The 60,948-nt window shown below is 38.1% G+C and overlaps 2 non-coding genes and 7 pseudogenes across 2 annotated transcripts; 7 read left to right on the top strand and 2 right to left on the bottom strand.

Moving 5' to 3' along the window:
- Positions 1 to 10,495: 10,495 nt before the first annotated feature.
- On the top strand, positions 10,496 to 10,568 carry TRNAY-GUA (transfer RNA tyrosine (anticodon GUA)). Its single transcript has one exon. It is a non-coding gene; the product is annotated as a tRNA-Tyr (tRNA).
- Positions 10,569 to 21,949: 11,381 nt separating this feature from the next.
- LOC149640160 (5S ribosomal RNA) lies at positions 21,950 to 22,068 on the top strand (annotated as a pseudogene).
- A 580-nt stretch (positions 22,069 to 22,648) lies between these two features.
- On the top strand, positions 22,649 to 22,767 carry LOC149640159 (5S ribosomal RNA; annotated as a pseudogene).
- Positions 22,768 to 23,366: 599 nt separating this feature from the next.
- Positions 23,367 to 23,485, top strand: LOC149640158 (5S ribosomal RNA; annotated as a pseudogene).
- Positions 23,486 to 23,622: 137 nt separating this feature from the next.
- Positions 23,623 to 23,741, top strand: LOC149640157 (5S ribosomal RNA; annotated as a pseudogene).
- A 361-nt stretch (positions 23,742 to 24,102) lies between these two features.
- LOC149640156 (5S ribosomal RNA) lies at positions 24,103 to 24,221 on the top strand (annotated as a pseudogene).
- A 2,963-nt stretch (positions 24,222 to 27,184) lies between these two features.
- On the top strand, positions 27,185 to 27,257 carry TRNAI-GAU (transfer RNA isoleucine (anticodon GAU)). The gene has a single exon. It is a non-coding gene; the product is annotated as a tRNA-Ile (tRNA).
- A 194-nt stretch (positions 27,258 to 27,451) lies between these two features.
- Positions 27,452 to 27,570, bottom strand: LOC149640154 (5S ribosomal RNA; annotated as a pseudogene).
- A 359-nt stretch (positions 27,571 to 27,929) lies between these two features.
- On the bottom strand, positions 27,930 to 28,048 carry LOC149640153 (5S ribosomal RNA; annotated as a pseudogene).
- Between the last annotated feature and the right edge of the window lie 32,900 nt (positions 28,049 to 60,948).

The following is a 60,948-nucleotide window of genomic DNA, read 5'->3' as shown; positions in this document are numbered from 1 at the left end:
GCTCTCGAAGCTTTGTATTATAACCCTGTGGAAGCCCTAGCTCTCGAAGCTTTGTATTATAACCCTGTGAAAGCCCTAGCTCTCGAAGCTTTGTATTATAACCCTGTGGAAGCCGTAGCTCTCGAAGCTTTGTATTATAACCCTGTGAAAGCCCTAGCTCTCGAAGCTTTGTACTATAACCCTGTGAAAGCCCTAGCTCTCGAAGCTTTGTACTATAACCCTGTGAAAGCCCTAGCTCTCGAAGCTTTGTACTATAACCCTGTGAAAGTCCTAGCTCTCGAAGCTTTGTACTATAACCCTGTGAAAGTCCTAGCTCTCGAAGCTTTGTACTATAACCCTGTGAAAGCCCTAGCTCTCGAAGCTTTGTATTATAACCCTGTGAAAGCCCTAGCTCTCGAAGCTTTGTATTATAACCCTGTGAAAGCCCTAGCTCTCGAAGCTTTGTATTATAACCCTGTGGAAGCCCTAGCTCTCGAAGCTTTGTATTATAACCCTGTGAAAGCCCTAGCTCTCGAAGCTTTGTATTATAACCCTGTGGAAGCCCTAGCTCTCGAAGCTTTGTATTATAACCCTGTGAAAGCCCTAGCTCTCGAAGCTTTGTATTATAACCCGAAAGGGTTAGTGATAGTCCTAGCTCTCGAAGCTTTGTAAAGTCAGCCATAATCAATGGTTGATGGAAATCCTAGCTCTCGAAGCTTTGTAAAGTCAACCGTAATCAATGGTTGATGGAAATCCTAGCTCTCGAAGCTTTGTATTATAACCCGAAAGGGTCTGTGAAAGTCCTAGCTCTCGAAGCTTTGTATTATAACCCGAAAGGGTCTGTGAAAGTCCTAGCTCTCGAAGCTTTGTATTATAACCCGAAAGGGTCTGTGAAAGTCCTAGCTCTCGAAGCTTTGTATTATAACCCGAAAGGGTCTGTGAAAGTCCTAGCTCTCGAAGCTTTGTATTATAACCCGAAAGGGTCTGTGAAAGTCCTAGCTCTCGAAGCTTTGTATTATAACCCGAAAGGGTTAGTGATAGTCCTAGCTCTCGAAGCTTTGTATTATAACCCGAAAGGGTCTGTGAAAGTCCTAGCTCTCGAAGCTTTGTATTATAACCCGAAAGGGTTAGTGAAAATCCTAGCTCTCGAAGCTTTGTAAAGTCAACCGTAATCAATGGTTGATGGCAATCCTAGCTCTATAGGAGCTTTGTATGATGAAAGAGGTATCTTTGAAAGTAATGCATAATTTAGTGGCGTAGCGTGAGGGGGTGAAAGGATCTCTATTCTAGAGGATTAGATTGTACTGTTTAGTCGAAACTTGAAAGCGGTTACCTAACATTGTAATGCTGATAATATTCATCAAAGCTGCATTAAGTATGAGAGTTGAGAGAAGATTCTCGGAATTGAAATTGATCAAATGTATTAGTCTACAATGTCCAAGTCGAGATTAACAAATCTCCTTAACTTGACAATCAAACAATAGGTATAAATCAACTTTTATCACCATACTAAAGACTTTGCATTAAAAAAAAGCAAAATAAAAGTTTATTTAATGAAATACATTTCATTTTAATCCTTTAGAAAACAGTGAAACATTATCACAGCTTTATTACAGAGTTTAATAAGCATAACTGCGAAAAAAGGGAGGGCAGAAAATCTATTGTTGGCCTCGGGTGGGATAAAGTCACGCTACGCCACTGCTATGGAAAGGGTTGCCCAAATTGAGTTGAAGTGCTAGCTGTAGAAGCTTTGCATAGTAACTCGGAAGGGTTAGTGATAGTCCTAGCTCTCGAAGCTTTGTATTATAACCCGAAAGGGTTAGAGATAGTCCTAGCTCTCGAAGCTTTGTATTATAACCCGAAAGGGTTAGAGATAGTCCTAGCTCTCGAAGCTTTGTATTATAACCCGAAAGGGTTAGTGATAGTCCTAGCTCTCGGAGCTTTGTAAAATCAGCCGTAATCAATGGTTGATGGAAATCCTAGCTCTAGGAGCTTTGTAAAATGAACTTATAACCCAGATGGGTTTGAAGCTTTACTTTTTTAAGTTGTTGAAAACCCTAGCTGTAGAAGCTTTGTATTATAACCCTGAAGTAAAGGGTTGGTGAAAGTCCTAGCTCTCGGAGCTTTGTATGATCAGCCGTAATTAATGGTTGATGGAAATCCTAGCTCTAGGAGCTTTGTAAATTGAACTCACCCGAAAGGGTCGCTTGAACTGGAAACCTATTGCCCGAAAGGGTCGCTCAAATTGGAAACCTATTGCCCGAAAGGGTCGCTCAAATTGGAAACCTATTGCCCGAAAGGGTCGCTCAAATTTTAAACCTATTGCCCGAAAGGGTCGCTCAAATTGGAAACCAATTGCCCGAAAGGGTCGCTCAAATTGGAAACCTATTGCCCGAAAGGGTCGCTCAAATTTGAAACTTATTGCCCGAAAGGGTCGTTCAAATTGGAAACCTATTGCCCGAAAGGGTCGCTCAAATTTGAAACTTATTGCCCGAAAGGGTCGCTCAAATTAGAAACCTAAATTGCCTGAAAGGGTCGCTCAAATTGGAAACCTATTGCCCGCAAGAGTCGCTCAAATTGGAAACCTATTGCCCGAAAGGGTCGCTCAAATTGGAAACCTATTGCCCGCAAGAGTCGCTCAAATTGGAAACCTATTGCCCTCAAGGGTCGCTAAAATTGGAAACCTACTGCCCGAAATGGTCTATCAAATTGGAAACATACTGCCCGAAATGGTCGCTCAAATTGGAAACTGTGGAAGTGGTAACTGTGATATCTAGATATGAAGGGTTGCTGAAAATGGTATGTTCAGTTGGCAGAGTTACTATTCTCTCATCAGATATAATTGGTAAGCCTATCGTTAAATATAAAAAAAATCACTTCTGTGTTACGTATAGTGAACAAGTTTATTTACGTGAAGATGCGTTTGTACAAAGAGCGATACTAGTCGTATCCATATTAGTTATTACTAATGTTTAAATAAAAACAGATGAATAAAGTTTAGTTCACAATTTAACAAGAAGTGTTTTTTATCTTTAACATTATCACCTATGATGGGGTTTAAAACGTTTTTTTTACCATCGTAGAAAAAGGACGCTAACCATTATTGTATTGTGTGGGTGCAATCAAGAGTACAACGGGAATTGCAACGCATGCAACAGTTAGGCATCATAGTGCCCGTCACGGAGCTCACCGATTGGGTCCACCCAATCTTAATAGTGGAAAAACCAAAAGGAAGGTCACACCCGGAACCCTACTATCCAATGCCTACCGCTCAACAAATCTACGCTGATCTACACCGTCCTGGACGCGCAAAGTGCGTTCTGGCACATAGAGCTGGATGAACCAAGCTCTTACTTGTGTACATTCGCAACACCTTACGGACGATACAGATTCCTCCGGCTACCTTATGGTCTCTCCTCAGCGTCAGAATTATTTCCAGCAACTAGTGGTAGACAAGATAGAATACTTGGGCAACATCCTGTCCTCCAAAGGCCTCGAAATTTCACCAAAAAAAGTTCAAGCGAGTCAATGAATACCGTCCCCAACAGACAAAAAATCAATACCAAGATTCCTTGGCATGGTGAATTATTTGGCGAAATTCTTGCCCCAACACTCAACAATTACAGCTCCACTACGCGAGCTCCTGAAGAAAGAGGTCTCATTCATGTGGGACGCAAAGAGGGAAGCTGTCTTCCTAAAACCTAAACGTCTAATCTCCTCGTCCCCAGTACTGGCCTAATACAATTCGCAAGCCACCAGGACAATATCAGTAGAAAGCAGCCTAATAGGCGTCGGTGCAGTACTACTACAAAATGGTAAACCTGTTGAGTATGCTTCAACATCTTTCACCCGCACTCAACTAAACTACGCGCCAATAGAACGAGAACTTCTAGGCATAGTCTACGCGTGCGAAAGATCCAACTATTATGTCATTGGAGTCCCCTTTATCCTACAGGCCAATCATAAACCTTTAATTGTCATCATTAAGACTCTCACCACGCATCCAGCGCTTTGTTCTTCGCCTGCTCAGATGCCAAATAATAACGATGGTTCACATACCTGGCACTCATTTACAAGTGCCCGTCAAGTTGTCACGCGCTCCTCAATCCACGACAGAAATTGACTCATCCTACTTAGAAACCGATGAGCCGGGAGTGTGGCTCTGTTTCAAGGAAAACAAACTCAATTCAACAACGCTACCGCATCTGAGCCAGCTGCACAAACGATTTTTTCTACATAAAAGAAGGATGGCCATCTGCATACGAAAAATTACACACCGAGTTAAAGCCGTTCTGGGCGATAAAAGAAGAACTTCATGTATCAGAAGGCCTAATTTACCGAGGGGATGCGCTTTACGTCCCGAAGTGCTCCGCCGTGATGCCATGACCCAAATTCACTTAGTTCATCAAGGAATAACCGCGTGCCTATCAAGCCAAGCTGTATCTCTACTGGCCACAAATGAAAAGAGACATCACAAAGTATGTCCAGAACTGTACAACTTGCCGAAAAAAGGGATCGTTCCAACACGCTATGCGCTTACGCCTCACGATGTACCTCAGCTACCCTCGCACACTGTTGGTGCGGATCTCTTCCACATCAATAATACAAATCTGATCATTCTAGTTGACTATTACTCCAAATGCGTAGAAGCTCGAGTGTTACGAAGCACTAATGATAAAGCGATAATAAAGTTCCTAAATCCACAATTCTGTCGATATGGTGCTCCGCAGAAATAGGTGTCTGTTAATGGTCCTCCCTTTAACTCGAGCTTTTTCAAGGGTTTACTCCAACAATGGGCAGTAGAACACGTAACATCCAGCGCATACCATTCATAAAAAGCAACGGTATGACAGAACGAACCATACAAACAATAAACAACCTGGCAATCAAAGCGCAACAGGAAGGTCGTGACCTACAGTATGTTCTTATGGAATATCGTTCGACGCCCATTGGAAAGCTACCGTCACCCAGCGAGATGTTAAAAGGACGCCGTACCTGAACACCGTTAACTATAAACAAAACAAACACTTCGAACGCACTTTTCAACTTGTCATATTCGCAAACCTTACTGGATTAAAAAACCCAATGATTAAACGTCAAAATCACGCGCACCGCACAATACCTGAAACCCTAAAGGCCGGGAGACCAGTATATTACCATGTCGGACCACGGTAATGGAAACCTGCAGAAGTACTACACGGAAGCAAAGAGCCCTTGTCGTATATCCTGAAGATAAATGACGGAAAAACATTGCGGAGAACTCACCACCAAATACGTCCGACACACCTACACAGTACGGTACCTCAAAGCGACTACGCTGAACCCAACACGGCACAAGAAGTACAACAGGTGGAGGCCAATTGTGTTAAGCATTTGAGGCAAACTTAAACCAATCTACCCGATCCTGCGGCCAATACTTACCGAACAACTTCAAGAGTCAGACTAGGAAGATTACCATCACCCATACAAAAACAGACTTCAATTTCAACAATTTATTCACCGACCTCGGCAACACAGAACACATCTCCAACACCACGACCCTTGCAAAATCAAATTTCAGTCTTAACAACTCAAACTCATTCACCGATTTCAGCAACAGAGATCCGATCTCCTACTATACTTCAAACGTCAAGACCAGACCAAAAGCAAATAGTGGTTGTAATTACACCGCGTAAAGTCGAACCGCCACGTACAACATCAATATCAAACATTAGGACTTTAAGTACTTCTGGCACGACGACTGCTCAGACGCTGAACGACGACTGCTCAGACGCTGGACAACACCCGAACAGCGCTACTCGAATTTCTCCGGAAACTTCCCCATTTCCCAAGACAATTTCTGTATCCGCCATACCTAGCACACGAGCACCATTTACACATTTACAGCAAGTACACAACAACCAAGGTCAACCCGAACAAGAACTAATATTTTCAATCCAAAACTTTTTCGTAATACTTAAATTTTTTAAAGAATGAAATATGTTATATGCTCCTGTTATATACTTTATTAATACACTTGATATATACTCTTGCTATATACTCTTAATAACATTATCATATATTGTTAGTCTCGCCACTAGTATTCCCTGATCTATTCCACTAGTGCGCGCCACCTATAGCGATTAACGAGGTTTCCTCATAAAGGAGCTAGCTACTTTGTAGTCAGTTTATAATGGACTCTTGATGAGCACAGGCAATAAATATTTTATTATTATTAATTCTGTCGACTTACTAAACATAAGTGGGTTTTCCCAGAAGCTTGTTTTTGACGTACGAGCGGTTGTTTTTTTTGGTTCGAATTAGCCATTAGTAGTTTTGCATAAATTGGTAGTAATGAAAATTAGAGATATGTTTAGGACATTTCATGTTGTTTTAATTAGGGAGACTAAAGATTAAATAAAGATTCATGATTTGAAAGTGAACTTTAAAATTACCGAGATAAACGCTAAGGTAAAAGAAACCCTTTCAGTTCTATAACCTTGAAAAACTGATAAGGAAAGTTCAATTTTTCGTTAGAACGGACACAAGATCTTCTCGTAAAGGTATGTTCTAATGGAAATTGTGTCTTACATATTTTATTCTGAATTAAACGTTATATAAGGCAAAGCTAGTGGTATGCATCAGAGAATAAAATTTAACATAGAACTTATATATTCTATGAGAGCGGTAGCTCTCTTAGATAAGACTTCATACTGCTCTTAATGTATAAGGAGGGTTTTTTGTTTGGATGTAGTTTTTTTTGTCTTGTACTAATTGGTTCGAAAAAAATCCACTGAACTACAGTTCGGACCCTTAATATGTGGTTAAAATTTCAAAGAGATCCATTAATTAGTTTATTTTATAAAAAATAAAGTTGCTAAGGGTGGTTTTCATTTCCATAAAATTAATCACAGATTTTGACGAAAAACTGGAAATTTCCCATAGAAATAACATGGGAAATTTTCCAAAGTTACAAATTTTGTCCATACCCTTACAAAAATAACCATACGTCAGATAGATTTGAAAACGGTCTTAAATGAAAGCCCCATATCCATAGTTGGCGCCTATTTTTTTTCATCAAGAAAATTTAAGTTTAAGTACTGTTTTTCATAGTTTTAATTACATGCTCCGACTTACGTGGTTTACCCTGAAACTATGGAACCTGCGACTTTTTAGCATGAGTTATGTAGTGTATGAAGCGAGTTTGGTCGTTTTACCGCGGTTATAGTCAAATTCTTAGAACAAATAGCTAGCTTAATGGACATTTTATCTTTTCTCTGCTTAGGTTAAAACTACTTAAACTTGATTACCTTGTGGGTGCTTGTAGGTACTTGTGGGTACTTGTGGGTGCATGTAGGTACTTGTGGGTGCTTGTGGGTGCTTGTCGGTACTTGTTGGTGCTTATGGGTACTTGTAGGTGCTTGTGGGTGCTTGTGGGTACTTGTGGGTGCTTGTAGGTACTTGTGGGTTCTTGTGGGTACTTGTAGATACTTGTGGGTGCTTGTGGGTACTTGTAGGTACTTGTGGGTGCTTGTGGGTACTTGTGGGTGCTTGTAGGTGCTTGTAGGTACTTGTGGGTTCTTGTGGGTGTTTGTAGGTACTTGTGGGTGCTTGTGGGTGTTTGTAGGTACTTGTGGGTGCTTGTGGGTGTTTGTAGGTACTTGTGGGTGCTTGTAGGTACTTGTGGGTACTTGTGGGTGCTTGTGGGTACTTGTAGGTACTTGTGGGTACTTGTAGGTACTTGTGGGTGCTTGTGGGTGTTTGTAGGTACTTGTGGGTGTTTGTAGGTACTTGTGGGTACTTGTGGGTGCTTGTAGGTAATTGTGGGTGCTTGTAGGTAATTGTGGGTGCTTGTAGGTACTTGTGGATGCTTGTAGGTACTTGTGGGTGCTTGTAGGTACTTGTGGGTGCTTGTAGGTACTTGTGGGTGCTTGTAGGTACTTGTGGGTGCTTGTAGGTACTTGTGGGTGCTTGTAGGTACTTGTGGGTGCTTGTAGGTACTTGTGGGTGCTTGTAGGTACTTGTGGGTGCTTGTAGGTGCTTGTGGGTGCATGTAGGTACTTGTGGGTTCATGTTGGTACTTGTGGGTACTTGTGAGTGCTTGTAGGTACTTGTGAATGCTTGTGGGTGCTTGTAGGTACTTATGGGTACTTGTGGATGCTTGTAGGTATTGGGGTGCTTGTAGGTATTGTGGGTATTTGTAGGTATTTGTAGGTACTTGTGGGTGCTTGTAGGTACTTGTGGGTGCTTGTAGGTACTTGTGGGTGCTTGTAGGTACTTGTGGGTCTTGTAGGTACTTGTGGGTGCTTGTAGGTACTTGTGGGTACTAGTAGGTACTTGTGGGTACTAGAAGGTGCTTGTGGGTACTTGTGGGTACTTGTGGGTGCTTGTAGGTACTTGTGGGTACTTTTGGGTAGATGCTTTGCCCGGGTGCTTGTAGGTTCTTTCAATAAATGATTGTAAAAAATGTATTACTCTAATTCCAATAAGAATACACACTTTTAATGATTTACGTTTTATTTTTGAAGTATCATTATAAATAAATGTCTGATTGAGCTAAAGGTATGGTCCCCTTTATATATGTTTCTGCTTAGTGCAGATTTTGAAAATGTAAAACAGTTTCTTAACATTCTTAATTAAAATGAAGACTGAAGGAACAGATATTAATCAAAAATGTCTTGATTAGAATCAAGACCTAAAAAGTATCGATAAGACTGAGGTTATCACTTGTCTGAATGATCAGATATTAATTTTTCTTTTTAATTGAAACTTAAATGCATGCTTAAGAAAAAACAACGTTCCATTACCGTTTTCCGTTGAAATAAATTATTTTACTGGTAATCAATTTCAAAAATTTACTTATCTCGGCTTTTCGACCACAATTCCATTCCCCGAAAACATTTTATCATTACATTAATTACTTTTGGGAGATAACGTGTCAAAATAGCCTATAAAAGAAGAAAAAACTGTAATAGCGGTCTGTTTAGCCATGATAACAACCTTTTAAAAGTTGCAAGCACTATATAACCCTTTCGAGACTAACTGGACCTGAGCAAACTATAGCTTAACCTGCTACTAGTACGACCAGAGAGAAATTATGTAATCTGGAGTTGAAATTTCATCATGTGGTACCTGCGGCCCTGAAACTCTCCCATAGTCCCAGTGTCTGTAGAACATAATTTTTTCGCTGTTATCTGGCAAAATCAATCTTTCTAGATAGTGCCGCCTGCTCACTTGAATTTTTCATGATATAATAAGGTTTGAATGAACAAAATTCTAGATTACTATTTTCACTACTATGTCCTTCTGCTAACTTGAAGCAAACTTTCCTCTCTTTCTGCTGCTCATTACCGGTGCAATTCCTTTGACTTTCTGTTCGTTATAACTACTATCATGAATTTATTTATTTCAAACCAAAATATAAAAAATGGATTCTTTTTCCTTTTGTGCTACTTAGAATTTTCAAATGTATATAATGTTGTGCCGTGCCATATCAAATAGTCTCTAACCATTGTTAGAAACTAGAGAGAGAAATTGGGCAGTAACACTGATCATGCCCTGAACTATGAGAAAGAACAATACGACGGTTGACTAAAGTACACTTGATATTACATCATTTTGCAAAACCGCGAGTAAAAATCTTACTGTCCCTATTGAATTTGGCGCCATTGGTTTTAGAATAATTAAAATGTTCCACGGCGAAGCGTGCCGGTCACAAATGGGGATGTAACGTCTTTAGGAGCCTTTTAAAACGCAAAACCATACACGTACTCTCCCAAAAGTAATTAATGTAATGATAAAATGTTTTCGGGGAATGGAATTGTGGTCGAAAAGCCGAGATAAGTAAATTTTTGAAATTGATTACCAGTAAAATAATTTATTTCAACGGAAAACGGTAATGGAACGTTGTTTTTTCTTAAGCATGCATTTAAGTTTCAATTAAAAAGAAAAATTAATATCTGATCATTCAGACAAGTGATAACCTCAGTCTTATCGATACTTTTTAGGTCTTGATTCTAATCAAGACATTTTTGATTAATTCTTTGTAAGTAATGATTTGAAACCTAGGATTAGCGGATGATTATATATTTTGACAATGTAGAGAAAACTATTCAATGACTTCAGCCTCGTTAGACAAAACAAAGCGAAAAAATGTTGGTCTAGTATTTCGATATTGAGTCGTATATTAGTCTTTTCCACCGACTCGGAGAGGTAATATTTTGGTTTTCCCAACTTGTTCAAAGCTTCCGTGGTGCAATGGTTAGCGCGTTCGGCTGTAAACCGAAGGGTTGTTGGTTTTAGTCCACCCTGGAGCGTTGTTGTGAAGTCTTATAAATAACGTAAAAAATCAAAGTTTTGACAAAATATGTGACGATAATTGTTTTTCAAAGCTTCCGTGGCGCAATGGTTAGCGCGTTCAGCTGTTAATCGAAAGTTTGGTGGTTCAAGCCCAGCCAGAAGCGGTGTTGTGAAGTCTCTTATGTAACGAAAAAAGTAGAAGTTTTGCCAAAATTCGCGACGACAATTGTTTTTCGAAGCTTCCGTGGTGCAATGGTTAGCGCGTTCGGCTGTAAACCGAAGGGTTGTTGGTTTTAGTCCACCCGGGAGCGTTGTTGTGAAGACTTATAAATGACGCAAAAATTCAAAGTTTTTCTACAATACCTGAAGATCATTTAATTTCAAAGCTTCCGTGGCGGAATGGTTAGCGCGTACAACTGTTAACCGAAAGGTTGGTGGTTTGAGCCGAGCCAGAAGCGGTGTTGTGAAGTCTCTGATGTAACGTAAAAAATCAAAGTTTTGCCAAAATATGTGACGATAATAGTTTTTCAAACCTTCCGTGGCGCAATGGTTAGCGCGTTCGGCTTTTAACCGAAAGGTTGGTGGTTCGAGCCCAGCCAGGAGCGGTGTTGTGAAGTCTCTGATGTAACGTAAAAAGTCAAAGTTTTGCCAAAATACGTGACGATTATTGTTCTTCAAAGCTTCCGTGGTGCAATGGTTAGCGCGTTCGGCTGTTAATCGAAAGTTTGGTGGTTCGAGCCCAGCCAGGAGCGGTGTTGTGAAGTCTCTGATGTAGCGTAAAATATCAAAGTTTTGCCAAAGTATGTGACGATAATTGTTCTTCAAAGCTTCCGTGGTGCAATGGTTAGCGCGTTCGGCTGTTAGCCGAAAGGTTGGTGGTTCGAGCCCAGCCAGGAGCGGTGTTGTGAAGTCTCTGATGTGACGTAAAAATCAAAGTTTTGCCAAAATAAGTGACGATAATTGTTTTCAAAGCTTTTGTGCTGCAATGGTTAGCGCGTTCGGCTGTTAATCGAAAGTTTGGTGGTTCGAGCCCAGCCAGAAGCGGGGTTGTGAAGTCTCTGATGTAACGTAAAAAATCAAAGTTTCGCCAAAATATGTGACGATAATTGTTTTTCAAAGCTTCCGTGGCGCAATGGTTAGCGCGTTCGGGTTTTAACCGAAAGGTTGGTGGTTCGAGCCCAGCCAGGAGCGGTGTTGTGAAGTCTCTGATGTGACGTAAAAAGTCAAAGTTTTTCCACAATACCTGAAGATCATATAATTTCAAAGCTTCCGTGGCGCAATGGTTAGCGCGTACAGCTGTTAACCGAAAGTTTGGTGGTTCAAGAGTACAAACATACAACAAGTACAATCTGATTACCAAATTATATTATTTATACACTCATTTTGAATTTTCAATAAACCACACTAATGGACTTTTCTTGTTTACCTTTCCTAACGCTAACTGATAACGTGACGCATTGTCCCTTAAACGCTATGCAGGGGATAATGCAGCGATGTAAATGTGAGTGATAGGCCAAACTGGAGTTATGAACTTTGCTCTCTTAAATGAGTCGGTTTTAGTTTGAGCACGCATGGATTTTTCAGGCCTATATTTGTCAAACTTCAAAATATCCTAAATCATCGCAAGGGTCAGTGGGTTTAGACGAGTAAAAACTATGAGTCGCAAATTTGAAAGTTAAGCTACAAAGAGAAAAAAAGCGCTTGAGGAGATGGAAAATTCTTCGAAAAAATTGTATAATAATTTATTTAAAGAGATAGATAACAACAACTTTTATAATTAAAATTAGAAACTAACACGTCTCTTAAAATTCTCGCGTGCTCAACTGGTTTCACGCCAATTAAATAGCTATAGTCCCATCAGAATCAGCAAGAGCTATTTGAATTAATTCCTCCATGTTTTTTCGCCAAGCTGAGAACTACGCGTTTTACGTCACCAAAGAGAATATAGGGGAGGAGTGGAAACCACTGAAAAATAACATTTATAAAGTAAATGTTTTCTTCAAACGGCACTCTCTCTTCACCTAAGCCCCGGCCATGATTCACCACTATCCGGGAAGAGCCCATGTTCTTCCGAGAAGCACATTTCATAGAAAAATGTGAAAAGTACATAGGAAAAGTCCCTCATAGTTCTTTGTCTTTTAGGTTGAAAAATATTTTCGTTAAATGAAAGATTTTGGTCAAAAAAGAAACATGATAAGTAGGCCTAATTCTTTCAAGTAATTTATGTTGCCTTTAAAACTGAATTTTTGTATTATACCTTACTTCACCCAAATGATTTTGACCACTTATCTTTTAATTTTCAAGGCTTTGTCATCAAAGTTACTTTTTTTATTAATTGGAAGAATAGGTCTCTCCCTTGGCAGGTTTAGATTAGGTTAGGCGTAAGGACCTTGGGTTTAAAATTGACCGAATTAAAATTATAATTTAACCAATAACTAAACTTAAAACATTGGAAATAATTAATTCCACGATCATTCAAAAAGCCCTGGAATAATTGGGAAAATCCCAGGAAACTAAAGGGATAGTAGCCGAATTTTCAGGCCCGATCCGAGCCCGGCCCGGGATCTAGCATCTTGAAAAATCCGTAACCCGGCCCCGGTCCGAGTATAAAGTTGGTTTTCCGACCCGGCCCGTCGATTGCAAGAATTGACCAGCCACGTTGCTATTTTCTTTTTAAATATCATCAATGAATTGAATTTATATTTGCTTTAGCGTCGCGTATTATTCACTTTTATTAATAATAGTCCGTCACAACGTCACATTTGTTCTAAGAAGCTCATACTCGTTTAAATTATCTTTCATTTGAATTATGAATTAAAGCAGAACAAAGTCAGGCCCGGCCCGAATTTTGAAAAAATAATCGAAAGCCCGGCCCGGGTCAGCCCCTTAATTTGCAAAATTTAAAAAGCCCGACCCGACCGGTCCGATAAAATTTTCAATCTGGTCTCTGGATAATAGCGCTCAATTTTCAAAAAACCATTGAAAGGTTTCAAATAATTGTGAAAATATTAAACATTCAAAAACTAGGCCTAGTTCAGTTTGATCAATTCTTATTTGAAACAAAACTTAAAGTTTCGATTTCAATCAAATTTAATCGTTACGAAAAATATATTTTAATTTTCATAGAAAAAACTCGTAAATTCATGAGAAAAAGATGAATAAATTTCGCAAATAATTTGATTCTTTCGTTCTTGAAAATTCCCATTAAGTTCACTAGACATTATTTAAAATGAACGGAAAATTAAGTCTTCGTTGCATTTGCGAATAAAAAAGGTTAATAAATTATTCACAAAGTTGAAATATTTGGTGAAAAGTTAATTCGAAATGATTGAGTTATTTGGTCCGGAATTATCGCGAAACCTTACACGGGAAGTTCTTGAAAAAGTTCACCAAGACTCGTGGCGTCAATTAATAAAATGTTGAAAACTCATTTAAGTATTTTTAAATCCGTAAATGGCTTTAATTGTTCGTGAATCTCGCCACTAACTCTTGAAATTGTTCAAAATAAATAAATAGACTTAGGTGGAAATGATGGGGTCAATTCGGCAAATTGAAGAATTGTCGAATCCCGAACTGGGGAAATGAATAACGGAAGTTGGTGACTCACTGGAAGGCAGTCCCATGATGAGGAAGGTCAAAGGTCGTTTGTGGTCAAAGTGTAGAAGAGGGAAGACTCTTTCGCGGACACCGTTTAGTCGGTGGAAGAAGGTGGTGTCCAGTTGTCGGGACAGTAGTCGACAACAATTCCAGATGAAGGGAAAGTGAAAGGAACCACGAGAAAGAACTGTCAGAAGATACTTAAAGGGAGAGTGAACTGTCCACTCTAATCTAAAGAGATTTAATAATGGTGGTCGTCTGTCCATTTTCCCTTTAACAACCTTTACAGGTTGTGCTTGACCACCATGTCCTTAATCTCTAGCAGAGCCTGTCTCCTCAGTAGAAGAAGGGGGAGGTTTAGGTCAAGGTAAATATTAGGTTTAGGTTAATTGTGAGGTTGGGTTAGATGAGGGGTAAGGTTGGTGGGTTGAATGAGGTTTCCCCTTCCTCGAGGTCAGGCTTCCTGAGTTGGTGCGGTCACTTTGCTTCTCTTAGGATAGGGGTCAAAATTGGAAACGTAGTTCTTTCCCGTGGTCCTTCACTCGCCCAACTTTTCCCATCATTTGCAATTGATATCTCGACCGTATCCGTTATCCGTCTGGACTTCTGACGCGTACGCGACGAACACTCGTGTCTTTTCATCCGGAATCATCCCCCGCGTCCGCGTACACGTTCATCCTTCCCATTTTCTATGGAGTGACGATGAGATGACGTTGATCCTGAAAATAAAAGCAATGAAACGTCTCTTTTACAATGAAACTTTTCAAGAATTTCAAAATTGTACCGACCTTACGTTAACTTGGATGAAACAAGAAGAGATTCGTCCCCTCAAAACAGGAGCATCAAAATTTATGGCGACTGGATGTTGATATTAGTTCCCTGCGACGTAGAAGGTGAAAAAATATATTGGGAAATAAGGTTAAGTGTGTTTGTTGCTTTGGATGTTTGTTCTTTAAGCACAGTTCGACTAAACTGAATGGTTGATATCAAAAGTTCATAAGTATGTTCCGTAAGTATGACACTACTATCTATACTTCGTAATGCTAGAGACTAACTGAGACTAACTAGAACGACGGAAGCGAGTCAATTGACTATATTCGGTTATGCAGTATATCTTCATATTTAGTCTGCACTGAGCTTTTGACAGCGCTTCACCAGGTGTCACTTTACGAGAATCTATGACGTTTGTGACAAACTCTCAGTAACCAGTGACAAACTTATGGAACATATGAACTTGAGTTGATATTAGTAATTCTAGAGAATGCTTTGGTTGAGATGCTCAAGGCTGGGTCCTTTGAGATTAAGACTGTTAAAAATAACGTCCCATTACAGACCCCTAACATTTTAGCTTTATGATTAAACCATGAATTGAAAGTTTTTAAAGATGTTATTTTTTTTAAACCAAATAATGCCGATATTGCAAAAGTGTTGCCCGCAATACTACTTGGGGTTTTGTGTCTACATATACAGGAAACTCTTCCCGGTTTTCAGTCAATAAAAAGATTGAAAAACACCCGAGCAAGTAGTATAATAATAATCATAATAATTTGAAATTGGATTGTGTTCCGCATTCCGGGGTTCTAAAGGAAAATGGTCATTTTCGAACGTTGCTGCAGATTTTTGTAAATTTATGTTCAAAAGTTGGATAAAAATCAAGAGTTCAATCATATAGATGGTTGTAACTTGCAAGGTCTCGGTCTAATATTTTAACAATTAAATATTGTCGTACCCGGACATGTATTTCATTGCACCCTATGTAAATCTAAATAGTGACGCAACATTGTCACGTAAGATAGTGTACATATGTCACAGAAAATTGCCCAACCAAAAGATATCTTTAGAGATGGTTAAAAAATTATTTATTATTAACAAACCCAAAATGAATGCAATCCTCATTATAGCCGTTATTGAAACAATGGAAGTGAAGTTACAGGCATCTTTAGCCGCGCAAAAATTAGCAGCAACTCCCAAGTCCTGAGAAAAGATTTCAAAAACCATCACATTATAAAACTAAATGCTCTAATTATTTGCCTTTTTTTAATCCATGCTGTAACTACTGTGTAAACACCCCTAGGCCTAATTATACTTACATTAGCGTGGCTCACTTCATTTGCTGTACTTGAGATGAGCAAGGTCAACTGTAACATTTTGTTATTAAATAATTTCTTGTAAAATTTGTTTTTGACTAAGTAAAATAATTAATCTTAGAGTTTATTTTCTTTTTACCAATTTTATTTCATAATCAAATTCAGAGTTAAAATGGATCAGAAATTCATCTTTCTTTCTTTTAGTTTTCAGAAAATAATATGCTCCTGAAGGGATAAAAATCAACTTGACATCATTTTGGAATTTTCAATAGCCAAATTCCACCAATAGCCAGCGTGTAAATCAAATATTCCCATAATTTTCATATATAAAAAACTTGCATTATTGCTGGGGACAATAGATTAATATAAAAATTTATTCTTGTATGATTAACTTACATATCTAAAAAGCGTGACATTTTCCAGCCACTAGTCTTACTTAGTTAATTTACAAATAGCCTCTTTGCCATAAACCGGTACTAGTCCTAAATTTAAATCCAAAAGGCTAATCAGCAATGAATTTCGTGAAAGTCCCAGTTCGAGATTAATTTACTTATTTTATTAATTCATTTGGCTTTACAAAGTATACATTCGACAAATTAAGCAATATTTTGATCCTGGCGGAATTTCATGTTGACCCTTAAACACATACATACTTAGCGAACTTAATTGACCTCGTGTCATACTTCTAAAATTGATTTTCCCATAAAATCCGAGATGAGGAGAAATAAAATTAATGAACATACTATTAAAGAAATATATTAAAATAAAATAAAATGTCACATAATTGGGAATCAATTCGAATCAACACGATCTGCGTTCTCTTTCGTATGCGTCAACACGTGACGCTTCAACGAAGATTTGATGGCGAATCTCTTCAGACACGTGGGACATTGATGAGGCTTTTCGCCGGAATGCGAAACCGAATGACGATAGAGATCTCCCCTTCGAGAAAAAGCTTTGCCACATTCCTGGCATTGAAATGGCTTTATCTTTTCATGCACTCCACGAATGTGCATTTGAAGACGGGCTTCGATGTTGAACACCTTTCCGCAATCTTCGCATTCGAATCCATTTTGACCCTGAAAGATTAATTATAGAAATCCCCGATCAAATATATCAAGGACTCATGGAGTAGCGAGTTCGTTTGCTGACAATTCACTCACGGTGTGGACAAACAAATGGGCTTTCAATCCACCCGCTTGAATGAATTCTTTTCCACAATATTCACATTTATGCGGTCGAACTCCAGTGTGAATTCTCACGTGACGGTTAAGGGTTTCTTTTAGGGAGAAGCTGGCGCCGCAATCGATACAGACGTATGGTTTTTCACCGGTATGTATTCTCCCATGCTTAGTGAGCGCCCCCGTGGAAGGGAAGGCCTTGGAACAAATATCGCATTCGAATGGACGCTCGCCAGTATGAGTGCGTTCGTGAATTTTAAGCAGAGATAGTCCATGGAAATGTTTGGTACAAAAATTGCACTTGTACTTTTTGGGTCTCAGGACTTCCCCAGCATGAGTACGAAGATGTTCGTGAAGATTGTCCTAAAATGTCAACAGAAATTACAATATTTAATTTTATTTAAAAATGAAGAAAGCTAAAAAATATTGTACTTAAATAAAAACATAAACTATAGTGTACAACGTAAATATACTAAACCATAGTAAAAGCACGGAAAATTATCTAAACATTTTTGGTTTAACTAATTAAAACTGCAAGCTACCAAGTAAATTATAATGATAATTATAAGTCAAGTTTCGTTATTCACCATTCCATTTACCCAAAACATCCTTTATCATTTAAAGTAATATATGCAGCAGAAAACAGTACAATGTTAATTAAGTTAGAGTTTCGCATATTATTTTTGTCAAATCTACTCGTTAAATCACACTTTCTCTGCAGAATAACTGTAGATAATACTGTTACCTTTCGAGTATAAGCTTTGCCACAAACTTGGCACACGTGAGACGGAGGTGGTTGTCCCGAACACAAAGTCATCTTATGACGATCCAAATGATATTTGCGCGAAAATGTTTTCTTGCAAATTCCACACGTCAGGATTTTCTCCATGGGTCCTGTATGAGTAGCAACATGTTCAAGGAGTTCCGCTTCGCTGTTAAATTTGTCTCCGCATGTTGCGCATTCTTTGTTGCCTTCATTCAGTTTCTGAAGGAATAAAAAAAAACACAAATTTGTTCAAACACACTATATAAAAAACGGTTTAAACTGTCCTCCATACTTCGGGGGAAGCGTAACCATCCTCGCTTTCAAGATTGTCTTCTTTGTCTTTGAGAATGACATCGCAGGTCATTTGATGAATGGAAAGGGTGTCTTTGTTCGGGAATTTTTCGCCACACGCTACGCAAACGTCGGGAGGTTGTTGTTGGGATGACTTGGCTGCAGTTTTTTTCTTGGCCTTTTTCTCTTTCGACAAGGATTTTACGCGACGTGAAATTTTTCCTGCCATCTTGGCTTTCCTTGTCTGAAAAGTACTGGTGGCCAAAGCAATCTTGTCATCGCTGGAAGACGGGACAGATTCGGTTTCCGCGAAATCGTCCGATTCCGTGTCTTCTTCGTGAACTACCTGTTAAAGAAAGGGTTAAAAGTTCGTCATGATTGCAAATCAGTGACCCGGTTGAGTGGTCCTTCTAACTTGGTTTATACCTTAGTTGTCGCTTTACATCCCGCTTGGTGTCTTTTGCGCCAACCAGAAGTTGCGAATGATTTATCACATTGGTCGCATTTAAATTTTCTAAACTTTGCTGACTCCAGATCATCTTTAACTTCTTTGTTGGCAGCGGCACTATTCAATAGATTCTGACGACTCGAATCGGGAAGTGTCGCGACAGCAGTAGATCTATTAGCAGCGCGCAATGTTAATCCTCTCTTTGCCAAGGTGGAAGAAGTCGATGCTGATTCAACAACATTTTGCGATTCAGCATGCGACAGTAAATGAGCTTGGAGCTTTGATTTAGTCGGAAAACTATCTTGACAATGGCCGCAAGAGTGCCTTTTCCCTTTAGGAGGCATACTCGTAGATTGGATATCAATATAAATTCATTTTCCAACTGGAAGAAAAAAATTAAAATTCATGATATAAATTAATTTTAAATAAAATGTAGGCCTAGGCATTGTAACTCCCAATTTAAGTAAAAAGTCATTCTAAAACGTTTCGTTTAGAATTCAAAGGTAAACAAACGTATAATTGCTATTTCCGGCATAGCTTTGGCCATACACTGGAAAAGCTAACGCCCAAAGGGCGCCATTTTGTATTACAAGGAAGCTCCCTAGGACTTTAGCTAATGCCTACTTTTAAAATAATTCCATAGAATAATAACTACGTTTTCAAGAAAATCAAGACATTCAAACAGTAATTCTTTTATAAACAATTACAATTAATCAAAGTGACATACTTTCCCACGATGCACGCTATATAAGACGCGGGATTATTCTACGGCGAACCTACGTAAAAAACCGCGGTCTTTCCCTAACTTCCCCCAAAACCAAAATGGCTGTGGCCCTCATTGCAGGGGTAAAAATTAGGTCTTGCGAACAACGACCTGTCAGGCGCCTGTAAATGCTTCAACAAGTTGGGAAACCAAAATAAACCTCTCCGAGTCGAGACGAGGGCTATCTACCCTGCACTTAAGAGGTTTTTCTTAAATAATTAAATAAATATAATTGATATTAATTATTTTAATCGTCAGTAATTTACCTTAATTCTAGTTAAATCGTTCTAATAAACTTTATTCCTAAAATCATTTTAAACATAGCTTTTTTGTTGCCGTTTCAATTCTAGCTATGCCTCTTTAACAATTTTTGGAAATTTAGGCTAAATAAAGCGATTGATTCCAGATAAGGGGTAATAAATAGCGCAATTGCGTGAACCTTTGGTGGAAGAACTGCCATTGGGTGGGAGGCTAGACGTTTCTCGTAACCCTACCCGATCGCCGCGTACATCTTAACCCTAACGATAACAATTGAGTAGATGTAAATATTGCTTTCTGTGAATTGCGAAAGCGGTCCGGATATTGCGAACAAGTTTGCTAAAATTTGTCAACTATAAATGAGGTGACAGACAGAAAGTTTAATACCTTTCAGTGTCGTCATCGTCACTCGGAGTGGAAAAAGGATAATACTACCAGATAGAAACCTTAAGATTTCCTCTAGTTTTTAGCCAACGTTGGAAAACCCTAGATATTTTATTCCAGCCTTATTCCTTGACTTCGTTAAAACTTACTGATATCTGCTGATTTTCCAGGTTTTTCTCCTTCACGTTGTGGCAACTTAGGCCTAATATTTTAATCGAATAGTGTGTCGCGCACAGTGGGAGCTATTGTTACTTGAAATTTAATAAAAACTTTTTAAACAAGATTAACTTATTATATTATAAATCCAGTTTAAATTAAATTATCTAATTAGTAGAATAAAGTTTGCTCTTCCGGAGCCATCTCTCTAATTTGTAGAGGGCTTAAGTCTGTGACCATTTGGGTCCGCGTACAATTCGACAATAAGAAAATTTTTGTTTAAAAGCTTCCGATTTTAACTATATTTTTTAACTAAGCATTCATTACTTTCAGTATAAAAAATATTACAGATTGGGAGAAAAAACTAATCTTTCTATATTAAAAAATATCCAAGTTGATAATTAGCTTTCAAATTTAATTTTTTTGTACCTAATTTTTAGACCAATTTTACATTTAAAATTTAGACTTTTTTTAAAGGAAAAATTTAGCTATCATAACATTTTACCAAGAAGTGATATCTAGTTTATTAGGGAGAAGGTATAAGATGCCCAAGTATTCACCGGGCGCCATAGTTCCAGTCCCCTTTCGAAATACAAGGGGGGCCGTAAAAGGAGGCCGGGCTATTTCGCCTCTCCTCAGTCGGAAAATACAAAATTTTCGTACTCATTCGCGTCGCGCTGACGTGAGATTTCAAGAACCAATGAGATGCTTGTTGTAATTTAGAGGCGGCGGGAATTAACCCCGGACAGGCTACGTTCGGACTGGAGACGCGCAGGCCGATTTCTCTCAGATTTCGCATCCCTTCCCACCCCCATCATCATTCTTGGTTTCGCTGGACGTGACCCTTAAGAAAGGAAAATGAAACAAGTGCAGTTTAGAGGGCCTTTGTCCATATTCGTGTTGTGTTCAGCACCCTCAAAATAGCTAGAAACCACTGAAAAATAACATTTATAAAGTAAATGTTTTCTTCAAACGGCACTCTCTCTTCACCTAAGCCCCGGCCATGATTCACCACTATCCGGGAAGAGCCCATGTTCTTCCGAGAAGCACATTTCATAGAAAAATGTGAAAAGTACATAGGAAAAGTCCCTCATAGTTCTTTGTCTTTTAGGTTGAAAAATATTTTCGTTAAATGAAAGATTTTGGGCTTCCGTGGCGCAATGGTTAGCGCGTTCGGCTGTTAACCAATAGGTTGGTGGTTCGAGCCCATCCGAGAGCGGTGTTGTGAGGTCTCAGATGTGACGTAAAAAGTCAAGTTTTTTGCACAATACCTGACGAGCATTTAGCTTTTGGGCTTCCGTGGCGCAATGGTTAGCGCGTTCGGCTGTTAATCGAAAGGTTGGTGGTTCGAGCCCACCCGGGAGCGGTGTTGTGTGATCTGAAATGAAACGTAGAAAGTCAAAGTTTTTCCACAATACCTGACGACCATTTAATTTTTGGGCTTCCGTGGCGCAATGGTTAGCACGTTCGGCTGTTAACCAATAGGTTGGTGGTTCGAGCCCACCCGGGAGCGGTGTTGTGGGATCTGAAATGTAACGTAGAAAGCCAAAGTTTTTGCACAATAAATGACAACCATTTAATTTTTGGGTTTCCGTGGCGCAATGGTTAGCGCGTTCGGCTATTAACCAATAGGTTGGTGGTTCGACCCTATCCGGGAGCGGTGTTGTGAGGTCTCAGATGTGACGTAAAAGGTCAAGGTTATAAAGATGAAGGTTAATTTGTCTCACTTAATTTAAATTCGAATTTTTAACTAGCACTCTCGGCAACGGCCATATCACGCTGAGAACACCGGTTCTCGTCCGATAACCGAAGTTAAGCAGCGTCGAGCGCAGTCAGTACTTGGGATGGAGACCACTTAGGAACACTGCGTGCCGTTGGGTTTTTCACTTTTTTTCCTCTTTTAAATTTTAATTGATATGAAAAAAGCAAACATGTTTTCATTTTGTTATTGTTTTATAAAGATGAAGGTTAATTTGTCTCACTTAATTTAAATTCGAATTATTAACAAGCACTCTCGGCAACGGCCATATCACGCTGAGAACACCGGTTCTCGTCCGATCACCGAAGTTAAGCAGCGTCGAACGCATACAGTACTTGGGAATACTGCGTTCCGTTGGTTTTTCACTTTTGTTTCCTCTTTTAAATTCCACCCGATATGATAAAAGCAAACATATCTTCTTTTTTTATTGTTTTATAAAGATGAAAGTTAATTAAATTCAAATTATTAACTAGCACTCTCGGCAACGGCCATATCACGCTGAATACACCGGTTCTCGTCCGATAACCGAAGTTAAGCAGCGTCGAGCGCAGTCAGTACTTGGGAACACTGCATGCCGATGGCTTTTTCACTTTTGTTTCCTCTTAAATTCCACCAGATATGAAAAAACAAACATATCTTCTTATTGTTATTTTTTATAAAGATGAAGGTTAATTAAGTTCAAATTATTAACTAGCACTCTCGGCAACGGCCATATCACACTGAATACACCGGTTCTCGTCCGATCACCGAAGTTAAGCAGCGTCGAGCGCAGTCAGTACTTGGGAGGGCGACCACTTAGGAACACTGCGTGCCGTTAGCTTTTTCACTTTTTTTTCCTCTTTTAAATTCCAATAGATATGAAAAAAGCAAACATATTTTCTTTTTGTTATTGTTTTAAAAAGATGAAGGTTAATTTGTCTCACTTAATTTAAATTCGAATTATTATCTAGCACTCTCGGCAACGGCCATATCACGCTGAGAACACCGGTTCTCGTCCGATCGCCGACGTTAGCAGCGTCGAGCGCAGTCAGTACTTGGGAATACTGCGTGCCGTTGGCTTTTTCACTTTTGTTTCCTCTTTTAAATTCCACCCGATATGAAAAAAGCAAACATATCTTCTTTTTGTTATTGTTTTATAAAGATGAAGGTTTATTTGTCTCACTTAATTTAAATTCGAATTTTTAACTAGCACTCTCGGCAACGGCCATATCACGCTGAGAACACCGGTGCTCGTCCGATCGCCGACGTTAGCAGCGTCGAGCGCAGTCAGTACTTGGGAATACTGCGTGCCGTTGGTTTTTCACTTTTGTTTCCTCTTTTAAATTCCACCCGATTTGAAAAAAGCACACATATCTTCTTTTTGTTATTGTTTTATAAAGATGAAAGTTAATTAAAGTAAGATTATTAACTAGCACTCTCGGCAACGGCCATATCTGGCTGAATACACCGGTTCTCGTCCGATAACTGAAGTTAAGCAGCGTCGAGCGCAGTCACTACTTGGGAGGGAGACCACTTAGGAACACTGCGTGCCGTTGGCTTTTTCACTTTTTTTTCCTCTTTTAAATTTTAATTGATATGAAAAAAGCAAACATGTTTTCATTTTGTTATTGTTTTAAAATGATGAAGGTTTATTTGTCTCACTTAATTTAAATTCGAATTATTAACTAGCACCCTCGGCAACGGCCATATCACGCTGAATACAGCGGTTCTCGTCCGATCACCGAAGTTAAGCAGCGTCGAGCGCAGTCAGTACTTGGGATGGAGACCACTTAGGAACACTGCGTGCCGTTGGGTTTTTCACTTTTTTTCCTCTTTTAAATTTTAATTGATATGAAAAAAGCAAACATGTTTTCATTTTGTTATTGTTTTATAAAGATGAAGGTTAATTTGTCTCACTTAATTTAAATTCGAATTTTTAACTAGCACTCTCGGCAACGGCCATATAACGCTGAATACACCGGTTCTCGTCCGATAACTGAAGTTAAGTAGCGTCGAGCGCAGTCAGTACTTGGGAATACTGCGTGCCGTTGGCTTTTTCACTTTTGTTTCCTCTTTCAAATTCCACCAGATATGAAAAAAGCAAACATATCTTCTTTTTTTTATTGTTTTATAAAGATGAAAGTTGATTTAATTCAAATTATTAACTAGCACTCTCGGCAACGGCCATAACACGCTGAATACACCGGTTCTCGTCCGATCTCCGAAGTTAAGCAGCGTCGAGCGCAGTCAGTACTTGGGAGGGAGACCACTTAGGAACACTGCGTGCCGTTGGGTTTTTCACATTTTTTCCTCTTTTAAATTTTAATAGATATGAAAAAAGCAAACATGTTTTTTTTTGTTATTGTTTTAAAAAGATGATGGTTAATTTGTCTCACTTAATTTAAATTCGAATTATTACCTAGCACTCTCGGCAACGGCCATATCACGCTGAGAACACCGGTTCTCGTCCGATAACCGAAGTTAAGAAACGTCGAGCGCAGTCAGTACTTTGGAGGGAGACCACTTTGAGTATTTCTTCACTATTTTCAAATATGATCACTGAAACCATTATTTTTATACTTTTTGCTTTAATTCAAGCAAATGTAACGATATTCAATCAAAAAACTGTTAAAATTAAATTTTTCAATAAGAAATCGTTGTCACGGATTTTGTATCTTGAAGAAGAAAAACATGCGATTTTTTCGGTACACTTTTGAATGCATTTTTTTTCTGGAGAAATGTTTGACCGTATTCAGCTTGATTCCCTATAAAACACTCATTGAAAGTGATTTCATTTCGATTGAACAATAATTAAAAATTTACCTCGATTTTTAATAACATTTTCAAAATCGACGTTTCACGGCCAAAGAAGCATACTTTGAGTATTTCTTCACTATTTTCAAATATGTTCACTGAAACCATTATTTTTATACTTTTTGCTTTAATTCAAGCAAATGTAACGATATTTAATCAAAAAACTGTTAAAATTAAATTTTTCAATAAGAAATCGTTGTCACGGATTTTGTATCTTGAAGAAGAAAAACATGCGATTTTTTCGGTACTTTTTTGAATGCATTTTTTTCTGGAGAAATTTTTGACCGAATTCAGCTTAATTCCCAATAAAACACTCATTAAAAGTGATTTCATCTCGATTGAACAATAAATAAAAATGTACCTCGCTTTTTAATAACATTTTCAAAATCGACGTTTCACGGGCAAAGAAGCATATTTTGAGTATTTCTTCACTATTTTCAAATATAACCACTGAAACCATTATTTTTATACCTTTTGCTTTAATTCAAACAAATGTAACGATATTCATTCAAAAAACTGTTAAAATTAAATTTTTCAATAAGAAATCGTTGTCACGGATTTTGTATCTTGAAGAAGAAAAACATGCGATTTTTTCGGTACACTTTTGAATGCATTTTTTTCTGGAGAAATGTTTGACCGAATTCAGCTTAATTACCTATAAAACACCCATTAAAAGTGATTTCATCTCGATTGAACATAATTAAAAATTTACCTCGATTTTTAATATCATTTTCAAAATCGACGTTTCACGGCCAAAGAAGCATATTTTGAGTAGTTCTTCTCTATTTTCAAATATATTCATTGAAACCATTATTTATATACTTTTTGCTTTAATTCAAGCAATGTAACGATATTCATTAAAAAAACTGTTAAAATTCAATTTTCAATAAGAAATCGTATTCACGGATTTTGTGTCTTGAAGAAGAAAAACATGCGATTTTTTCGGTACTTTTTTGAATGCATTTTTTTCTCGAGAAATTTTTGACCGAATTCAGCTTAATTCCCTATAAAACACTCATTAAAAGTGATTTCATCTCGAATGAACAATAAATAAAAATGTACCTCGATTTTTAATAACATTTTCAAAATCGACGTAACTCGGCCTAAGAAAAACATTTTGAGTATTTGTTCACTATTTTCAAATATAACCACTGAAACCATTATTTTTGTAATTTTTGCGTTAATTCAAGCAAATGTAACGATATTCATTCAACAAACTGTTAAAATTCAATTTTAAATAAGAAATCGTTGTCACGGATTTTGTATCTTGAAGCAGAAAAACATGCGATTTTTTCGGTACTTTTTTGAATGCATTTTTTTCTGGAGAAATTTTTGACCGAATTCAGCTTAATTCCCTATAAAACACTCATTAAAAGTGATTTCATCTCGGTTGAACAATAAATAAAAATGTACCTCGATTTTTAATAACATTTTCAAAATCGACGTAACTCGGCCTAAGAAAAACATTTTGAGTATTTGTTCACTATTTTCAAATATAACCACTGAAACCATTATTTTTGTAATTTTTGCGTTAATTCAAGCAAATGTAACGATATTCATTCAAAAAACTGTTGAAATTCAATTTTTCAATAAGAAATCGTTGTCACGGATTTTGTATCTTGAAGAAGAAAAACAAGCGATTTTTTCGGTACACTTTTGAATGCATTTTTTTCTGGAGAAATGTTTGACCGAATTCAGCTTAACTCCCTATAAAACACTCATTAAAAGTGATTTTTGGGCTTCCGTGGCGCAATTGTTAGCGCGTTCAGCTGCTATTCAAAAAACTGGTGGTTTGAGCCCACCCGGGAGCGGTGTTGTGACGTCTCAGATGTAACGTAAAATGTTAGTTTTTCCAAAATACCTGACGAACATTTAATTTTTGGGCGTCCGTGGCGCAATTGGTTAGCGCGTTCAGCTGTTAATCAAAAATTTGGTGGTTCGAGCCCACCCGGGAGAGGTGTTGTGGGGTCTCAGATGTAGCGTAAAAAGTCAAAACATTTCCACAATACGTGACAACCATTTAATTTCTGAGCTTCAGTGGCTCAATGGTTAGCGCGTTCGGCCCACCCAGGAGCGGTGTTGTGGGGTCTCAAATGTAACGTAGAAAGCCAAAGTTTTTCCACAATACCTGACGACCATTTCATTTTTGGGCTTCCGTGGCGCAATGGTTAGCGCGTTCAGCTGTTAATCGAAAGATTGTTGGTTCGAGCCCAACCGGGAGAGGTGTTGTGTGGTCTCAGATGTAGCGCAAAAAGTCAAAACTTTTCCACATTACGTGACAACCATTTAATTTCTGAGCTTCCGTGGCTCAATGGTTAGCGCGTTCGGCTGTTAACCGAAAGGTTGGTGGTTCGAGCCCACCCGGGAGCGGTGTTGTGGGATGTGAAATGTAACGTAGAAAGCCAAAGTTTTTGCACAATAAATGACGATCATTTAATTTTTGGGCTTCCGTGGCGCAATGGTTAGCGCGTTCGGCTGATAACCAATAGGTTGGTGGTTCGAGCCCATCCGGGAGCGCTGTTGTGAGGTCTCAGATGTGACGTGAAAAGTCAAGGTTTTTACACAATACCTGACGAGCATTTAACTTTTGGGCTTCCGTGGCGCATTGGTTAGCGCGTTCGGCTGTTAACCAATAGGTTGGTGGTTCGAACCCACCCGGGAGCGGTGTTGTGTGATCTTTTAAAATTTAAAAGAGGAAAAAAAAGTGAAAAAGCCAACGGCACGCAGTGTTCCTAAGTGGTCTCCCTCCCAAGTAGTGACTGCGCTCGACGCTGCTTAACATCGGTTATCGGACGAGAACCGGTGTATTCAGCGTGATATGGCCGTTGCCGAGAGTGCTGGTTAATAATTTTAATTTAATTAACTTTCATCTTAATAAAACAATAACAAAAAGAAGATATGTTTGCTTTTATCATATCGGGTGGAATTTAAAAGAGGAAACAAAAGTGAAAGAGCCAACGGCACGCAGTATTCCCAAGTACTGACTGCGCTCGACGCTGCTAACGTCGGCGATCGGACGAGAACCGGTGTTCTCAGCGTGATATGGCCGTTGCCGAGAGGTCTAGATAATAATTCGAATTTAAATTAAGTGAGACAAATTAACCTTCATAATTTTAAAACAATAACAAACAAAAACGTGTTTGCTTTTTTCATATCTATTAAAATTTAAATGAGGAAAAAAAGTGAAAAACCCAACGGCACGCAGTGTTCCTAAGTGGTCTCCCTCCCAAGTAGTGACTGCGCTCGACGCTACTTAACTTCAGTTATCGGACGAGAACCGGTGTATTCAGCGTGATATGGCCGTTGCCGAGAGTGCTAGTTAATAATTTGAATTAAATCAACTTTCATCTTTATAAAACAATAACAAAAAGAAGATATGTTTGCTTTTTTCATATCTGGTGGAATTTGAAAGAGGAAACAAAAGTGAAAAAGCCAACGGCACGCAGTATTCCCAAGTACTGACTGCGCTCGACGCTACTTAACTTCAGTTATCGGACGAGAACCGGTGTATTCAGCGTGATATGGCCGTTGCCGAGAGTGCTAGTTAAAAATTCGAATTTAAATTAAGTGAGACAAATTAACCTTCATCTTTATAAAACAATAACAAAAAGAAGATATGTTTGCTTTTTTCATATCGGGTGGAATTTAAAAGAGGAAACAAAAGTGAAAAAGCTAAAGGCACGCAGTATTCCCAAGTACTGACTGCGCTCGACGCTGCTAACGTCGGCGATCGGACGAGAACCGGTGTTCTCAGCGTGATATGCCCGTTGCCGAGAGTGCTAGATAATAATTCGAATTTAAATTAAGTGAGACAAATTAACCTTCATCTTTTTAAAACAATAACAAAAAGAAAATATGTTTGCTTTTTTCATATCAATTAAAATTTAAAAGAGGAAAAAAAAGTGAAAAAGCCAACGGCACGCAGTGTTCCTAAGTGGTCTCCCTCCCAAGTAGTGACTGCGCTCGACGCTGCTTAACTTCAGTAAGTACAGACTGGTGTCCGTGTGGGATGGACAAAGACCAGAAGATGGTGGTGTGAGAACTCAAGTAGAGGAGCCATTTCCGTGACTGTGAAAGCAGTTCGGAAATGGCGAACCCGTTTGCTCCGATATGGAAACTGCGAACGCGGTCACGTGGGTGTAACAACAGACACAGACACACACGATCGTTACAGAACCTCTCCGTGACATACGTCACTCGGAAGACCAAAATCGAGCGCCTGATGACGTCACAAAACCGCTCTGGAAAACCTTTCGTCTTTCAAAGCGTTTTCCTTTGGGTCCTCGCGGAGCGCTCCCAAAGACTGTTCTTGAAGAATAGGATCTCCTAGTTTTATTCCTCCATGGGAGCGCTCCGCGAGGACCCAAAGGAAAACGCTATTAGTGGGAGCAACTAGATCAGGTCCTGCGAGCTAGAGCGATGACGTTACAAGAAAATACAAAGCGATCTCGGAGCGTTCTCGGGCGACACCTATGGAAAACGCTATTAGTTACATCGAAATGGTTTATTGGACAAAGTAGGGAGAGACGAAATAAGAGTTCGATCAAGTTTATAGCCCCCTACCCGAAAAAATTGTAATAGTACTTTTCAACCCGTTCCGAAATAGTCCCATTCTAGAAAAATGGTGTTTATAAACACTCCATAAAATATTTCTTAGACCACGGTTTTCATAAACACCTTTTAATTCGTTAAATACCCTCTCGGTGTGAAATCACCCTAAATGGTGCGAAAATGTAACTTGAGGTGTTTCAGCGCACCTGCAAAACACCCTTTTTTCTAACAGTGTTTCGATCAAAAATAATAACATATCTTTAGTGTAGCTGTTATCGCATCCGCCTCACTCCCGGAAGGCCACAGGTTCGAAACCGCGAAGTTTTTTTTTTGCTTGGAACATGCAAAGACCTTTATAATTATCCGAACATTTGTGTCAAGGTCACATTATTTACATCCCCGTATCTCTGGTAGAACCAGAGTTACGAGCCTCCAGAATTTAGTCTAATGTATTTCCTATGGAGGGGTTTGTTTGTTTACGATTAGCTTAACTACTCGACTACTGTTTGTCGTAGCCCTAATTCTTAGTATGGCTAGATGGGGGACAAATTGGTCTATAACATACTCAAAGGACATCCCCGTATCTCCAGTAGAAACAGAGTTACGAGCCTGCAAAGTTTATTTTCAAAAATCAAAAGTAACCTTCTAACAATAAGTGAGACAAAAAATAAGTTGACGACGATATTGAGGTAGCCTCAAGTTTAAAGTATCCTTGTATGGGGAGCAAAGAGTACTATAACATATCCAAAGGAGATCCCAGTATCTCTTGTAGAACAAGAGTTATGAGCCTCCAAAGTTTAGTGCAAAAATCATAAGTAACATAATAAAAATAAGTGAGACGATACCAAAGTTGACGAACATTTTGCTTAATATCTCGGACCCTGTTTGTCCTAGCTCAATGTTTTTAGTATGGTTAGATGGGGGACAATTTGGACTATAACATATCCTAAGGACATCCCCGTATCTCTAGTAGACACAGAGTTATGGGCCTGCAAAGTATAGTCTAATGCATTTCCTATGGACGGGTTGTTTGTTTACGTTTAGCTTAATTACTCGGCCCCTGTTTGTCGTAGCTCAATGTTTTTAGTATGGTTAGATGGGGGACAAATTGAACTATAACATACTCATAGGACATCCCCGTATCTATCGTAGAAACAGAGTTACGAGCCTGCAAAGTATAGTCTAATGCATTTTCTATGGAGGGGTTTGTTTGTTCACGTATTGCTTAATTACTTGACCCTGTTCTTTCGATTAAAAATAATAACATATCTTTAGTGTAGCGGTTATCGCATCCGCCTCACTCCCGGAAGGCCACAGGTTCGAAACCGCGAAGTTTTTTTTATAATTATCCGAACATTTGTGTCAAGGTCACATTATTTACATCCCCGTATCTCTGGTAGAACCAGAGTTACGAGCCTCCAGAATTTAGTCTAATGTATTTCCTATGGAGGGGTTTGTTTGTTTACGATTAGCTTAATTACTCGACTTCTGTTTGTCGTAGCCCTAATTCTTAGTATGGCTAGATGAGGGACAAATTGGTCTATAACATACTCAAAGGACATCCCCGTATCTCCAGTAGAAACAGAGTTACGAGCCTGCAAAGTTTATTTTCAAAAATCAAAAGTAACCTTCTAACAATAAGTGAGACAAAAAATAAGTTGACGACGATATTGAGGTAGCCTCAAGTTTAAAGTATCCTTGTATGGGGAGCAAAGAGTACTATAACATATCCAAAGGAGATCCCAGTATCTCTTGTAGAACAAGAGTTATGAGCCTCCAAAGTTTAGTGCAAAAATCATAAGTAACATAATAAAAATAAGTGAGACGATACCAAAGTTGACGAACATTTTGCTTAATATCTCGGACCCTGTTTGTCCTAGCTCAATGTTTTTAGTATGGTTAGATGGGGGACAATTTGGACTATAACATATCCTAAGGACATCCCCGTATCTCAAGTAGACACAGAGTTATGGGCCTGCAAATATAGTCTAATGCATTTGCTATGGACGGGTTGTTTGTTTACGTTTAGCTTAATTACTCCGCCCCTGTTTGTCGTACCTCAATGTTTTTAGTATGGTTAGATGGGGGACAAATTGGACTATAACATACTCAAAGGACATCCCCAAATCTCCAGTAGAAACAGAGTTTCGAGCCTGCAAATTATAGTCTAATGCATTTTCTATGGAGGGGTTTGTTTGTTCACGTATTGCTTAATTACTTGACCCTGTTCTTTCGATTAAAAATAATAACATATCTTTAGTGTAGCGGTTATTGCATCCGCCTCACTCCCGGAAGGCCACAGGTTCGAAACCGCGAAGTTTTTTTTTTGCTTGGACCATGCAAAGACCTTTACAATTATCCGAACATTTGTGTCAAGGTCACATTATTTACATCCCCGTATCTCTGGTAGAACCAGAGTTACGAGCCTCCAGAATTTAGTCTAATGTATTTCCTATGGAGGGGTTTGTTTGTTTACGATTAGCTTAATTACTCGACTACTGTTTGTCGTAGCCCTAATTCTTAGTATGGCTAGATGGGGGACAAATTGGTCTATAACATACTCAAAGGACATCCCCGTATCTCCAGTAGAAACAGAGTTACGAGCCTGCAAAGTTTATGTTCCAAAATCAAAAGTAACCTTCTAACAATAAGTGAGACAAAAAGTAAGTTGACGACGATATTGCGGTAGCCTCAAGTTTAAAGTATCCTTGTATGGGGAGCAAAGAGTACTATCACATATCCAAAGGAGATCCCAGTATCTCTTGTAGAACAAGAGTTATGAGCCTCCAAAGTTTAGAGCAAAAATCATAAGTAACATAATAAAAATAAGTGAGACGATACCAAAGTTGACGAACATTTTGCTTAATATCTCGGCCCCTGTTTGTCGTAGCTCAATGTTTTTAGTATGGTTAGATGGGGGACAGTTTGGACTATAACATATCCTAAGGACATCCCCGTATCTCTAGTAGACACAGAGTTGTGGGCCTGCAAAGAATAGTCTAATGCATTTCCTATGGACGGGTTGTTTGTTTACGTTTAGCTTAATTACTCGGCCCCTGTTTGTCGTAGCTCAATGTTTTTAGTATGGTTAGATGTGAGAAAAATTGCACTATAACATACTCAAAGGACATCCCCGTATCTCCAGTAGAAACAGAGTTACGAGCCTGCAAAGTAAAGTCTAACTCATTTCCTATGGAGGAGTTTGTTTGTTCACGTATTGCTTAATTACTTGACCCTGTTCTTTCGATTAAAAGTAATAACGTATCTTTAGTGTAGCGGTTATCGCATCCGCCTCACTCCCGGAAGGCCACAGGTTCGAAACCGCGAAGTTTTTTTTTATAATTATCCGAACATTTGTGTCAAGGTCACATTATTTACATCCCCGTATCTCTGGTAGAACCAGAGTTACGAGCCTCCAGAATTTAGTCTAATGTATTTCCTATGGAGGGGTTTGTTTGTTTACGATTAGCTTAATTACTCGACTACTGTTTGTCGTAGCTCAATGTTTTTAGTATGGTTAGATGGGGGACAAATTGGACTATAACATACTCAAAGGACATCCCCGTATCTCCAGTAGAAACAGAGTTACGAGCCTGCAAAGTATAGTCTAACTCATTTCCTATGGAGGGGGTTTGTTTCTTTACGTTTTGCTTAAGTACTCGGCCCCTGTTTGTCGTAGCCCAAAGTTTTTAGTATGGTTAGATGAAGGACAAATTTGACTATAACATATCCTAAGGACATCCCGGTATCTCTAGTAGACACACAGTTATGGGCCTGCAAAGTATAGTCTAATGCATTTTCTATGGAGGGGTTTGTTTGTTCACGTATTGCTTAATTACTTGACCCTGTTCTTTCGATTAAAAATAATAACATATCTTTAGTGTAGCGGTTATCGCATCCGCCTCACTCCCGGAAGGCCACAGGTTCGAAACCGCGAAGTTTTTTTTTTTTTTGCTTGGAACATGCAAAGACCTTTATAATTATCCGAACATTTGTGTCAAGGTCACATTATTTACATCCCCGTATCTCTGGTAGAACCAGAGTTACGAGCCTGCAAACTTTATTTTCAAAATTCAAAAGTAACCTTCTAACAATAAGTGAGACAAAAAATAAGTTGACGACGATATTGAGGTAGCCTCAAGTTTAAAGTATCCTTGTATGGGGAGCAAAGAGTACTATAACATATCCAAAGGAGATCCCAGTATCTCTTGTAGAGCAAGAGTTATGAGCCTCCAAAGTTTAGTGCAAAAATCATAAGTAACATAATAAAAATAAGTGAGACGATACCAAAGTTGACGAACATTTTGCTTAACATCTCGGCCCCTGTTTGTCGTAACTCAATGTTTTTAGTATGGTTAGATGGGGGACAATTTGGACTTTATCATATCCTAAGGACATCCCCGTATCTCTAGTAGACACAGAGTTATGGGCCTGCAAAGTATAGTCTTATGCATTTCCTATGGACGGGTTGTTTGTTTACGTTTAGCTTAATTACTCGGCCCCTGTTTGTCGTAGCCCTAATTCTTAGTATAGCTAGATGGGGGACAAATTGGTCTATAACATACTCAAAGGACATCCCCGTATCTCCAGTAGAAACAGAGTTACCAGCCTGCAAAGTATAGTCTAATGCATTTTCTATGGAGGGGTTTGTTTGTTCACGTATTGCTTAATTACTTGACCCTGTTCCTTCGATTAAAAATAATAACATATCTTTAGTGTAGCGGTTATCGCATCCGCCTCACTCCCGGAAGGCCACAGGTTCGAAGCCGCGAAGTTTTTTTTTTTTTGCTTGGAACATGCAAAGACCTTTATAATTATCCGAAAATTTGTGTCAAGGTCACATTATTTACATCCCCGTATCTCTGGTAGAACCAGAGTTACGAGCCTCCAGAATTTAGTCTAATGTATTTCCTATGGAGGGGTTTGTTTGTTTACGATTAGCTTAACTACTCGACTACTGTTTGTCGTAGCCCTAATTCTTAGTATGGCTAGATGGGGGACAAATTGGTCTATAACATACTCAAAGGACATCCCCGTATCTCCAGCAGAAACAGAGTTACGAGCCTGCAAAGTTTATTTTCAAAAATCAAAAGTAACCTTCTAACAATAAGTGAGACAAAAAGCAAGTTGACGACGATATTGAGGTAGCCTCAAGTTTAAAGTATCCTTGTATGGGGAGCAAAGAGTACTATAACATATCCAAAGGAGATCCCAGTATCTCTTGTAGAGCAAGAGTTATGAGCCTCCAAAGTTTAGTGCAAAAATCATAAGTAACATAATAAAAATAAGTGAGACGATACCAAAGTTGACGAACATTTTGCTTAACATCTCGGCCCCTGTTTGTCGTAACTCAATGTTTTTAGTATGGTTAGATGGGGGACAATTTGGACTTTATCATATCCTAAGGACATCCCCGTATCTCTAGTAGACACAGAGTTATGGGCCTGCAAAGTATAGTCTTATGCATTTCCTATGGACGGGTTGTTTGTTTACGTTTAGCTTAATTACTCGGCCCCTGTTTGTCGTAGCTCAATGTTTTTAGTATGGTTAGATGTGAGAAAAATTGTACTATAACATACTCAAAGGACATCCCCGTATCTCCAGTAGAAACAGAGTTACGAGCCTGCAAAGTAAAGTCTAACTCATTTCCTATGGAGGAGTTTGTTTGTTCACGTATTGCTTAATTACTTGACCCTGTTCTTTCGATTAAAAGTAATAACGTATCTTTAGTGTAGCGGTTATCGCATCCGCCTCACTCCCGGAAGGCCACAGGTTCGAAACCGCGAAGTTTTTTTTTTGCTTGGAACATGCAAAGACCTTTATAATTATCCGAACATTTGTGTCAAGGTCACATTATTTACATCCCCGAATCTCTGGTAGAACCAGAGTTACGAGCCTCCAGAATTTAGTCTAATGTATTTCCTATGGAGGGGTTTGTTTGTTTACGATTAGCTTAATTACTCGACTACTGTTTGTCGTAGGGGACCGTCCATAAACTACGTCACGCGAAAAAATGCATTTTCTTACCCCCCCGTCCCCCCAGATCACGCTTCGTCACGCTTTTCTCAGACCCCTCACCTAAAAAACAACTTCACATTTCTTTAACCCCCCCCCTCCGCACTATGATTTGTCTTACTTTACAAATTTAATTTGATTAATTTCTTGAGTGATATCCGCCCTCTCAGAAATATTTTGCTCGGCTGAAAATTCAAGTTCTCTTCCCTTTTAAGCTTTTTCTGATTGACCTTTAGAATTTTAATGTCTGGATGCGCCTTTTATAAGCTTCAAAAAAGTTCCATAAAGCTTAGTTAAAGGGGCACAATTTTAGTTTTCGACACTGTCACGGAAAACAGACTAATCGAGCTTGAGATTTAGAAAATTTGCCAAAGAATCGAAACCATTTCAATCGGCAGGGGGATTTGATTCATCCTCACAAATAATAGGGGCGAATAAACAGAGACATAAGAGAGTTTACGCTGTTTATTTTAAATGCGCTATTTAAATTGGCTATATAAAGGTGTAAATAGTAGATAATTGCTTAAATTTTCTACTATTTAAGTGATGATGGAATAACAATTTTGGTAAATTATTGTAACGTGGACTATGGAATGATGTCTTTCTTCTTCTATAACATAAGAGAGCCAATCGGCCTCTTGCTGACTTCGTAACAAAATCAATGCTAAATGTGACGTCACGCATCTAAGAACCCCTCCCTCCCCCTTGTCACGGACCGTCACAAATTTAGAAACCCCCTCCCCCCATAAGAGTGTGACGTAGTTTATGGACGGTCCCTAATGTTTTGGGCCAAAAACAGATCAACAACATGAAGTCCAAACGCATTTCTTTCTTGGTTGCTTGCTAGTCCAAAAAAATTTATAAAAAATAATTTAATACAAACAGTTCGGGGATGTTAGATAGCTTTTTAAGAATCAAAGACCATGCACGAGTAGATTAGACTTTTGCATGCGTTTTTTGAGTAAGTTATATTTTGTTGAAACGCAATCGATAAAACGGGGGAAACTAAAGTGTAAGAATACTGAGTGTTAAATGTCATAAGAAAGAAAATAGAGGTGATAAATATAGCCTTACACAAGGATACAGCATGGCTTAGGAATTGGAGGAGGACCAATATCTTCTATAATTTATGGTTCTTTTTAGAACTGAGGGTGTAGAAAATTCTACATTAAAAGCTCAGTTGACGATGAAATGAGGAAAACCACTACATAACAGAAGGCACAGTTTTTTGGTCTCCGCAAATAGCAAATTCACACTGTTCTACCCTAGGCCGATATGTTTTCGTTATCTCAAATGTTTCCACATCGTAAACATGATAATCTGTGAAAGGAAAATATGTATCTACGGTTTGTAAAAACCCTGAAGCGCGCGAAGCGGATTTTGAGCAATAGGAGATGGGAAAAGGTATCTATTTTTGGATAAAGAGGGAGAGTTATGTGAACTTTGGATCCCCTTGAAATGCGAAGCATATACCCCGTGCCATGTAATCAATTTAAAAGAGAAGCAAAGCTTCTGATAGCCTAACTCGTTGGACAAAATCATGTGCAGAGTAGTGACTCTGAGACAGCACAGATTTTGAACCAAATCTGCACAGATTAAATCATGTGCTAATGTGCACATTAATTTTATTGTGCGAAGTTACACAGAAGCACGGCCAGCTTTGAGCGGACAAGCGACCATCGTTGAACGGACTACCGACAATAAACGGCAGGAAAATCAACCATCTTTGCACGGATATTAGACCATTAACGGCAGGCTCATCGACCACTTTAGTCTGGAAATCCAACCATATTAAAATGGAAAACCGACCATATTTGAACAGAATATCGGCCATCGTTGAACAGAAAATCGATCATCGGACAACCGATCATCGACGGCTTTTACTTCGAATATCTTCAATTGGAAAAACCAATTATTATACTTCTTAAACAGAAATAAATCAGACAATAGAACAAATTGGTGAGATATTGCTTTATGCATTGTTGAAGGCTTTAGCGTCTACTCCTTTACAGCACAGCTGTCATAGTGCACATAAAGGAAATTACTAATATTGCTTAAATGTGTTTTTAACTTTCGGTTCACTCTGAACCGTTAGGACCTCCTCAGAGAGGACGCGAAACATCGCCTATTATGGCTTCGTCCTTCGGTGCATTGAATAAAACCGATCTAGAAAAATTAAGAATTATTTACCATTGTATCTTTGCAATTAAAAATCTCTGTTTTCACTTTATGTAAATGTAATAGAGCTAAATTAATTCGTAAACACTCCAACTTAATTATTAATATCAAAAGTGTTTCTTGGTATATCGAAATGAATAAGAACTTTATAGCTACAAAACCACTAAAAGAATCGTAACGCCGAAACATATTTACATTATTTTCATTTAATATTTTGCAAAACGAATATTTGTTGTACACAGGTCCTGTAATATTAATGGGAGTTTTGCGTTCTAATGTTCTTAAACGCTTTCGGCTTTTCCACTGTGCTGTGTACATATTATCCAGCCGTAATCTTTGTCAATCTCATAATGATTAAGCAGCGAAACTTATGAACATGTTTGTTGAAGAGTCATATAAGCTCTACGGTGAAAAATTTGTGGTTATGAACGTGCACAGTTTATCACACTTATATTTGGACGTGCTTAAATTTTTTTCCTTTGGACAATTTTAGTGCGTTTGGTTTTGAAAATGAACTTCAATTTCTTAAAAAGGAGCTTAGATTTGTAAGAGATTGAGTGAAAGAGACAATTTTGACCTTGAAGCTATGTCCGCACTAGGGTAAAATATTCGCTTCGCTCGCCACGCACGCTACGCTCGCCAAGTACGCCGAGAAAATCGCCTGTCCACACTGAGAAAATTTCGCGCGTAGCGTACGTAGCGAAGACGGCGAGAGAGACGAAAAATGTTCAACTGGGTGAACTTTTTACGTCGATCTTGCCGGCGTAGGCGACGCACAACCAATCCGCGTCCTTTTCTTTGTCACGTGGGATAAGTTCTGTGAATAGATCGAGGTAATGACGGGCAATTGCAGTAGAGTGAAGCGTTTAGCTCATGCGATAATTTCATTATTTCATTGCTATTAATTCGAAAATAAAAGAAAAGGGACCATATAAAACGTATTTGGTTTTTGAGAAGTTTTCCAGGACAGAAAAAAAGATGTGAATTTTTATAAACACACATCCAAATGAGATATTATTACGATTTTTACGGGGATAAACTCTTCGTTGAGCATTTGCATTAATATCAATTCTAGTTTCGTTGTCCGACAGAATAACGAGAAAAATTCCAAATAGCAGCCAAACCAAGATTCAACATGCAATTAATTCAGACTTCTATAGTGAATAAAAACCGATGCAGCTCTTTAAATATGACGTCCGTAAAACGATGGACGCTGATTGGTTGTGCGTCGCCTACGCCGGCGAGACCGACGCAAAAAGTTGAACATTTTCAACTTCGTTCTCTCTCTCGCCAGCTTCGTCGAGTACGCTGAGCGCGGAAAATTTCGAAGTGCGAACAGATGGTTTTCTCGGCGTGATTGGCGAGCGTAGCGAACGCAGCGAACTTAGCGCAATTTTTGGCCTAGTGCGGACATACCTTAACTTCATGGCTCATTCAGGTGGTGATTTTAATAGTTCTGACTTTGATCCTGCTGTCAATTTTACTAGTCATTCACTCCATCGTAACCAGCAAATACAAATCGGTGCCCAACAAGAAAGTTGCTAAGAAAATGGCCCAAGAAAGCTTTGAAACTTTCTGGGAAAACGCCTCGCTCTTGTGCGCCGAACGTAAGCAATTATGTCAACAATAATGTTTAAAAAGAATTCAACTTCGTAATGGAGGTACAATTAACCCCCTTAATTACGAAAGATGGCCGCCGTTTTAGTCAAACCTAAAGCATTTAGGATAATTTTGTTTTGTAGCGATTCCTGCCGTTCTGCCGCACATTACTTGCCGTCTGCTCGCTTCGTCGTGGCTTATCGGAGTGACTTTCATTCTGTTCTTCTTGGGTTGTTTCTTGCGTACGGACTTCTCGACGGAGAGCTACAACTGCATCGACACTCTCTCGGACTTGATCAAATCGGGAATTGAGCCTGCATTTTGGTACCCAGACGATTTCAAATATATTAAAAATTTGGTGAATAACCTTCTTCGTGTTAAGTCCTCTATTTTTCTGACGTCATTGGTTTGTATCAGGCGGCCGGAGACCCAGTTGTTAAGGAATGGCTAGACACATACGATGAGGGAAAAATACGCAGGTTATCCGAAAGTTCATTGGATGCGCTTAATATTATTTTATCGGAGGAAAGAGCTTTAATCATAAAGGCACACGTTATGATTAAGATCTTGAGATTTTTCATGGATGATCCCAAGCTGAAAGAGCGCATGTTGAGAAAAGGAGGTTTCTACTTTTCGCAACAGGTTCTCAAACTAGACTACCATCACTTCATTTTCAACACCTCTTGGATTAGAAGCATACCACAATTGAACGCCCAACTGATGTCAGTAACAGTTTCATCATAAAACGATTAAAAGCCTTAAAGCCTATTTTATTTCAGGGTGGAACCAATTTTCGAAAAGGAAGTTTTCAAGTATCAGGAACTAGCGTCAGATCACTCTATTGAACAGTTCATGTGGAAGAGACCATTGCAAAACACTGAAGCCTTGGACCTAAGTAGCGTCAGCGTTCCTTTCTACTTTCTTCTCATGCTGTTGTCAGGAACAGTAGCCGTTGTCATTACCGAAATAATCTTCTACTAACTCCCAAAAACTCTGACTATTAGATTGGAAGGTGAAATGGAATATAGGTGATATCAGAAGTCCATTAAATTAGCCTAGGAAGTAAACAATTACAATAGCTGGTGTAGCGTATGTCTCTGATGTGGAAAGAACTCATTTTAACTCCATGGATAGGCGGTTAAATGTTTCCCCCTTTCCTAACGCTGTTAGAATTCTCGAGCTCCTCTCTAGGAAGTGTTTCTTTACGTGAGCGGGGCGTGACTTCTCTAAAGGTTAGATTGTTTGCTTTATATAAAAATAAAAAAGGAACGGCCACGGTCGTTAAATAGTTTTTTCAATAGGTTTATGAGGAGTCATAAAAAACTGAATGACCTTGACTGTTCCAAAATTCAGCCCCCCATCCCTTCTCCTGATTCTATGCTAAAGAGGGCTCGGTTTTACAGTGGAAGGGGGCGTTTTTCCGGTCCCTTTAGAGATACAGTGTTCATTTTCAGCCAATAGTTTTTTCTCTCTCAATAGGGCAAATTTTGGCGTACGAGTCGCACGTAAACCGGAAATCTGTGAAAAATTATCGCGAGGTGGCGAATGTGTCGCCCTTCGTCAGTATTGCTACACAAGAGAGGGGAGTTGCAAACCCCGCTTTTGGTTACTTCCTAGGCTAATTTAATGGTCTTCTGGTGATATTCGTGATAGTTAAACAATTAAGATATGAAATTGATTAACTATCACTAAACAGTCATATTAATGTTTTGGTAAAATTATCAGTCGCAAAACACGGATATTCAGTATAGAGTTTAAAATGTTTATATGCATATATAAAACAGTGGTGAACTGGTGATAAATCATGGACTATATGAAGAAAGATGAGCACAAACAAAATTCGACAATCGAGTATGACAAACACATGTAGATTAGTGTATTTTATAGTCCATAACTATCAGAAACACGTGCGAAGAACGAACGTTACATTTTCTAGGTCACCGTCTCCAACCAGTAATGACAGCTTTTCAATTTGGTACTTAATAATGTACACGTGACGATGGACCGATTACACTTATGAAACAATCGCGACGTCATTGTTACAAATCTATATTTATCCATATTTGTTTTGGCTTGAGGTCAGGTTATCCACAGCATTTTCTATTTTTTCACTGCCCAGACTTGGTTTTGTTACCTTTCTTTCTTCAGTCTCTGTTGCGTTTGAGACAACTATCATAAGTTAGGAGAAGTTTCGTAAAAAATAGGTGACATAATGACAATAAGTGTAACATTTCAAATATCCGCAATGCTTAATCCCAAGGGGATTTACATGGGAACAGAATAAAAACGTTCCACGTAACTCTAAAACTTTATTCTCTTTGGTGTTTATTGCAACTGACTTTTCCTTAAAAATGGTCGCGTCTACGACAGTGTTTGACCAAAAAAACCATCGCTTTGGCGGAAATGATGTTGTACTCATAAACAGACCTTCTCATTTAGTGACTTACTTTTTGTTGCGAAATGTTACTTATGGTTAATTATCGGTTACTTCTGGCATATTCATGTAGGCTAAAAATTGTACTATGGATGAAATTGTTACAATTGTAGTTTAGGTAACATTTTTCCCGCTCAAGAATTTTGTACTATGTGTATTTTCAATTTGATTGTGTAAAACCGGTTACTAAACGTAAGTACTAGTACATTGTACTAATTGAACATAATATTTATAGTGTACAGTAACTACTATGACACTACCCCTTTATTGAACATAAATTTTTATAGTGTAATATAACTATTTTGGCACTAACCCTTTATTGAACATAAATATTTATTGTGAACTCTAACTACTATGACACTACCCCTTTATTAAACATAAATATTTATTGTGAAATATAACTATTTTGACTCTAACCCTTTAATGAATATAAATATTTATTGTGAACTAGAACTATTTTGACTCTAACCCTTTAATGAACATAGATATTTATTGTGAACTATAACTATTTTGACACTACCCCTTTCATGAACATAAATATTTATAATGTAATATAACAAAACTGTAAATCCACTTTCTAATATGTACGCAAAGCGTATCTAAAAATCTAAAATTTAACTAGAATTGCTCTTATATTCATAGTAAAATTAAAACTAACATTCCCCTAAAATTCTAGTTAAAAATAGGCCTTGAAAATTGTAGTAAAAATTAAGTCTAAAATTCGAGGAAAATTGGCCTTTCCGAAAAAGTTTCTGAGCCAGGGACATCTTGTTTAAAAGGTCCTGCGCACGCGCATATCAAGCGGATAAAGGTCACTTATACGACAGCAAGCGCCATCTGGTGCTGGATTATTGGGATATAGTTAGGCTTAACGGCTTTGGTAACTATTATAAATAGATAATATTTACACTATATTTTACGAAATTAAGTATAAATAATAACTAACAAGAACTGGAAACTCGAAAGTACAAAAATACGACTGTGACGTTAAATTTTAGACAGAAAGCGGCCTTTACTGCGCGAGTAAATTTGGTTTGATTGGCTGCTGCTAGAACTGAACTGACTCGAATGAACCGCTGTCGGGCCTTTTACCCAGGATTCCTTTGGTTTTTTTCGGAAAGACCTATTGCCTAAAAAATTCAGAAAATATAGTTCATAAAATCACCCAATTAAACTTGAACCCTTCAATTGTTAAGAAAAGAACAATATATACTGTACTTCTATGAAGTTCTAAGGCAATAGATGGAGCGGTCGGCTCGTGACTAGCGCCATGCTTTCAAAAATACCCATGAAAGTCCATCGATGATTGGCCGAAACTAAAGAAAAAATCAAGCATGTCCCTCCCGAATTCTATATGAAAGGTCACCTTTTAAATTTTAAAATCACAATCTCCAATTTTCTCCACTAATGTAATCAATATTCAATAAATCTCAATAATTATCTGCGAGTTTTTGTTAAATTATGTTAGATTGCTTTTATTAAGTTTAAACTATAATCTGCATTAATTATTCCAGTTATCTTGAAGCAGTGTAAGTTAAAGGCAAATTAACACGCCAAAATTATCTGAATTAAACTCAATTAAGTCCCAGTATTTTGTTTTGGTCCGGAACACTGATATTAACGTAAGGCCCCGAAATATCTCTCCAACAATTAAGAAATTTGGAAAATTATTTTCACGACGCAATTTTTACTCATCGTATTTATTCTCATAGCAGACCATAGCAATTGTTTTCATCCCATTCGTAACCCAATTCGAAAATTCGAAAAATTTTATATTTTTCGTTGAATAATCAAAACAAAATTCGATTAATCATCTATTAAAACAATTAATCGATTAAAAAAACTCGAGTAAATAATTTAGTTTATCAACACGGTAAAACTTATTAATACTTTTCGCCATACAAATGCTAAAAAAGAACTCTCAAAGCACAAAGAGGGAAAAAATAATAAACAATTTAAGAATAGAAATGTAAATTATTATGAAATTAGTTAGTGCATATTAAGTTATAAATATTTCCAGACTGAATTATTTCTTCTTGAATTCGAAGTTACGAACTTGCTTGGCATACTAGAAATTTTTTTCGATTATTTGTTAAGAATTTGGAATAATTTTTAATTCGACCGTTAGGTAAGATTAGATTGCGGCAACCCTCAAGTTTGAGATTAATTTGATGTACGGCTGTATCGAAGGCGATTTATTATAAAAAGTATATAGAAGAAATGCTTTCTTTGGAATGACGAAAATATTTTTAGCTAGGTGTGGTGGGAACTTAATGTAATCCAGCCATTGGCCATCTCGAATATTACCTTAGCGAGTTAGGACATGAATACTACATTAGCTACAAAACTAGTGCACCCTCCCCAACCCCAATCACACCCAGATAATATGAACATTATTTAACTAGATTAATTTTAATCATTTCATAACTAATTAAACTAACATTGCTCGTGACTTGGGGCCAACCATGATGTTTATGCGGCAATACTGAAAGCTATAAATGGGCTTCCTTGGTTTTGGGCTCTTTCTCCCCTGGAGATGAAAACTTTTCTTCGGTACCAGGGAGGATAGATTTTTTTTTCTAAGACGGAATGCACAACTTTTGCCCTTTACTTCAGTCCGACTCATATCCGAGTATATAGCCCCTTCCTTCAACACGTAACCAAAAAATTAAATTTTCTTATTGGCTCACTAAAACTACTTATTGATGACGTTGCTGACAAGGATTTCATTACTCAATTCTAATTCACTTTTAATTTTCTTGGGTCTTTTTGTCAGTTGCAAGCCCTATGGCTTGTGTAACTTCCATTTTTAAACAATGTTCTTTCAAAAATTACAATCCGAGCCCATTCAAACTTGGCAGACGAAGGGGCAGACGACGTTTATTTGACCCGGATATACATACAACGCCATAACGAAAGTAAGACCCGCCCCTTCTTTCATATCCCTTCATCAAGGGTAAGGGGGTCGTGGACTTGGACGCGCACCCTAATAACTCTGTTACCCATTCCGTCTTAAAAAATAAATCTATCCCGTCGGCACATTTTAACTATTTTAAAAGAAAAAGTAGAGATTTAAATGAGAAAAGGCCAGAATGTTTCCTAGAACCCTAAATTGAAGCACGCGAACGAAGTAAGTTTTGGTTTCTGATATCGCATTTTCTTCGCAAAGTTTTGTGAGAAATGCTATAAAGATTAATAAATAAACGAAACATTATTATTCTGCATGGCATTTTAATTATTATTACGAAAACAATTACCTTGAGCTAAAAAAACGTTTACAAAACAACCATAGAAACGTATGAGGTTAACTATAGTAGAGTTCAACCTCAGAAAGGGTAAATATTCTCGTAGAAAACCGATCTTTTCCCTTGTTAAAATTTTGCGTGTCTAGCCCTTCTAATGTTATAGTTAGCAAAATTATTGATCACATTCTCCGGGTTTAAGTGGCCGTAAATTATGGAATTCTATTTATTTTATATTATTGCGTCAAGCTTCATAATTTATTTTGATTGCTCCGTTGTACCGGAGCCTCCGAAATGATCTAGGCCCGTGCCTATCGCGAAGCGAGAATAGTTTTTTAACTAATTTTGTTCGCCGTGTTTTCTCGCTTGGTAGCGCTTTTAGTAGATTAAAATAAAAATAAGTTCAGCCTGGTGACCCCGTTAACTGCTACAGCATTAGGGTAAGTCATAGTCGTAGAGCGATGAAGCCTAGGTGGCGGGAAGTAAGAAAATGTTTTAGAAAATTTCCGAAGACCTTTATTAAACAATCATGCCAGAGAAGTAAAGGATAAAAAAGTTAATGTTAAGAAAATTAAAGGTTATGAAGGGGTCAAATAATTCCTCTTATGGTATAATAAAACTGTGAATTAGCAACTTCAAGAAGTTTGGTTTTAGTAAAAAAACAACAATGTTACAATTTCATAAATAATTTTGTTGTGCATACAATCTATCCAATAGGCTCAATAAAAAGTGAATAGCCCCTAAAAAAATAACGTTAATTTAAGGGTGAAACCTTTCTCTTTCATCATTTTTTTTATAATTGGCCCCTAAAATATCAACGATAATTTATGGAAGACCCCGGTCGCAACGGTGATAAAAGCGCCACCTCGTACACACATTGGGTAAAAATATTTCCTCTATGAAACTGGATATTTCCCCACGTAAAAATCGACACGCGCGGGCCAGTTCATATCAGAGGTTCCGATTATACTTACATCTCCACTAAAGTTATATAAATCAGAGAGTGGCTAACAGAACGCGCAGTTCACGGGGTGCGTAAAGACGCCTGACCCAATGTCCGTATGGGGTAATTGAGCGTTACAACTCCAGAAATACTCGAATAAAAAATTTTAATGAAAGCCCAGTATCAAATTATTGCTCATAAATTTTAGAAACTTCCAAAGTAAGAGGATTGTTTTTTCACTTAACCTTAATGAATAAAATTGGAAAATTTATAACATTCATACGCAACTTATCAATTCAAAAGCTTCGATTGCTGCCAATTATAGTAAATATAGCTTAAACCCATGCCTTTAGAACACTGACAGCTTACTAGGAAATAGAAAAAATGTTTCCGTTCAGGAAATCTTTTTGAACGTCCGAGATCTGTTCTTGCTTCAACCAAACACTATTAACTTATTTTAGTCTGTTACTGAAGAAACGCGAAAAATCTCTCAGCAACTCTTTACAGTTTTGGAAGTATTCGGATTGACCTTTCTTGGAGTTAAATGAACTTCAAAATGGCATTGAACGAAATTGAATTTGTAGGAAATAATCGATATTTTAAATACAGGTAGAACTTGAATTATCAAGTCCGAAATATTATCTTTTATTTGATGATCAAATTGTTATTAAAGGTACACCCAAGAGACAACTATTAACTGTTCGATAGATAGGTCTTATGAGGTGAGCTGGCGCTGTTGTTGTAGTTGTTGAAGCGAGTGTTCAATGTCTCGGAATTAAGAATGCGTTTTGATGAAAATTAAACTTTCAACTTTCATCAGGATATGTTGTATCTCCCGGAAGACGATTCCCGAACATCAGTAAATTTCACAGTTGAAGTTCAATTCGACTATTAATTAGACTAAATGCCCTATTCCTCGCTGTCTCCATCGAGCAAATGGGTTTGCGAAATTTTGGAAAACTCGTATTTTTGCTAAGTGTGGTTATCTAACCAGAGTCACCTAGCATTGTCATGGTGTGGGGTGTGCGTGTGTGTGTCTATTACCGCGTTCGCACTTGGCAAATCAGAGCAAACGTGTTCGCAGAAAGCTATTTTTGGCTTGACACACCCAACCCCCCTCATCGTCACTCGGAGATGTGAAAACTGATATTTTGAGTTACCGTTTAGGCTTCCTGCGTTGTAATTTTGAAGAAAATAGTGCCTAAAGTGCCAAACTTACGATATAAAAGTTCCAATATAAACAGTGGAATATTTTACCTGGTGTTTATGACGTTTTTGATGAAAGTTGATGCGTTACTTGACATCGAAATACACTCAAAGCTCAACAAGAAAGGGTCTTTCCCGTAATGTAATGCTTTTTTCGGTTTGTAATAATGAAGACAAAAATATTCAAGAAAACTTAGACTGCTGATAAAAACTGCGTTTCCCTTGTTGAAAATACGATCTTCGTCATAATTCTCCACCTTCTTCAATTCATTCAATCTTTTTTTGTATTCTTGATAAATATCCTGACGGGTTTCCTGTTAAAAGATATTTTCTTTGTACTCATAGGAATAGATAGATTTCTTCTACTTGGAATCTTTAGTAGGCCATTTTCTGCAACTTTCTGCTTGATTTAAAGGGGAGGAGGTGTAGAAATCGTCACCCCTGACGTCATGCATCATGTATTTGAACTTACAAACCACGTGATATTGACATAGCTAGCGACCTGCGCCGCGATTCCCGGGACCCATGAGCGCCAAACCCTAATATTCACTTTCGCCAAGGGAAGAATTTGGGTATCTCGACACTTCTAGAATGGATTTATATAGATACTACGTATTATGGATTTCCAACTCGTACCTTCCGTAAGGCATTTCTCTCTGGCGAGCGTTGCGGAGAGAAACCAGAAAATTTGATTACTCTTCCCCCTTCTCGGCCCTCTAAATTGGGACGGAAGTTCTATTCATTTTTGTCACTGCGCATGCGCGAAATGCCAAATTGGCGGCCACCAAATGCATAACGTCAGTAGTCTATAACCGTGATATTAGAATGGTAGTCGGATGCGTCCGTTCATCAATGTGCCAGAGTGCACATGAATAGGGCTGTGCGAATATGAAATAGCAATGTTTTTGGTAGAAATAGTTAGTTTGCAATATTAAAAGAGCCTTAGAATATGGATTTGAAAATATGGGAGAAAATAAATATCCTGAATTTTCACCAATTTATATCGACAAGTTTAATACTTAGAAAAACTTCCACCACCCTATTTTTAAGTTTGAATGTGCACAGCTTCGAAATTTATGAAGTATTATTATAAATTATATAATCTCTCTTGTTTGTAGTCTGTCAAAGTGTCAAAATGGTTTATTTCCTTTTTATCCCGCTTAATAGTTAGCATTTAGCGTTTCGAGACTTTCTAGTTTGCTGTTACGCGTTTTAGTATTTTGGTTACTTTCGAACCGTTTGCAATATGGGCATAGGTATGCGTTTTAGTCAATTGCCTGCAAACTGTTTGAAATTGGTGAACCATATAGAATAAAAGTTTGTTTTACTATTACGCATTTTATTATTATCTGTGCAAACCTTTTGAAAAGGCCCTGTATGCATTTAGTGGTCGTCACGTTTTGGAGCAGACGCCGCATGCACCACTACTTTGTTTTTTGCGCGTGACTTAAGCTCTCTGGACTCAATTTGGCGCGTCACATCCGCCTCTGTCGCACATATTTGGTAGCCGCCTTTTGGGCCAAGCTGGAAATCCATAATACGCAGTATATATATATAAATCCATGCATCTAGTCTCATCTCACTTTTGGTGATATGAAAAGTAAGCTTTCACGACCACTGTCCGATTCAATTTTCCAGCGTCAAAATCCCCTATGTGCAGGGTTTTAGAATACCTTGGGCTAATGTGTACCTCTTTGGTAGGATTTTACTTTATATATCTAACCTTACCAACACCTGATTCTAATTAACTAGACCACAAGGAGTTGGAAAAAAATAGTGAAAAAATTCTAAAACCGCCGTAACTTGGTCAAAAAAGATTTCAAAATTTTTAAAATTCCATGTACATGTACTTACCACCATTGAGACCGCCGCGCGCCTAAACGCGTTCTGCACTCAATTTTGAAAAATTACTAGGGGGGGGGTAAACATAACAACAACACATCGCGACGAAAATATAGATATGAAATTTTTAACACCTGCTGAAACATTTACAATTCTCATATCAGGATAGAAAAATGTTTGAAGAAAGCTCCACTTTTAAAAGTAAACAACAATATTTTGGAAAGGTGTAATATTATTTGGGAAATAAATGTAGATAAACAACAATATTTTGGAAAAGGCGTAAAATGTTTTGGGAAATATATGAAAATAAACAACAATATTTTGGAAAAGGCGTAATATTATTCGGGGAATAAATAAAGATAAACAACAATATTTTCGAAAATGCGTAATATTACTCGGGAAACTAAATAAATGTAAACATCAATATTTTGGAAAAGGCGTAATATTATTCGCGGAAAAAATAAAGATAAACAAGAATATTTTGGAAAATGCGTAATATTGTTCGGGAAACTAAATAAATGTAAACAGCAATATTTTGGAAAAGGCGTAATATTATTCGGGAAACTAAATAAATGTAAACATCAATATTATGGAAAAGGCACAATATTACTTGGAAAACTAAATAAATGTAAACATCCGTATTTTAAAAAAGGCATAATATTGTATGGGAAGTAAATGAAACATTTTTCTGCAAAATTTTCCCCAAGTAAAATTACACCTTTTCAAAAATTATGTTTGTCTTCATTTATTTCCCAAATAATATTACGCTTTTTCCAAAATTTCGTCGTGTATCTTCATTTACTTCCCAAATAATATTATACCTTTTCCAAAGTATTGACGTATTCATTTATTTAGTTTCTCAAAAAATATTACGCCTTTTCCAAAATATGGTTGTTTATCTTTATGTTCGTTTCGAAATAATATTACGCCTTTTCCAAAGATTTTGTTGTTTATCTTCATTTACTTCCCAAATAGTATTACGCATTTTCGAAAATTTTGTTGTTTATCTTCATGTACGATTCGAAATATTATTACGCCTTTTCCAAAATTTTGTTGTTTACCTTCATGTATGTTTCGAAATAATATTACGCCTTTTCCAAAATATTGTTCTTTATCTTAATTTACTTTAGAATTTTTTCACAATTTTTTCGAACTCCCCGTGGACTAATTGATCAGAATCAAGTGTTGGTTGGGTTAGTTAGATAAATTAAAATCCTACCAATTCTTGGTCTAATTCCGTCACATTTTAAGTTAATATAGGCAAGCTTTTTGTTTCTTTTGTTTAATGAGGACTCGACGTCATTAAAAGCGACGTTGTTGTGATCCATCCTAATACATAATTAATTATAAATGACCTGAACCTAACCTCACCTCACCTGACCTGAACCTAAACAAACCTAACCTCACCTCACCTCAACCAAAACAAATCTAACCTCAACCTAACCTAATATGCCACAAACCCTTGACAAACAATGTTTTCGACTATAATGACGTTCGACATAGTTCCGGGGCGACCGTATTCCGAATTTCTTATTTCCAACCTCATTCCATTCGATACTAACCAAATTTTTCGAGATGTGGTTCGCTGCTAATCCTTAAGAAGCGAAATGTTTCGACTTTAAGGACGGTCGATACGATTCCTTTCGACTCTAGGTTAAATTAGTAAATTGAGGGAGCAACTCTCTATTCGACATTAACGCATTCGATACTATTATGCGACCCCTATATATTGACAACAGAAGTCTTTTTGAATACGTGTATGAGTTGTTTAGAGGAACAGGAAAATATGGTCTCGCCGATTTGTTCGCGAGACTAATTGGCCTCACCAATTTGGTCTCGGTACTATTTGGTCTCGTGACTTTACGGTCTCGATACTATTTGATATCGTGATTATTTAGTCTCGGGACTATTTGGTATCGTGATTATTTGGTCTCGGGACTCTTTGGTATCGTGATTATTTGGTCTCGGGACTCTTTGGTATCGTGATTATTTGGTCTCGGGACTCTTTGGTATGGTGATTATTTGGTCTCGGGACTAATTGGTATCGTGATTATTTGGTCTCGGGACTAATTGGTATCGTGATTATTTGGTCTCGGGATTATTTGGTATCGTGATTATTTAGTCTCGGGACTATTTGGTATCGTGATTATTTGGTCTCGGGATTATTTGGTATCGTGATTATTTGGTCTCGGGACGGTTTGGTCTCGTGATTATCTGGTTACCTAATTAGTTGCTACCTTTTCCAAAACCATGTTCCCAATAATTCGTTGCCACCTTTTCCAAAACAATGGTTCCAATAATTCGTTGGCACCTTTTCCAAAATATTCTCCTTTTAATTATATACCACCTTTTCCAAAATATTCTCTTATTAATTAACTGCCACTTTTTCCAAAATATTCCAATACTAATTAGCTTCCACCTTTTCCAAAAGATTTTCATATTAATTAGCTTCCACCTTTTCCAAAAGATTTTCATATTAATTAGCTGCCACCATATCCAAAACATTCCCCTAATAATTAGCTGCCACATTATTCAAATATTTCTATTATTGCTTATAAATTGTTCGTGCTAAGATAAGTAATCTTCTTACCTACAAACAAGGTTGGGTTGGGTCAGGCTAGGTTTGGTTAGGTTAAGTTTCCATTGGTTTGAATGGGTTGGATTTGGTTTGGTTAGGTTTGTTTAGGTAAGGTTTGGGTTGGTTCGGTTAAATTTGGCTGGTTAAAAAAAATGCTAAAAGGGTGATATTTTTTTTAAAACGAGACTTTCGTGTCCAGAGACCAATTTGTCTCGAGACCAAATTGTATCGGGACCAATTTCACTCGAGTCCAGTGTCCCGAGACCCATTTGCCCCAAGACCCTATTGCCTCGAGACCAAATTGTACCGGGACCAATTTGTCTTGAGACCAAAGTGTCCCGAGACCCATTTGCCCCGAGACCTTATTGTCTCGAGATCCAGTTGTCCTGAGACCAATTTGTCCATAGACCAAATCGGCGAGACCATAACGGCGAGACCAAATTGTCGCGTACCGGTTATTTAGAGTCGTTGCGAGAGGAAGATTTATTTTGTTGTTTGATTGATAAGGTGTCATTTTTTCCTGTGGTTTTCATAACTATTTCTGTTCCTATACATGTGAACAGCCAATGAAACGCAAGCAGGGAGGCACGGGCTGTTAAACAAATTTTTAAGCCCTTCCCCTTTCATTCAAGCAGTAATTAGTATGGGTCCTACGGCCTCATAAAGATTCCACGAAGAAGAAATCTATGTATTCCTGGTACTCAACATAGCTGTTAAATATTATATATGCTTATAGATACCACATGCTTAATTAAATAGTTAACTTGGTGGCGCGGTGGCGGAGCAGCAAGAGGATCCCAGGTTCGATCCCGGACTATGGCACCGAGTTAAAGTATGGGTACAAATCTTGTGTAGAGTTGCAAGTTCTCTCCCCGGCCTGTCAAAAGCAGTTCTCCTCCGCGGTCTAACCCGGTTTCTCCTTTCCATCAAAACTTGCAGAGGTTAACGGTAATAGCTAGTATAGGGCGCTGTAGGTTAGCTGTGGCATAGGGGTTAGCCACCACGCCTCTATGCATTGTAAAGGGACCCACCTGTAAACAAGCCACAGGCTTAGTATGGAAATCCCTTCATGGAAAAATCTTGGGTTATTATAACTTATAAACCGACAATAATTTTATGTAAATCAGGACAAAGGTCAGCCTTAAATAGATAAAAGCTGAAAACAGCTAACTATATAAACAAGGGGAAACCTACCCCGAATTGAAGTTTAGTTAGATCAATAAACGAAATTGCCAGTAACTGAATTCGCCTCGACGTTCTTGCCTTACATTACAATAGCATTTTACAAATTCATTTTAAGCTAGATTGACATGATGTTTTATGGGCTTTGTCTATGTTTCCTTCTGGTTCACAGAAAATGGTCTGTCCTTTACCTCAAAAGCCTTAATATTGCCGAAATTAAAAATGAGCGTAGCAGCGATTATGATACCTCCCTACCCTCAGATGAAAGAAACACAGAATTTAACATGGCACTAAACTTGAAGCCACTTTATACCTCAACAAAACGATAGCAGGCTTCTTTTTTATGTAAAATAATAGGCATGTCCGGGTATTTGAAGATATCGTCGAAGTTATTTATGTTGCGATCAATGTGCACCGTCAATTTTGTTGACAAATTGGCCTTGAAGTTTCCCACCAAAAAAAAACAACCGACGAAATAGATCACAAACATAAAGTTCTTGATAGTTTCGCATTTGTAAGCCAAGATAAGAGGAACCTGCCGTAGTCCGGGCACGAATCGACTGGCATACGCAAACAAGTGATTCCAAAGTTTGAAACTGAACAAGATGAGGAAAATATTGGTAAGAACCCACACCTAAAAAGGTAAAATAAAACCTTAAATGTAAAAATGGTTCGCTTCTGTCCGTTGTTATATGAAATATGAAATTCTGGAACACAGTTCTAGTCAAATTCATCCAACTGCTGACCAGAAATTAAAAATTGAACAAGACGACCCTCGTAATAGTAGCCACATCGTACCGCACTGAACAGGCGTACAGGAATTTGAGTAAATAGCCCCTCGATGCGCTAAGTTAACTGTTTTAAATATTTTTACTCCTGTTATAATTATAATAGTGGGACAACGTGGGTGAGTACCCCACGATGAGCATCCTTTAGCAGTGGTAAAACGAAATGCCCGTTCATACCCATTAACAGAATATCAGAGTGAATAGCCCCTCGATCCCCTAACAAAAATTATAACCCTTAATCCTTACTTCCATAAATTTACTTACATTATAATTGTAATATCCGGGGCCACAAGCTAGTACTTGCTTTTAAAATTCTCAATTTGTCGACGGGTAGCAGGAAATTTGAAGGGAGTATTAAACCTTCCATTTAAATTAAGGTAATTCCATAATCCTTTTTCTCGTTTTAAATATTGAGCAAACGTTAAACACAATTCAAAACGCCCAATCTTACCAATACAATTAAATGCAATGCTTAAACTTACTATTATAATCCCAATCCTTTTAAAATACACGAACGAAAATTATCACCTCACCACAATTCTCTCCCATTCACTCTCCCTTCAATGACGAACGAAAAATTTCTACTTCCAAAGGCGGTTCTCTTTCACTATGCCAAAGGCAACAACAACAACAACAGGACAGATCAACCTAAGACCCACATCGTAGATGTTCATAACACGATGTGGCTAAAAACAAACATACCTGAGGATGAAAAACTTCAAGGATTCCGGTCAATGATATTTGGTATTCGGCTTCGCGGAAATGCGAAAGAATGTTGTGCTCTGTGTGATAATATGGGTACGTGCAAGTTTGGTTATGCTTTTTTATGTCATCAAAGCAAGAAGTTTCAAGTCTACGATACTCTATTTCAACATCGAAGTACTAAAACGAAACATAGAATTGGTATAATTTTCCACATGTGTGTCATGTAGAAAAACAACACCTGCTTGTAGTCTTTATCCATCACAGGAACGAACGTAACATTTACCCTGAAATAGAGAAAAATCAAAATATATGCACTCTGGTAAAATTATTTATGTAAACGGAGGAAAAATTACTTTCCCGCCGGAAACACGATGAATTCATGGATGAGTCTGTCCTTGTTATGATAATGACCCAATTCGTATGTTTTCGTAATATAGTTGTACTGGTTCTAATGAATCAAATGTATTATAGTATATTGTAACATATATATTATTTCTTGCGATTAAGTCTATCTGCTTAGTACCAGACAAGAATCGAAATAAGAAAACAAGGTAAGAAATTGCTATAGGGTTGACGTAGGCGACACCCTTTTAGACGTATTTCTCAGGTCGTTTGACTCAATACTTTTGTTGAACGCACTATTGGGGTTTGCTATCACTTTACCGTTGAGAACACAACGTGTTTATATGTGAAATACCGGAGTCGGATATACATTAAGTTTTACACTCGTTAACCCTATTTTTAAAGAAGTGCACTCATAATTTGATTCTTTAAATCACCACGCCAAATTGAGCACTATTAAATCTAGCTCACTGGTAGAAAATTATGATTGAACAAACAATTATCTTCGAAGTTGTGAACAAATTACACCACAACTTTTAAGTGTAATGCGAAGACAAAGTAAACAACTTGAATAAAACCTTTACTTACGAATAGCAATAAGACTTTCAGTACAGCTCTAGTATCCATGATGTAGACTGTTGTTTATATACGAAACATTTCAGAAACAAATCACATACAAACAACTTGTGACTCTGGATTTGAAAAAAATGGAAGTTAAACAAATAGTATTTACAATGATTAATCTAAAAGTTCTTAAATTCGAAATCAGAAGTCCATTAAATTAGCCAATTAGCCTAGGCTAATTTAATGGACTTCTGATGAAGTATAGAGCACTCCTATAGCACGCTAAGTTCATTATAAGGCCAGTGTGCATTGTGAAATATACAGAAAATATTTCATAATGATTTTAAAATTTAAATTAGGTTCAGATTTTATGGATAAATTGAAATAAGGACCTCCGACCAATCGCGTAACGCCCTGTTTTCTTGTTAACAAAATTCTCGTGTAGTAGACGTTATAGTGGATGTAAATTTTCCTTCTATTAACCATCCCTGTAACGGAAATCAGTTAACTATTTATTATGATTTGATGCCTTAGTAACGCCGATAGAAATAACTTGTATGAAGGCTTAAATGTATTGACAAAAACGGATTTATGTACTAAGAACGTCGGATCGTAGCTTTAGCCTCTAGTACCATCCTCGCATACTTTATTGAGAAAGTTCGTCTGCTTATATTTTGACTCCACCCACAAATTCTGTAAATAGCGACTTCTAGAGATCGAAAATGTCCTTCCTATCTCTATTTTCGTGGTTAAATATTTTTTCCGAAATTGCGCCAGTGGTAAAAAAGCAAAGTGGACAACAATGCGATACAACTCCCGATTTAGTGGAATTAAAAAACTAGATACTTTAAAAAAGAAACATCAATTATTTATATTCTTAAGTTTAAAACTTAATTCCACTAAATCGGGAGTTATATCGCATTGTTGTCCACTTTGCTTTTTTTACCACTGGCGCAATTTCGGAAAAAATATTTAACCACGAAAATAGAGATTATAATGACATTTTCGATCTCTAGAACTCGCTATATACAGAATTTGTGGGTGGAGTAAAATATAAGCAGACGAAGTTTCTCAATAAAATATGCGAGGATGGGTAGTGAATTTGCCACCTTCAACGTTCTTCTTACTTAAACCCGTTTTTGGTATTGATAATAAGATGAGACGAACCTGATGTAATTGTTAAAAAACTAAATGTAGCCCCTTTGTAAATAATCATTAAAATATAACCCCCACTATTCGTACAATAACACCTAAACATTAAAAAACCTATAAAATTTAAAAACATGTTTTTGTAGAAAAGCTGAAAAAACCCTAAGAAGTAAAAAATATTTTTGTAAGATTGGATTAAACATTTGGGTAACTTTCAAGAAACCCTCAAATCTAACTTGACAAGTTTCGAAAACAACGTGTGATGTAGTTAATACGCACGGGGTTTTCAATCTGGGGGTGGTCCCCTTTAAAGAGATAAAACAACTTTACCTATGTACAAAAAATCTAGAAATAAAATCACTTGTGTTTAATAGATCAAACCCTTAAGATCTCGTCATTTTAGTACCGCAAAAAAGTGGTAAACCTTAGCACCTAGACAAAAAAAATTCTTAGAAAAGTTAGAACCTAGCCAAATAGATAAAATACTTGAAAAACTTTTAGCGCTTAGCCAAATTGGTAAAAACAGAAGTGAGATGAGACTAGAGGTGAAGGGCTCTAGCATTGATAGTAGATCCTGGCACTAGTGAACAAATTTGAGGATTTTATGCCGCTTCCCACGCGCCTACGCTACTGAGGAAAAAAATTGGTCGAGTTCCAAAAACATATCCTACCTCCTTCCCCTCAACCAAAAGCGGCCGAACACGGACGCGGCTCCTTGAATCTAGTTCGGCCGTCTACCACCGCGAGCGTCTCACGTTTTGGAGGGAAAATTCAGACACCGCTACTAGAGGGCCAACCGCTCTTGTGTTATCAAGAATATTCACCTTTGCCGAGTGAAGAATTTGGTTAGCCCAGTACTTCTGGTCTCATCTCACTTCTGGTAAAAATCACTTAAGAACTTTTTAGTCGGTTTGTAAGTGTAAGCTTCAAGTTAAGCAAGCTCTCCCTTCAATAGTTATACGAGTATTCCGCAATACTACTATCTTTGAAAATGGATTTTTTTATGTGCGTTTGAGGTTACCGGTAAAAGGGAAAGGGCGTGCACGACTGATCAGGGATAAAAAACGACCAGAACCTGAGGGAATGTTCGCCTTGACCATTTTCATTTAAAGAGCAAACCTGAGAATGTTACAGGAATTTTATCTTTGCATAGCGATATTTTATTCATTGAACACCATTACGCGAGTGGTTTGCCCCTTGCTTGACGCCGTTACCCCTTTTTAATTTTAGACGGAATTTTAATTCTGGTAAAATTTAAGAAAGGGCCCAAGCGCCTTTCCCTGTACCGCTCCATCGGGTGATCACCCAGCAGTAAAAGAGCAAAAGGCTTTGTCGTGGCGAAGGGGGCCCGAGTTCGGTGTGTCGGTTCAAGAGTTCCTTGGGTTCGCCCTTAGTTCCGACCGTTCCCAGCCCGGTTCCGCGAACGTTATGCTCGGCCACTTGCCCCGCCCAGGTGTTGCTTTCGCTCATCATCAGCTCTTGGGAACCCTCTCGGGGTCTCAGATACATTATCTGGGCCGTATGGCACTGCTTTTCTCGGACGGACCTCCCCCTTCCCCTCGAGCCTTCTGCTGCCTTAGTTCTTCCCAGTCACCGACCACTTCCTGGCTGGGCTCGCCGCTGACGGTGTCCCGCTTCTGTCACCTGCTCAAGGGGTGTTTGTAGGGCCCGCTGGCCGATCTTGTGAAAGGGAAAGGGCGTGCTGATCAGGGATGAAAAGCGACCAGAACCTGTGGGGATGTTCGCCTTGACCATTTTCATTTAAAGAGTAAACCTGAGAATGTTACGGGAATTTTATCTTTGCATAGCGAAATTTTATTCATTGAACACCATTACGCGAGTGGTTTGCCCCTCGCTTGACGCCGTTACCCCTTTTTAATTTTAGACGGAATTTTTATTCTGGTAAAATTTTAGAAAGGGCCCAAGCGCCTTTCCCTGTACCTCCCACTCCCGCTCTATCGGTCAAGATATCAAAAGAAATGTGGGAAAAGACCGCAAATTTTAGACGAAATACGATAAATTTCAAAATTGCATAACTTTCAAATTTATAATATTTGAAGCGAATAACTTTGGGTAACTTTATTTTTTAGATATATCTACCCACAAAAAAAGTTTCATTAAAATCCGCCACTAGTGAGCAGCGACCTTTGTCGAAAATGGAAATAATGACCCTATTCCTAATAATAAAAACCCAATAGGCAAAAAACCGCACAAACGGTGGGATTTAAAATCATATTTCAGATAAAATCGGTCGATTGGGAATTCGGACGAATAAGATTCGATCCAATGGGAGGACACCGATGCTTTGGCTCATCCTCAGCTTTTGGCAACCCTCTGGGGGTCTCAGATACATTATCCGGGCCGTATGGCACTGCTATGCTCGGAGGGACCTCCCCCTTCCCCTTGAGTCTTCTGCTGCCTTAGTCCTTCCCTGTCACTTACCACTTCCTGGCTGGGCTCGCCGCTGACGGTGTCCCGATTCTGTCACCTGCTCAAGGGGTGTTTGTCGGGCCCGCTGGCCGATCCCGTGTGCCTTGATGGCGGTTCCGCAGGTTCAATTGGGAATATCAAGAGCAACCTTTGGGGGAAGGGCCACCGACAAGGCCCCCCAGCTAGGTGCAGCGCTTAATCGAGTCCTCTGACATGTCCCTGTGCCGGACGCGTTAACGATTTGGAGAGAGAGAAGCTCGGAGAGACACGAAGGGAAAGCGCCATGTAGAGAGTGAGAGAACTGCCTGCCTCGTATTTAAGTAAGAAAGGAGAAAAGAGAAATGGGGTGATTTGGAGAGAGAAATAGTTAAGCTAGAGAGAGAACTGCCTGCTTCTTATATTAGTGAGAGGGGAAAAGGGGGAGGGGGCATCCTGCTCGTAGAGGAGAGAGGGGAAAGAAAAGTTAGCTTAAATTTCGAAGGCTTTTGAGTGAAGGAAACAAGTTGATAATTTTCGCGCAGTTTGTACGCGTGATACATCAAATTATGCTGTATGGTTTGGTTAGGTTTCGTTAAATAGAGGGGACGGTTTGCAGTTATAGTTCCTTCTGGTTTAGGGATCGAGGATTTTCTTTGAGAGCCTAATACACAATGAATGTCGCGCTATTCGAAACCCCAGATAAGGTGTGAGTCTTGCTCCTAAAATGTACCCGTAGTTTACGGTTGTAGTGGTTTCATGGCAGTACTGCGTATGCAAGCGTCATACTCTTCAATTTCTTATACCAGAAGCGCGTGACATACGAAGTGATTTTCTATTATGCATAACATAGCGGCCGTTTTATACGGAAAGCTTTTACCACCAAGGGGGGAAAATATCAGCCCCCTTTTCAACTTTATTTTTCCTCTCGCGCCGAGAAATCCAAGCGGGTGGGGTTCGGATGGAGTTTGTAGGCGTGGCCAAAACATTTCAGCTAATAAAGATCCAACGGGTTTCGTGACGTACAAATTGTCTGCTACAGTTCTACGTTAGGTTTTTAATTTTAAAGCTAGCGGAGAAAGAGATGGATCTTCTTTAAATAAAGTTACTGTAGCCACCAAATGTAGCCAAAATGCAAAAATCTTTAGAGATAGGGGTTCTCAAACCACGAAACAGAAGAATGTTAAAACGGGGTTTCTTTAGTAACTGGGGCAACTAGAAAATTATGCAGCCAATATACTAACCTAGATAATAGTATGGACTCTGTTCAGATCTATGCAACATTGTACTAACAATAGTATTTGGACAAAGTTATTTTTCTCTTTTTTTCATCGAATAAAATGAAAATGTGGGGAATATTGTTTGATAATTCGAGGCAGAATGTAATTCTATAGCTAGTAAAGACAATTTTAACTCAATATTACGATAATTTTGGTTAAGTTTTGCATTTCAAAATGTGTTATGATTAAGCATGGGCGAATACCAGTTTTTGACTGTCGAGACGAATATCGAATAGTGAAAAATTTTCTTATCGAATACCGAGACGAATAGTTGTTTGGGAACCGAATATCGAATAATTAGGCTTAACTTAAAATTGCCCTTATCGAATAGTTATCGAATAGTCAGAAATAGAAGGATTAATTAAAATCAATTTAAAGTATATTTAGAATTTAGATGCGCTATAGAGTAGTAGCACTTCAGGCCTATTTTCCCATAGAAACTTATACATTAAAAAGTGTAACTGCCATTACTTTTTTAAAACATTTTTAGGGTTAATATTTTTGTTTTCTCGAATAGTTAATCGAATATTTAACGAATAGTTAATCGAATATTTAACGAATAGTTAATCGAATATTTAACGAATAGTTAATCGAATATTTAACGAATAGTTAGTCGAATATTTAACGAATAGTAGGCCCGAATAGTAAAATTCACTATTCGATATTCGTTCGAATACCCGAAATGGGGTTTATCGAATATCGAGACGGTTATTCGTCTCGATATTCGATCGAGTTATTCGTGTTACTCGAGTATTCGCCCATGCTTAGTTATGATCCTATCTTAGCTAGACCAAAATGGATATATATATACTAAGCCAAATCATCTCCACGGCACCGAGCTCAGTATCCTAAGTTTGTATCAGGTAAATCCTGCTGCCTCGAAATCGAGGCGTTATCGGTCTGGAGTGGACCGAAAGTTAATTACACACTTAAATTATGCCTACATTTAAGATTTATAGAATAGTGAGATTTCATCACATGAAATTCAGGGTTATTAGGGTCATACACGTTTAAGAATGTTTTGGAAAAGGTGGCAGCCAATTAATAGGAGAATAATTTGGAAAAGGTGGCAGGTAATTTATAGCAGAATATTTTGGTAAAGGTGGCAACGAATTATTGGAACCATTGTTTTGGAAAAAGTGGCAACTACTTAATAGCAGAATATTTTGGAAAAGGTGGCAACGAATGAACCATTGTTTTGGAA

The sequence above is a fragment of the Phalangium opilio genome, unplaced genomic scaffold (genome assembly GCF_054372755.1).
Source record: "Phalangium opilio isolate 3A_F unplaced genomic scaffold, DU_Popi_V2 ptg000093l_1, whole genome shotgun sequence".
Lineage (NCBI taxonomy): Eukaryota > Metazoa > Arthropoda > Arachnida > Opiliones > Phalangiidae > Phalangium > Phalangium opilio.
This window is presented reverse-complemented; position numbering and strand designations above follow the sequence as displayed.